Raw genomic sequence first — 71,597 nt, 5'->3', positions numbered from 1 at the left:
GGCGGAGGCTGTGGCGGCGGGGAGCGGAGGGAGGCAGCTGCCAAAGGGGTCAAAGGAGAGGCTGGGGTCCTTAGTGACAGACCCTGGGACTCTGTACGTATTGTGACTTTACTCCTGTAGGGCCCAGTGAGGGAGGCTCCGTAGCTGCGACTGTGGGTCACACGCTCAAAAGAAATAAAAAGTCCAATGATAAGAGAATTAGAGTTTTAAAAGTTTTCTAGCCAGTGAATAGAATAATAGAGATCTGAGAAGAGATAACAGAGAAAATAGAATGGTGAAATTATCAAATAACGCAAGAAAATTTCCCCAAGCTGACAGACATGAGTCAAGACGAAAGTCTATCGAATACCAAGCACCAATGGGTGAAAAAGATCCACTCCAAGGCTTATAACTAGACACTTTCAAAGCATCAGGGGTGGCAAACGGCCACTACTGGCCAACAGGGAATAAGCCCGTTACAGTGTCTCTCTCCCACTAATTACTACTTAACACTGTGGACCAAATACAAAAGGTACTACCTGAGGACTCAGAAATGTAAACAATAGTAAACGGAAGTGGAAGGAGATAAAAACATGACGAATGAACAATATGGAGGCATGTTTACAGGGGTATTTTCCTCCTTTTCTCCTGGCTTTGACTGGAAGGAGGGCATGTCCCAGAACTGTGCAGTCGGTGAAAATAGCAAAAGTTATGAGAGAAACCCCTTCTTTCTAGCCAGAGGACTAGAAAAAAAGGCACCTGCATGGGGACGGGGGAGAAATCCCTCCCCTTTCTTCTCTTTCCTTCTTTTTTTTCTACTGACTTTGCACTAAGACTGCGGCTACCCGGTCAAAAGGCTGCACTGCCACTATGGTAGCTGTCAGCAGAACCAAGAAAAGAGGCCCATGGGATCCAAAAAGGGTATATTATTTTTTTCTCTCTCTACTCTTGTCACCTCTCCACAAAGTGAAGTATGTGACAGCATGAGGGGAGGAGGAACAGCCAAAACTTTGACAGAAACCCACTCTTTCCAGCCAGAGGACTGGCCAAAGAGGCCCCTGGCAGTAGCAGAATGTGGGGAAAGTCCTGGAAGAGAGACCGAGAAAAGAGGATCCCTTGATTAATTGAATGAACTGACACAAGACTCACCCTCGAGCTGTACAGGAGTGGGACAGACCCAAAGAAGCATAATAAAAGTTCTGAGAACTGAACTATGATAGAAACCACCTCACAAGTCCTAGACTAATCTTAGAGTGGCACATGTGCGGGCATACCCAAAGCAGCAGGGCAAAGCTTTGGAAAACTAAGCTGATATTGGATCCACTGCCCACAGAACGTTAAAAGAACTTGCAGTCTTGAGCAGTCTTAACCTAACTGGGTATATTGCCTGCTAAAAAAATTTTGTTTAAATAATTATCCAGATGATTTTATTAGAACACAGAGTCTCAGAAAATAATACTTAAAATGTCCAGGATACAACCCAAAATTATTTGATATACAAAGAACGAGGAAAATGTGATCAACTGTCAAGGAAAAAGAAAATCAACAGATGCCAAAGTCAAAATGACTCAAATGTAAGAATTATCAGACAAAGATTTTAAGGCAGTTATCACTATGCTACATTTCACTCTTGAAATAAATGGAAGTATAGAATTTCTCGAAAGAGACATAAACACTATAAAAAGATCCAAATGGAAAGATTAAAACTGAAAAATAAAATACTTGGAATTAAAAAATTATTAGATGGGCTCAATAGCAGAATGGATATAACAGAGGAAAGAGTCTGTGAACTTGAAAGTAGAGCAACAAAAATTATCCAGTCTGAAGAACAGAGAGAAAAAGATGGAAACAGAAAAATGAACAGATCCTTAGCAACTTGTGGGACAATATCAAATGCTCTAAAATTTGTGTCATTTGCGTTCCAGAAATTGAGAAGAGAGAAATTGACGCAGAAAAAATATGTAAAGAAATAATGGCTGGGGGCCAGCCCTGTGGCACAGCCGTTAAGTTTGCATGTTCCACTTCAGTGACCCCGGTTCAGTTCGGATCCCAGATGCGGACCTACGCACGGCTTGTCAAGCCCTGCTGTGGTAGGCGTCCCACATATAAAGTAGAGGAAGATGGGAACAGATGTTAGCTGAGGGCCAGTCTTCCTCAGCAAAAAGAGGAGGATTGGCAGCAGATTTTAGCTCAGGGCTAATCATCCTCAAAAAAAAAGAATGGCTGAAATTTGGTGGAAGACATAAATTTACAAGTTGAAGGAGCTCAGTGAACCCCAAACGGGATAAATACAAAGAAAATCATGCCCAGACACATCGTTATCAAACTGGTGAAAAACAAAGATAAATGTTTTGAAAGCAGCCAAAGAAAAAGAACACATTATATATAGGGGAGCAATGACTCCAATGGTCATGGATTTCCTATCGGAAATGTTAGAGGCCAGAAGACAGGGAAAAGAATATGTTTAAAGTGCTGATAAAAAAAGGTGTCAGTCCATAACTCCGTATCCAGTGGAAACATCCTTCAGGAACTACAGTGAGATAAGGACATTCTCAGATGAAGGAACACCAAGAAAATTCATCGCCGGCAGCCTGCTCTAAAAGAAATGCCAAAGGAAGTTCTTAAGGTGGAAGAGAAATGAAGGAATGGGGAAACTTGGCACTTTAGGGAGTAAGGAAGAGCAACATAATTGGTAAATACCTGGGAAACTATACGAGACTATTTTTCTCTTCTTAAGTTCTTTAAAGTATGTATGACTGTTCAAAAAGTATTACATTGTCTGGTGGGGTTTTCATTGTATGCAGATGTAATACATATGATAACTGTAAAAGGAAGTAGGGAGGATAATCAGACATACATGTTTTTAAGGCTTATACATTTAATTTGAAGTTGTTAAATATTAAGTCAGTAAACTGTGATAACATAGGAATGTACATTGTAACACCTAGAGGAACCACTAAAAAAATACAGAGAGAGAGCCAGATGGACAATATTAAAATGTATAATTAAAGTGTAGGGTAATACATAAATTAAAATTAAACATAACATTAAAATGTATTCTAATGGAAAACTGTTTCTCCACTCACAACACATCTGATATCAAATGTGTGTGGGGTTTTCCCCCCATACCAATCAATTTTCCAACTCTCCAGACACTAACAGGTATAATTTAATTCAATTCTGACACTAACCAACCAGAGTTAGTGTCAGACTCCACAGGTTTAAAGCCTCAGTCTCACAACAGTGCTCTCACTTCAGACACCAGTTGCAAGTACTAGGTCCCCAGAGTACCCACATTTCTATGCAACTTGGCTACAAAGCCGAGGATTTCCACAACCCCCCTCAGGTTTGATAATTTGCTGGAATGGCTCACAAAACTCAGAAAAACATTTACTTATATTTACCGGTTTATTATAAAGGATACAGATGAAAAGGCACATAAGGTGAAGTTTGGAAGTCTCGAGTGCAAGAGCTTCTGCTCCTGTGGAATGGGGTGACCACCCTGCCAGCACATGGATGTGTTCACCAACCCAGAAGCTCTCCAAATCCTCTAGTTTAGGGATTTTTATGGAGGCTTCATCACATAAGCATGTTGGATTATTAACTCGGTCTTCAGCCCCTCTCCCCTCCCTGGAGGATGAGAGGGTGGGGCTGAAAGTTCCAAGCTTCTAATCATAGGTTGCTCTTTCTGGCGACCAGCCCTCATCCTGCAACTATCCAGGAGCCCACTGAGAGTCACTCATTAGGACAACAAATGCTCCTATCACCCTGGAAATTCCAAGACATTTAGGAGCTCTGTGTAAATGCTCCTATCACCACCATCACTCAGGAAATTACAAGGATTTTAGAAGCTCTCTGTCAGGAACTAGAGGCAGAAGACAAATAGACATTTCTTACTATGTCACAGTTCAGATAATCCAAAAGAAGACAGGAAAGAGGGAACAGAAAAACAAAGCACAGAGAGGCCAACATAAAACAAATAACAAAATGGTTATTTTGTTAATAAATCTAACCTCATCGATAATTACATTAAATGTAAAGGATCTTAACACACCAAATAAAAGGGAGATTTTCTCAGATTATATTGAAAGAATCGTTTTCCAACTATGGGTTGTCTAAAGAAATCTATCAGAAATACAATGATATAGCTAGGTTAAGGGTAAAAGGATAGGAAAAGATATGCCATGAAAACACTAATAAAACTTAGCTTGTAATGGCTACAGTAATATCAGACCTAGATTTCAAAGCAAGGAAAATTACTGGGCATAAAGAACAGAGTGAAAGTTTTTTAAAAGAATTTGCAGAAACCTCAGGGACTTACAGGGCAATATCAAAAGATCTAACATTCAGGTCATTGGTGTCCCAGAAGGAGAGGAGACTAAGTCAGGTGCTGAAAAAAAATTTGAAGAAATGATGGCTAAAAACTTCCCAAATTTGGTGAAAGACACAAATTATAAGATCAAGGTGCTCTAGGAACCCCAAATAGAATAAACTCAACGAAAATCATGCCCAGGCACATCATAATCAGACTGCTAAAAAAAAAAAAAAAGAAAAAAAAGAAAGGTATTGAAAAAACTTTAAAGCAGTCAAACAAAAATAACACATTACATGTAGGGAAAAAATGAATCAGTTGTGAACTTCTCATGAGAAAAAAAATAGAGGCCAGAAGACAAGGAACCAACATTCTGAAAGTGCTAATAAAAAGAACTGCCAATCAACAATTCTGTATCCAGTGAGAATATCCCTTAGGAATTAAGGTGAAATAAATGTCTTCTTGGATGAAGGAAAACTAAGAGAATTCATTGCCAATATCCTTGCTCTAAAAGAAATGCTAAAGGAAGTTCATTAGGCTGAAAAAAAATAAAAGAAATGGGAAACTTGGAACTTTAGAAATGAAGGGAGACCAACAACAATGGTAGATATCTGGATAAATATAAAAGGTTACTCATCCCTTTAAGGGTTATCAATGTATATAGATATAACAGCTACAACATAAAATGGAGAAGATAAAAGGACTTTATGGTTGTGAGGCTACATTTTACTTAAAGTGGTAAAATATCAATTCTAAGTAGACTTAGAGCACTTAGATAAGTATACTATAATCTTCAGAGCACCACTAAAAAATAATACAAAGAGATGTAGCAAAAAAAAGGGCAATAGATGAGATAAAATTGAATATTAAAAAATATACAACTACAAACAACAAAAGCTAAAACCAACAAATGGGACTACATCAAACTCAAAAGCTCTGCACAGCAAAAGAAACAACAAAATGAAAAGACAACCTACAGAATGGGAGAAAATTTTTGCAAACCATATATCAGATAAGAGATTAATATCTAAAATACATTAAGAACTCAGTCAACTTAATAACAAAATCAAACAATCCGATTAAAAAATGGGCAGAAGAACTAAGTAGACATTTTTCCAAAGAGCACATCAAAATGGCCAACAGACACATGAAAAGATGCTCAAGTAATCATCAGGGAAGTGCAAATCAAAACCACAGTGAGACATCACCTCACATCTGTTGAAATGGCTATCATCAAGAAGACAAGAGACAACAGGTGCTGCTTAAGGCAGGGTGAAAAGGGAACCCTTACACATTGTTGATGGGAATGTAAATCGGTCCCACCACTGTGGAAAACAATATGGAAGTTCTTCAAAAAATTAAAAATTGGTCTACCATATGATCCAGCAATTCTACTTCTGGGTATATACACAAAGGAAATGAAAACAGGATTTTGATGAGATATATGCACTCCCATGTTTATTGCAGCATTATGCACAAAAGCGAAGGTCTGGAAACAACTCAAATGCCTATCAGTGGATGAATGGATAAAAAAGATGTGGTACGTATACACAATGGAATATTATACGGCCATGAGAAAGGAGTATATCCTCCCATTTGTGACAACATGGATGGACCTTGAGCATATTATGCTAAGCAAGGTAAGTCAGAGAAAGACAAGTACTGTATGATATCACTTATATGTGGAATCTAAAATAGTTAAACCTGTGAAAAAACAGAGAGTAAAATGGTGGTTATCAAGAGGTGGGGGGAGGAGATAAGAGTGATTGTGTTTAAGGGTACAAACTTATAATGAGTAGTAAATGAGCAATAGAGATCTAATGCACAATATGATGAATATAGACAATAATATTGTACAATAATTATGTAATGTGATAAATGTCACATGAGCAATCATATTACAAGATATAAATGTATCAAAGTAACACACTGTACACCTTAAACTTACACAATGTTACATGTCAAATTTATTCAATAAAAAACAAAAATATATATACAACTAATCCAAAGGAAGGAATGGAGGGGGAACAGAAAAAAGAAAAAAAGAAGGTAAAAAAAGAAAAGAAATAAAATTATAAACAAATTTAACCACATCTATAATTACATTAAATGTAAATAGCCTGAACATAACAAAACAAAGGATAAAAGACAGAGATTGTTAGATTGGATTTTAAAACACATGTTTCTTTTGATAGCAGTCTCATTTACATAAAATTAGCTATTTTAACATGTATAATTCCATAGCATTTAGTACTTTCATATTATGCAAAAAACACCTGTACCTAGCTAGTTTCAAAACATTTTCATCACCCCAAAAGGAAACTCCATACCTATTAAGTAGTCATGTACCATTCTCCCTCCCCCAGCACCTGGCTATCTGCTTTCTAAATGGATTTACCTATTCTGAATATTTCATATAAAATAAATCATACAATATGGGACCTTTTGTGTCTGACATCTTTCACTGAACATAATGTTTTTCATGTTCATTAATGATGTAACATGTATCAGTATTTCATTCCTTTTTAAGACAGTATTATCCCATTGTCTGATGGATATACCACCTTCTGTTTATACATTCGTCAGGTGATTGATTGGCTTTTGGCTATTGTGAAAACCGCTGCTATGAACATTCTTATACAAGTTTTTGTTTAAACACATGTTTTCAATTCTTTGTTATATCCCTAGGAGTAGAATGTCTGGGTCATATGGTAATACTATGTTTAACTTATTTGATAGTTTTTCCATAGCAGCTGCACCATTTTAAATTCCCTCCTACAATGTATGAGGGTTCCAATTTCTCTACATGCTTGACAACACTTGTTATTTTCCATTGTTTTGGCTATTGCCACCCTAGTGGATGTGAAGTGGTATCTCATTGTGGTTTTTTTTTTTTTAAGATTAGCCCTGAGCTAACATCTGTCGCCAATCTTCCTTTTTTTTTTTTTTTCTCCCCAAAGCCCCAGTACATAGTTCTATATCCTACTGTAAGTCATGCCACCACAGCATGGCTTGAGGAGTGGTGTGTAGGTCCACACCCATGATCTGAACCAGCAAACCCCAGGCTGCCAAAGCAGAGTGCACAAACTTAACCACTCATCCACGGAGCCAGCCCCCTTGTTGTGGTTTTGATTTGTATCTCCCTAAAGATTAGCGATGTTGAACATCTTGTCATGTGCTTGTTGAACATTTGTATGTATTCTTTGAAGAAAAAGGATTCTAAGTTACTTGCCCATTTCTTATTGGGTTGTCTTTTTGTTGTTGAGTTGTAAGAGTTTTTTATATATTCTAGATACTAAACCCTTATCAGATATATGATTTGCAAATATTTTTTTCATTCTGTATGTTGTTTTTTCACTTTCTTTATGGTGTCCTTTGATGCACAAAAGTTTTCAATTTTGATGTCCAATTTAGGTTTTTCTTTTTTCGCTTGTGTTTTTTGGTGTCATATCTAAGAAATCATTGCCAAATCCAAAGTCATGAAGATCTACCCTTATGTTTTCTTCTGAGTTTTATGGTTTTAGCTCTTATGTTTAGGTCTTTGATCCATTTCGAGTTAATTTTTTTATGTGGTATGAGGTAAAGGTCCAACTAGTTTTTTTTGCATTGATTTTCCCAGCACCATTTGCTTAACAGACTATTCTTTCCCATTGAATGGCTTTCACACTCTGGTCAAATATCAATTGACCATGGATGTATGGGTTTATTTGGGGACTCTATTCCATTGATCTATGTCTCTATCATTATTCCAGTAACACATTGTTTTTATTACTGTAGCTTTGTAGTAAATTTTGAAATATATCTTTTTCCCAGTCTCTTCCTTCCTAGGTTTTTCCATCTGTCTGCTGCTTGCTCTACTATTTCTTGTCACAGGCGGCTGTGGATAGTACAAGGTTTTAAATGCTTTTGACAAAAGCCTCTTAGGAGGCCACTCCAGCCCTTAGATAGCTCTGAGAGGGAAGCAAAGAAACAAAGGTGCCTATCCACTCAGGGAGTCGCCAGACAGGTCACAACACACACAATTCTTTGAGAACAAGGTCTGTATTGCCCACTATGACACCAACAAGCTGCACCAGGAATGCAGGCCACCATACCCACAGCCATCTCTGAGCTGGGGGATCATAGGTAGGTAAGCAAAAATGCCACAATTCCTTACCGAAATTTAGCAGCTTTTCTCTTCATTAAGCACTCCCCTGGTTTGTTATAATTTTTACATTAGATTCTAGAGTTCTGAAAAAGTTGATTCTGACCATTTTTGCCAGCTTAATCATTGCTTCAGTGAAGGGATAGATCCATGGAGCTCCCTATTCCACCATTCTCTGTGACATCACACCCATTTCTATCAGATTTGCCTTATGTATGTCACAGCTCTGTTGTTCAGGACATACAGATTTAGGATTGCTCTACTTGAATAGACATTCTTGAAGGATATTTTCACTAAGTAGAGAATTCTGGGTTGAACAGTTATTTGTTCTTTCACTACCAGAAAAATGTTGTCACTTCCTCCATGATTTGTGATGAGAAATCTGCTGTCCTTCAACTGTTTTCCTCCTATGGGTGAGGTGTCATTTCTCTCACTGCTTTCAAGATTTTTTCTTTGTATTTAGTTTTCAGAGGTTTGATTATGTGTCTTGGCTTGGATTTCTTTTGTTTTTACTGTTTGGATTTTGCTCAGCTTCTTGAATCTTCTTACATCTTTTGCCATATTGGGGACATTTTCTTCAACTACTTATTTAGCCCTGCCCTTCTTTCACCCTCGCTGTGGGACTCCTATGACATGAATACTAGATCCCTTCTTATCATCTCACAGGTCTCTGAGGCTCTGTTTTTGTTTTCAGTCTATTTTCTTTCTGCTGTCAGACTGAATAATTTCTATTGGCTGTCTTCAAATTTACGGAATCTTTCCTCTGTACCTTCCATACTGCTGTTGAGCCCATCTGTTGAGGTTTTTTTTAAATTGTAGTTATTGTATTTTTCAATTCTAAAATTCCCATTTGGTTCTTACGTCTTCTATTTCTTGCTGAAACTTTCTATTTTTCATTTGCTTCAAATGTGTTTGCAGTTGCTCATTGAAGCATATTTATGATGGCTGGTTTACAGTCTTTGTCACATCATTCTAACATGTGTCATCTGTTGGCATCTATTAATATTTTTAATAGACTTCATTCTTTAGAACAGTTTTAGGTTCACAATAAAACATCTACTGATCTTTATTCAAGTTGAGATTTTCCTGTTTGGGTATCATGAGTGATTTTCTATTGAAACATGGACATTTTGGGCATTATATTATGAGACTACATCTTATTTAAACCTTCTGTTTAACTGGCTTCCTCTGACACCATTATGGCTGAGAGAGCAGAGACACTACCTTGTTTCTGCCAGATGTGGGTAGAAGTCTAGGTTCGCCACTCAGCCTTCTTTGACACCCAAGGGGAAGGCCTCCTTGTTATTGCTGAGCAAGGATGGAAGTTCCAGCTCCCCGTTAGGCACCCACGGGGAACCATCCTGGCTGGAATGGATAAGACTGTATTATTACTGCTTCCCAGGTGGTCTCCACCCAGACTACAGCGGTGTGTGTGGCCTCCCTATCACTGGGCAGTGGTGAAAGTCCTGACTTTCCTGTAGGTCTCTCCGACACCACGCAGTACAGAGGTTGAGGGGTGCGGTGCCTCATTACTGCTGGGTCGGGGTAGAAATCCCAGCCCCCTAAATGGTCTACGCTGACACCATGGGTGGTGGCGGGGGGAGGGGCAGGGATGCTGTCTCATAATTACCCAGAGGGAATGAAAGTCCCAGCTCCCTACTGGTCCTTTTCTCATACCGCCTCTGTGAATGGGGAGGTTGGGTTTGAGCACCTTTTTATAGCCTGGCAAGGGCAGAAATCTAGGCTCCCCAAATAGCCTTTGCTGGTACGGGCGGGACCAGTTTTTTCTGTGATGTTTTGCTGGAGAAGAGCAGTTATTGTCTAAAAGTTTTTGGTCCGACTACGTTGCTCCTTTCCTTGTTCTTTGGTTAGAGAGAGCAAACTTTTGTTGTTTTTTTCATTTTTCTTTTTTTTCCTTCTGTTTACACCAATTGGCATTTCAGGGTTGCCAGCTTCTTCAGTTCCAAGTCTGGGATATATGTGGCAAAAAGAAAACCCAGGGAACTCACCACCATGTTATTCCTTAGGTACCATGGTCCCAACCCTGTTTTCTTTTCCCATCTTTCAAAGTCTTATATTTGTTTTCTTTGTGCTTAGGGTTTTATTTGTCCTTAGCAAGAGAAAAGGAAAAGTACGTCTACTCAATCTTCCCTGAGGCAGAAGTCCCTCTTCTATTATTTTTAAATTACTTCTACCTTGTACATCTGTTCTTTTTGTGCCCTTTTAAATGTCTATTGTGCATATAGAGGATATTCTAGATCTATTTTTTATGCTTTTCCCTTTCTCATAATTTCAATCTGTCATTTTTCTCAGTCCTGTGATGATTTATCGAGACGTTAAGATTAACCATTAAGATTAACAGAGTACCAGATATGGCACTCTGCCATATCTGTTCTGCTAATTATAGTTCCTGAGTCAAACTGGTACATTTTATTGGCCTCAGTTTGTTCACTTATAAAATAATGAGATTGGAATAAAGTCTTTAGCTTCCCATCAATCTCTAAAGATGTACAATTACAATAGTTTGAGAACTAATGGTTAATTACTAGCTATGTAAATTTCTATTTCTTTGGCAAAATGGAAATGTATGGTTAATTACTAGCTATGTAAATTCTATTTCCTCATTTGTAAAATGGAAATGAGTGACTACACTGCATAGACTTGATGTGAATAGTGACACATTATAAAGTCTTTAGAACAGTGTCTGGCAAATATTAAAGACTCAGTTACTGGTAGTTATTATTCAGAAACCTATGATTCCTGAGTGGACAAAGGCAGAGAGGAATAGGAAAGGCTAAACGGAAGAGTAATAGCTGATCTCTGCCTTTGATGATGAATACATTTTGATAGCTGGTAATTGAGAATTATAGTGGATGGACATTCCAAGCAGAAGAAAAGTTGCTAATGTGGAAAAGTGCAAAGTAAGTTCCGGGACCATCAAGCAATCTATTTTTAGTTGATATATAAAGTACACGCTCTAAATTAGTGATAGATGAAACTAAAATGTAGGAAGTGAACAAAATATGAAAGACATTGAATATTGATGTGAGGAGCTTAGCTTGTTCTTTACAAGATTTGAAGAATGATAGACATTTATTCTTAGTATGGCAATGAGATAACCAAAATTATCTTTTATATTTCTCTGTGAAATAAATGGAGATTGCATGTTATGCAATGTTTATGGCTCTATCTCAAAAAAGTTGCTTCTCTTGCCATTTCCTTCCTGGATTATGCATCAGACTGGAATCCTTCAATTATCTCAGGAACCCAGGCAACCAGACATTTAACCATTTCAACAAAATGAAGTTAGGAAAAATAAAAACTGGTTCTGGTTACAGGTGATTTTTCAGTTGATGGATGTGTGTCTACAGTAGTCCAGAGACCACACCCGAAAGCCAAACAGAACCATGAGGCCTCTGCAGCCCTTTTCAGTCCTGTCAGCGCAGCCACTAGTCAACCATCCTCACACACACTTCCCTTCTACTACTGTTTGTGCTTAGTTCATTTTGCCCCTGGAGATGGCAACCAAATTACAAACACTGCGAATCTATTAAACCTCAACACTAAAGGTTCCACCTCCACTTTCTGCCTTAACTTAGCCATGCTTTAAGGATTTCTCTTCCCCCATAGTCCTCTAAAGTTGATGTTGCTCATTTTGCACTATTCGCATGCCATGGATCTCAGAAAAAGGGAGGATGTTTTTTATTGCCTACAGATTTGTGTCCCTTATCCCCGTGTAAATGTCCTTCCAGAAGAGCTGTCATATGCTCATACCCTTTCCTATACTTTGAACTACTGTAACTTGCTCAAAACTCATTCTAGGAATATAGTTTCAGGAAGAACTCATGGATCTAAGGTTTTTTTGTTTTTTAAAGAATCTGTAGTATTTCAGCTAGATTTGCTCAAATTCATGCTGATAATTTTAAGGACTTATGTATCTAAGATTATTTGCACAGAAACTGCTGTTTGAGCTGGGTTTACTGATTTCCAGGTTGTGGGCTGGATTGTCTCCCAAAAAGATACGTTTATGTCCTAACCCTGGTACCTGTGAATGTGACTTTATTTGGAAACAGGGTCTTTGCAGATGTAATCAAGTTAAGATGAGATCATACTGGATTAGGGTAGGCCCTAAATCCAATAGGAGGAGGAAGTTTGGAGACAAAGACCGAGGAGACAAGGGGAAGAGGGCCATGTGAAGAGACTGGAGCATGCAACTACAAGCCAAGGAATGCCTGGGGCCACAAAAATTCTAAGAGGCAAGGAAGGAGTCTTCCCTAGAGCTTTCAGAGGTAGCATGGCCCTGATCGTACCTACAGGCTTTGGACTCCTAGCCTCCAGAACTGTGAGAAGAGCAAAATACCACAAAATTGGTGGCCCATTAACAAAACACTTAATGGCTTGTTTTAAGTTTTGTGGTATTCTGCTATGGCAGCCCTAGGGAAAAACACTCTCCTCATTCACTGAAAACTTCAATACCAGTTTTTGAATTTTCTAATTCCTTTATCATTATCTGCGTGGAAAACTTACCCGGTTGGCTGGTCCTCCTCTTCTCACATACACTTTCACAATGATAGGGAATGTAATGAATGAGAACATACGTGTATTATAAACTTCAAGAGGGAAACTATGTATCAGTTTCATTTCTGCAATAAGATTTGAAAGCTCAAATACCACCAAACTTATTCCAGCAGGACTCCACGTTGGCCAAGCAGGAATTCTATAAGGAATGCAATAAATGGGCCTTTGTTGTTCACTTTTATTACATAATACATGTAAATTATTTTAAAGAGAGAATAAAGAAAAAAAAACCAAAATCATCCATAATTCCAGCTATTCAGGATGATCACTTTAACCTTTGCTAACTGTCCTTCCTCATATTGTATTCTGAATGTGTACAGAAAGGGGATCTTGTCTAGCAATTGTTACTTATTTTACATCTTGTTTTGTTGGTTTCCTTATCATATTCTAGGAAATTACATATTTTTATTGCACTCGAAAAACATGTACAGGCAGTGGAAAAAGTGATCTGAGAGTAATACAGTATGTGCCACGTGGCTTTCCCACTCCACTCTGTTCACGCTTCTTGGCACTCCCCAGTTAGGGGAGAGAAAGAGACAGATTCCTGCTTGAAGACACTTTTAGGTGAAAGGGTTCTCGAGAGGGGTGTGAGCCTTCCAACTTACTGAGAGCCCTATGAGAAGGCCAGGCCTAAATGATCATCCATAACTGATGAGTGAGGAAACTGAGCCCTGAGTAGAAAGAGCCAGGTCAAGGCCATGACACAATTTGGGGCCCAGCTCCCCTCTCTTCCAAAGAACTCTCTCATCTTTTTAGGCATTTAAGAACAAGAGATTAAAAAATGATAGAAATGATCATAAATTTACCCTGAATTGGCTTGCTCCAGATAGTTTTAAAATATCTGTGAATTTGTCAATTTCTCTCTCCGGTTTTTAATTTTTGCTTTATGAATATTCTCAGGCTATATTATTTAGGAATATTTAAGATTACAATCATTCATTCACCTGGTGAGTTGACATTTTTACCATTCTCTAGGAACTTTATCTCTAGCAATGTGTTTGCCTTAAAGACTATTTTGTCTGGTATTAAATAAAACAGCTTTCTCTTGGATACAATGTGCCTAGTATATCTTTTTGTGTATTTTTCATGTGTGTCCTTATCTTTTTAGACATGTCTGTTGTAAATAGCATATAGCTGCTTTAAAAAAAATCATATTTCACAATCTTTGATTTTAACTGAAAATTTGAGCCCATTTACATTTATTGAGATTAATGATGTACTTAGATCTATTTCTAAAATAAATTCATTTTGTGGTTTCTATTTATCTCACTTTTTCTGTTTTTTGTTTTTGTTTCCTCCTCATTTTCCCGCCTTTCTTTGGGTTGTTTTTTAACTCACTCCATCATTTTCTTCTAGTTTGGAAGTTCTCTCTCTCCCTGCCCCCTCCCTCTTTTTAGCAGCTACCCTGGTTATTTTAACGTGTACACTTAATACATCTGCCATCCTTCCAAAATAAAAGCATTTTAGAATGCTTTATCCCAAGAACTTGCTAAGAAAATTTGCTTCTCAAAACTTTAGTCCTTGTGTTAACTCCACAAGTAGACATTATCATTGTTTTAATCACTATTCTTAATCAAAATTTTATATTAAAAATTCTTTTGCATAAATATTTAACCCTGGGTATATTTTAGTCTGGTCTCCAGTATTTTCTCCTGTTTTACCTATCAACTTATTTTTTACAAGATTCCTGATGTAGACTAGCCAGGAATTCCCTGGATCCATATACTAATTAATTCTACCCAGCTAATGCAGACTTGCTTCACAGTTCACTATTCCGACCATCTGCATTTTATCTTCACTTCTGTAGGATAATAATCTCATAATGAACTTTTACTCAATAACATACTCTCAAAATTTCCTTTTATGTGGTAAGATGTCAACAAAAAGCTCTTAAGTCTGATAGTCATCTTAGGGTAGAAAATAACAATTGGAGAAAAGCCACCATTAGAATCTTCTAAGTCAACTCCACAAAATCCCCAGGGCCTGCAGTTCAAATTGGACACATCTTCAGGATGTCTGAAATGAGAGTTGCCTCATGAGGAAAAAGGAATTTTTACTGAAAAAAAAAAAAAACTTCTACCTCCTCAAATCTTGCACACTCCCTCCTCTTCTTTTATTCTAACCAAAAACTTCATCTGATGCTTCATTGAGAAAATACGATTAACCATAGGGGCTCCTTTTATTCTCCCCATCACCAAATTCTCAGATCTGTTTCCATTGACACCTATATCCTCTCTTCCCTCCTGCTCACAGAGAAAGTAACCTAGTTCCTATCAACCACTAACTGGTCATCTATGCAACAGCTCATCTTCTCTTGGCCTCTCAAAAACTTCTGTCCTGAAGTTATCTTACTGGGCCATCAGTTTACAAATAAACCCTGTATCTTCCATCTACTAACAAACCGAAGAACTGAAAATTCCTTCTTTAATTTCACATCTCCCTCAAACTGACCCACCTCTGGGCTTCCAGCAAAACATTTCAAGAGTAGTCTACACTTGCTATCACCTCTTCCTATCTTTATGTTCAGTCTTTAATTCAATCTAATGATGATAAACATTTATTGATCATTTATTAGGTGCTGAGTACTGTTCAAAGATGGTTTTAATGTGAATTATTACTTAATCCTCACAAGTCTATGAGAAGATGATGCATCGGATAAGGCAACTGAGGCACAATGTTACAGAACTTGCAGAAAGCCTCAAAAACGGCAGGACAAGACTTCAAAACCAGGCAGGTTGACAGCAGAGCCGTGCTCTCATCAATCTACCCTATGCTGCTCCAATCTGGTTTATGACCCCCGCAGAGCACCACAGAGACCTACAATGGCCTACATTTTGCCAAATCTAAAGGACACTGTATTCATCTTATTCAATTTTATAGTAGCAATCACCAGTATGACTGGCTCTATCTTGAACCACATGGCTCTCCTGACTTCTAAGACACCACACTCTAGATTAGATATCCTCCTGCCTCGTTAGCATAGGAGATTGGCTACTTTTCCTTCCTCTGCATGACATCTAAATGTTGGAAGAGTGCCGAGGCAGAAACCTAGGCTTTCTTGTTTTCTCTATATTTATACTTTGCCTAAGTGATCTTATCCTATCACCCATCTTGAATACTATCTGAAGGCTGAAGTTACTGAGCTGTCCCCTGATTTCCACTTAGTGTCAAACAAGCTTTTCACACCTAACGTATCCAAAACCAACTTGATTTTATTCCCTCCCAAACTGATTCTCCATAGCCACCTAACATCTTCATTAGCCAGTTCTAGTTTAAAAAGTTGGCACTGAATTTAACGTCTTCCCTTGTTATCACGCACCTCAGTAAGTCCTGTCAGCTCACCTCCAAATAAATCTCAGACCTATCCATTTCCATCCATGTCCAATGCAACTCCTCTGTCCTAACCTCTATCATCTTGCTTCAGTAATTATGCAGCCCCTAAAATGGTCGCCCTGCCTCTACTCTTGCTCCCATTTCAATCCACTCTTCACAGAGCATCAAGCGACCTTGTCAAAATGTCAAACATGTCACTGCCATACTCAAGTCTCCTTTGGCAAATTCTCATAACACCTTAAGAATAAATTCCAAGGGGCCAGCCCTGTGGCCGAGTGGTTAAGTTCACGCACTCCACTTGAGCAGCCTTGGGTTTTGCCAGTTCACATCCTGGGTGCAGACCTAGCACTGCTGATCAAGCCATGCTGAGGTGGCATCCCACACAGCCAGGGCCAGGACTACAACTAGAATATGCAACTACGTACTGGAGGGCTTTGGGGAGAAGGGAGAGAAAAAAAAAAGATGGGCAACAGATGTTAGCTCAGGTGCCAATCTTAAAAAAATGAAAATCCAAGCCTTTGACACAAAGGCCTGTGACCCTTACAGCATATGCTCCATGCCTGTATCTTCAAGTACATCTCCCAACATTTTTTCCTTTCCTATTAGTGCATTATTTTTTCATTACGTTTATCACAAAACAAAAAACTTAATGTTTCCCCCCACCAGATGCAAAAGTAGTAGTAAGATCTCAAGAGGGCACGAGCATGTTGTCTTGATGGTCACCATTTATCTAATGTCTGGCATGTAATAGGCAATAGCCGAATATTCGTCAAAAAAGTTCACAAGAACGTTCTCTCCCATCTATTACACTGAAATATTATAAAAGCCATAACTTGCTTCATAGTCTTAGCTCTACCACTAAGTAGATGTAAAACACTGAGTTTGCTGCTCATCTCTCATTTTTTCTAGATATTAAAATAGAGAAATAATATGCATACTGTCATCTACCAGAGAGCTGTTCTGGATAAAAATGTTTAGATCAGTTCTCAAAGTGTGGTCCCTGGCACAACAGCATCACCTGGGAACTTGTTAGAAACACAAATTCGCAACCCCCGCTCCAAATTTACTGCATCAGGAACTCTGGAGGTGGGGCTCAGCAACAAGCCCTCTAAGTGATTCTATGTACACTCAAGTTTAAGAACCACTGATTTAGATGAAAATACTTTGGGGGAAAAAAAGTAGAGCCAAACAAATGCCAGGTTATTGCCTTATATGACAAAATCATGCTTAACCTTGTTATTTGTCAGTGAACGTAAACAGTAAAATTACGAAGCCAGGGTTTTCATAATAGTTTATGTTGTTCATAGTATCTTAAACACAGAACACCTTAAATGTGAAATACTTATGCAAGCAAAGCCAAGAGATGGTATTGCCTACACACACAACTAAGGAATACCTAACAGTAGATGCAAGGTTATGACTGAAAATTAGGACATTTTAGGGGTTTTGTTAGGCTGAGGGTAAGAATAAAGGAGGATGTTTTGTGGTCCTTCACATGGTTTGAAATTATATAAGATAGCAGTTAATATGTATACAGGCAATGTGGAATTAACCAAGATTTCTCTTATAAATCTTGACTAATGAGGATTCAGGTGTCCAACCGTCAAGTCATTTATATCTACACTCTATCAATTAGGATGGAGTAAAATACATGTACTTAGAGAGTTCAGATCATCTGCCTCCTGACATGAGTAAAAACAGTAATTCTGAACTACAGATTCAACTTTCTTCTATGAGCCAACACAGTGAGTATTGCTGGGTGGGGGAGGGGGTCCTAGGCCATGGCAAATAGACACATTAAGATATTCTCCTGGTTTTGTCTTAGCCTCAGGATTGTCATTTACTCTGCTGACTCTGAAGCCGCACAAACACACAAGCAGAGGTAGAAGAGCTACATGAAGCATGAGAGATTAAGGGAAAAAAAAGTAGTTTAGGAAAACATGTCTTATGCCTAAAATCTTTACATAGAATGTTTCTCCGTACTAAGAGTAACAAATGGAGGCAATTTTTAAATGGTGTACAAAAATTTGGTGCTGTTCCTCAGTAGGTTTAGTACATAACACCCTTTTTAAAAAAGTGGTGGTGGGGGGGGGGGGGTAGCCCTGTGGCTGAGTGGTTAACTTCCTGCGCTCTGCTTTGGCAGCCCAGGGTTTCACCAGTTGGGATCCTGGGCGCAGACATGGCACCGCTCATCAGGCCATGTTGAGGCGGCATCCCAAATGTCAAAACCAGAAGGACCCACAACTAAAACATACAACTATGTACCAGGGGGCTTTGGGGAGAAAAAGGAGAAATAAAATCTTTTAAAAAAAGAGGGGTGGGGACTTCATGTTAGGAAGGACTAAGATTCATGTGGATATTTAAGTATATAAGTCATGGTCATTCCTCCAAAAAGACTAATAAAAGATACAGAGTAACGTGGCATTTAACTGAGATTAAGAGCTTTTTTAAAAGGTTTTGAAATCAACCTCAAATGTTGTATTGCTGATGTTCACCATTATTTAAGAAAACCTTTAATAATAGTACTTATATCAAGTTACACTGTGATGAGGGACCAGACAAAAAATATCTTTAGGAAGGACTGGTTTTCACAATAGAATTCTGCCAAGGGTCTGAACCACTTTTCTCATCATACCCATCCCATCCTTTCCACCTCTGTAAAAGAAACTAACAGTAACTCAATGGGGACAATCCCTTCACAATGTATACATATATCAAATCATCATGTTGTACACTTGAAATACTGTACAATTTTGTCAATTACACCTCAATAATGTTGGGAGAAAAAACAACAAAAAAAAGTGTCTGTCTAAGCAATCGGAGACATGCAATAGGTTACAGGTGAGATCCAGGTGTTGGCATTTAACTCGAATTGGGGGAAGTTCTGAGAACTTGAACGATTTTCTCTTTAAAAATGAAAAAATCAAAAACATGTTTAAAACCCATGCTATTCCTATGGAAATTCACAGGACCAGAAAACTGAAATTTCAAACTCTGTTTATATGAAGTATGTGCATGTATCTGTATTTAACTAAAGTTCTCAAAAATGTCTAAGCTCAAACAATATGTTGCAAAATAATGTTAGAAATGTGAAGATATGGACCATATAGTCTACACTATAACACGTAAAAATAAAACAGATTTGGATTATGCTGTCATTTTTAATTTTAATAAAATAGATTATTTCATATTACATAGAGAGCAAGTCCATCAACTCATCATTGATAAAATTTTAGAAATATTTTCTATAAAAAGTTTAGTATTTGATTGGGAATGAATCCATTAGAACATGATTTCTATAGGTACAGTGTTCCCATCCTCACCCCCATTCTTATCAATTATGAGAAAATTTAAAAATACAGAAAAGTACAAAAAATAAGACAAGATATCCATATACCATAACCCAGAATTATCCAACATTTTGATATATTTACTTGCAGTCTTTTTCATTTTTAAGAGAAATGAATGTTTATATATAAAACTGAAGTCCCCTTTAATGAATCCCTACCCTAACCCTCCCCATTCATTCCCCACTCCACTCTTCACAGGCAACCACTATCAAGAGTTTGGTCTGTATCCTTCCAACCCACTTCAAAAACATTTTAAAAACATACATACATATATGTATCCATTACCAATATATAGTACTGAATTTTGTGAAAGAAGTTTTAATTTAAATTTACAAAAATGTCATCGTACTATATGTGTCATTCTGCAACTTCATTTTCCCCCCTCAACTTAATTTTTGAGATCCTTCTCTGTAATACATGTAGATCTCATTTGTTACATTTTACAGATATACAGTATTCCATCATAAGTTGTTTTCCATTTTGTTCCTGATGGGCATTTAAGTTGTTTCCAATTTATGGCTACTACAAATCATGCCACAGTATATAGCCTGGTATATATTTCCTGAGCATAGAAACTCAGAGAATTGCTAGGGATTTTTGTTGTCAGGAATGTTTCCCTACTCCCAAGGTCATAATTTTAGTATATATAGCTTTGTCATAGTCCTGCTTCTAATCCCTTTAGATCTTACCTTTGCATATAGTTCCTGGTCTATTTTTTTTCCTTGGAGAACAAAATACCTCCAAATCATTTGTTAAATAGTCCCATTATCTTCTCACCTCCTGATGCCATTTCTATCATATTCTAAATTTTAATAAATGCATAGGTGTTTCCAGAATCTCTTCTGTTCTGCTAAAGCAATATTATAAAAGTCTCTTCCTTTCCAAAACTCGACTTCTTGTTATTACACTGAAGATCTCCAGATCTATGCAGATAGCAATAAGCATGTTTTCCATTCCCAATTTTAGTGGTAATGTGTCTTAAGTTTCAGCATTACCTTTGCTGGAGGTTTTTTCATTGAGCACAGGATTTTTATCATACAAATGTCCTTCTCGGCATGGTGTCCCATAAGTTTTTAGCTTTTCTTTCCCTCATTGTGATGCTTTCCTTCAGAACAATTATTTCTGGTGTGCTAGGAGGTGTAAATTCCTGATGAATGCTTTCCCATTTTCAAGGTATTCACAGGGCTTTTAATGAGTATGAATTTTCTGATGTCTAATGTGGTGAGACTTCTGGCTAAAGGCCTTCCCACATTCACTACATTGATAAGGCTTCTTACCTGTGTGTATTCTCAAATGCAGAGCAAGGGTTGAGAACTGAGAGAAGGCTTTCCCACATTCATTACAACCATAGGGTTTCTCCCCTGTATGGCTTCTCACATGCACAGTAAGAGACGAGCTTTGAGAGAAGGCTTTTCCACATACATTGCATTCATAAGGTTTATCACCTGAATGAATTCTCACATGTACAATAAGTGACGTTCGTTGAGAGAAGGCTTTTCCACATTCATTACATTCATACGGTTTCTCTCCAGTGTGAATGTTTTGATGTTTTATGAGGTACTTCTTCTGGCCAAAAGCTGTTCCACATTCACTACATTTAAACGGTTTCTCTCCAATATGAATTTTCTCATGCTCAGTAAGATTTGATTTGCCACTGAAGGTTTTCCCACACTCCTTACATACAAAGGGCTTCTCTCCTGTGTGGGTTCTCTGGTGTCTGATGAGGTTTGATTTCTGAATGAAAGCTTTCCCACAATCCTTACACTCAAAAGGTTTCTCTCCAGTGTGAATTTTCTGATGCGTAAGGAGGTTTTCCTTCTGGCTGAAGGATTTTCCACATTCATTACATTCAAAGAGCTTCTCTCCAGTATGGGTGTTCTGATGTTTAATGACATACTGCTTTTGGCTGAAGGCTTTCCCACATTCATTACATTCAAAAGGTTTCTCTCTATTATGAAAATGCTCATGCTCTGTGAGATTTGATTTGTGGCTGAAGACTTTCCCACATACCTTACAGGCAAAGGGGTTTCCCCCACTACAAATTCTCTGCTGACTGAGGTGTGACATCTGAATGGAAGCTTTCCCACATTCACAAGGTTTCTCTCCAGTATGAATTTCTTGATGAATGAGGATTTACTTTAGGCTGAAGGTATTTCCACATTTCTTACATCTGTAGGAGTTCTTTGTGTATGACCTTTTCAATTGTAGGGTAAGGATTAAAGTTTGAGAGAAAATTTTACGATACTCAGTACATTCAAAGCTTTCTCTCCAAGTATAAATTTTCCACTACTCAGTGAAGTTTTGTTACTGTCACTGGTTTCTCTCCAGGTGAATTTTCTTCTACTCAATGAAATCTGTCATCTAGCTAAAGGCTTTTCAATATTCCTTAGAAGCACAGGGTTTCGCTCCAGCCTGACTTCGACATTTAATGAAGGGTGATATGTGAGTGAAAGTTTTCCCACATTCAGTACATTCATAGGTTTCTCTCCAGTATGAACGCTCTGGTATCAGACGGGTTTCAAATTTTTTTTAATTGAAGGCATTTCCACACTGATTTACACTCAAAGGGGGTTACTATCATAAAGAATAAGCTGTGGCAGGATTTCCAAACTAAGTAAATTGATGATTCTTTCCTACACAACTTTCCTCATGATTAAATCTAAATTGTTTCAAACTCTTTCTAGGTAAGTTGATAAAGGTGTTGCCTTAAAAGGTGTAAAGTCTGAGATCAGAGGAAGTATTTTTCCAATTTTCTTATATTCACTGCTTTTTTCCTCAGTCTGTACTTTATTGGAGATGGATGCAAGTCTTGTTGCCTCTCTATCTGCTCATCATCTTCTCAGGCTTCTTCTAAAATGGAGTACAAAGAATGATCATTTAAAGGAGTTAATGTATAAAGTGCTTAGAACTGTGCTGGCACATGGTAAGCACTCAATAAATGTTAGCTTTAATTATCATCATTGTTTATGAATTTTCCCATTACTAGTAATAAAATTTCATATTGTGCTTTTTTGGGATTAACTCTGGTTAGCCCATCTCACAATATGAAAGAATCCTCATGACCAATGTCTCCAACTAACTTCCAAGAAGGAAACTCCTGTGGAGGATATCTGGGTAGAAAATTAACATTCATGGGTACATAAAGCTTAGACTACTCTTGAGAAATAACCCTTCCCATTTCATAATTCAGCAAATTAAATGTAACAAACAATGAAAAGTTAACAAATAGGATTAAAAATACGACTACATAAAACTGAGAAAGTCTACCTGGGATACCTAAGAAAAGGAAAGGAATAACCAACATCTTCTTCCTCCCAAAACCCCATTAAAATGAGAAGAAAAAAGAAAATGGTACAAACTCACAAGAAAACAGAATATGATAGGAGACATCAGTAAATACAGATATTAACAAATTTTTCGATATAATAAAGCACATGGAAGATTTTCAACACACAGCAGACCTGAGGTAGTTCAAGTAACATAAAGGTACTGCAGAAGAGGGGGCCAATGTCAAGCAAGCCAATTTGCGCCATGAAATATCAGAAAGACTCAGGAAATGGACGGAATCAAGTACCTCAAGAGAAGGAATAAAGGATGGTACCCAAGAAAAAGATTGTATAAGGTGCAGCTGGACCTTGACCCTCCCAGTCAAGAGGGCAAAGGTCTATTCCTTGTATGAAATGGAAATTATTCTTTGCAGAAATTTAAACAGAGAAGCTCAACTCAAGGACTCCCAACAAACAAGGCAACAGGGCACAGGTAATACACTGAAATCAATGGAATTAAAACTATACATAACATGGTGAGACCTCCAGCACCATTCTGCAACTGAGGCCAAGACATGTTGGTAACCAGGTACATATACCCATAAGCAAGATATGAAAGAATCCTTCTCTGGGAGAACCTGAAAGGCCCATGAAAAACCTTGGCAGGACGCCCCTCCAAGACAGTATTTGTCACCTGTACCCATTTTTTTCACCAAAACAAAGGACCTGGCCCCACCTGAGTCTGTGAGAGTAAGGCAGTATAAGCTTTCTGCAGGGAGGAGACCTGGGATCCATGAGGCCTTATACTTTTGATCCATTAAAGCCTACCAGACGACAAAAAGCATCCAATACAAGAAAGCCTAAGATCACCTTTTAGTGAATCATTCTTTTATTTTTTTTTTAAGATTTTATTTTTCCTTTTTCTCCCAAAGCCCCCCAGTATACAGCTGTGTATTTTTAGTTGTGGGTCCTTCTAGTTGTGGCATGTGGGATGCCGCCTCAGTGTGGCCTCATGAGCAGTGCCATGTCTGCACCCAGGATTCGAACTAGCAAAACCCTGGGCCGCTGAAGCTGAGCACGTGAACTTAACCACTCGGCCATGGGGCTGGCCTCAGTGAATCATTCTTAAACATGACCTTGCAGCCAATATTCCACACACATTTGAGGAACTCCACTATCATGAAAGACAGAGAAACATCAAGAGAAAAAGAAAGTCTGATAAAAGGAAAGGCATAGCAAACAACAAACCCTAAAACCAATCAGACAGTTACAAGAAGATTATTTTATCAGTGAAACAATAACAGGGTTTTGTAAGCAAGAAACAAAAAGTTCCCTTAGAAACTAAAACTATGGGGAGGGGAGAAGGGGAGGTAGACTGTATTATCATTCACCAGTAACAGAGTCATCTTACTGAAGAAGGATTTATATTACTTAACCCTAGCAAACTCAGGCATGGCCAAATACCTTGTTTGGCCAATAAAATATGAGCACAAGTAACAGTATCATTTCCTGATAGAAGCTTTAAGAAGACAAATTTAGAGGATAAACCAAAGTAATATAATAGCTGAGTAAAAGAAGTTCCAGAAAATAAAAGGAGAAAACTGACTAGAGGAAATATTCAAAGAACAGAAAAACTTCTTGTCCTCTAAAGCCATGAATTTGTAGACTTAAAGGGCCCACTCAGTACCCTCCACAACGAATAATAAAAGATGCATAACTAGACACACCACTATGACATTTCAAAAGGAAAAATAAAGAGGCTGTAAATGTTTTCAGAAAAAAAGAACATGTATCATTCAAAGGAACAGGAATCAGAATGGCATCAAATTTCTCAACAGAAACAGGGGAAGTTAGAAGACAAAATTCTGAGGGAAAAATTCTAAGCTTAGCCTATCAATCTAATGGACAGTCAAAGGCATTTTTCAGATATGCAAATGATGAAAAATTTTACCTCAAATCCACCTTTCCTCTCAGGATGCTACACGCTACTAAAAGATGTGCTCCACCAAAATTAGAAGACAGAGAAGGCAACAGATATAGGATCCAAAAAAGAAGAGATGTAACCCATAGGGAAAATAAAGAAAATTCTTTGATAATGGTGATGAGAAACTACAAGATAAGAGGTGACTATTGAGTCAGAGGATAACCTGTCCAGATTGGAGCAGGAGAACAAAAATTCTAGGAGTTATATCTCCATGGGGAAAAATGGGAAGAGATTTCCCAATGCATTTGACCATGTGGAAACTAGTATTGAGAGGGCTTGTAACTATTCTGAGGAAAGTCCAAGGGAGTCTGTGCTAAATGCAGAAAACCAAGGAAACAAACAAAAAGTGCGGCAAATATCAATTCCACAAAAAGCAAAAAAAAGTATAAAAATAAATGTAATTTTATACAAATACACAAGTACTTCTACTGTACACCAAAGGATGATAGATGTCTCAAGGAAGAGCACTTGGGCAAATCATTTATGTTGTGAGCTAAACTAGCCAACCTTTTTCACGGAGCACCATTAATTTACTTTAAATAAATTAATAAATGATTGACTTACAAACTAGAGCTATTTAGACAGGTATTATTTGGCAGGTACTTTGACAGAATGAAGTGAGAAAATCATTTCAAGGAAAACAAAGGACAGCATATGTTGCCAATGATAAAATTTGAGTTTTCAAGCAAAAATTAGCATTTCGGAAAACCTATATCTTCCCTTCACCGGGAGATGATAGCGTCTCAATTCTTCAAAGACTTTTCTAATGCGATCAGTAATGATATTAACAAATATGTTTTGATATTGTATAATAAGATGTGTCAACATTTGAAAACTCTGCAGAAATGAGAATCCAGCTGTCCTCTACTAAACCAGACAGTAGATATTTACAAATCTGCAATGTCGCTTTTCTCATTAAACTTTTTTAATTTGGAAAACTGTTATTTTTATTAAGAAGTGTAATTTAAGTTCCCATGTAAGGGGATCATTAAATAAATAAATATTTTTCAAAGTTTCTCAATTTTACTTTTAAACAACATAAATATCACTAAAGTCCACAAAAACCAAAGGTCTTTGGAAGTTCCTGAAGTTTTAACAATGTAAAGGTGACTGCTAATTCGTATGGAGTTTCCCCTTGTGACGATGAAAATGTTCCAGAATTAGATAGTAGTGATGGTTGCACAACTTGTGAATATACTAAAAACCACTGAATTGCACACCCTAAAAGAGTATACTTTATGTTATATGAATTATATATCACTAAAGCTGTTATTAAAAAAAAAAAAAGAAACCTAAGTTACTGAGACCAAGAAGTTTGACAACTGCTACTCAAAACGTTTCTTATTATTCATTCAACAAATATCTTTCTCTCTTTTCCTATGTGCCAGGCACAGTTCTAAGCTTCTAGGGATAAACAGTATTGAACAAAACTGACAAAATTCTCTGCCCTAATCAAGTTTACATTCCAGTGGACAGAGACAGATAATAAACAAATAAATAAAGGAGATGATTTGTCAAAAAGTTCTAAGTGCTATGAAAAAAAATTAGAGAAGGGGTAAAGAATTTCAATTTTAGATATAGTGGCCTCTGAGAAGGAAAGATTCAGGACATGAAAGAAGAGAGTGATCCTTACAGACATCCAGAGGAAGAGCATTCTAAGCAGAATTTAAAGTTCACAGGCCCTGAGGAACAGCCTGACAAGCGTGTTAAGTATACAACCAGTGAGTCACAACTATGCATAGTATGTTCTTCCTGTCCTTTGGCTTAGCCTGACCTCTCCTATTTTCAACCTCCTTAGAATCTACAGAACCTCCTGGAAGCAGCTCCAGTAACATGCCCCTAAAAAGACTTCTTCAATCTTGTCTCTTATTTATAAACATCTTTCCCCACAGCTTCTAATCACAATCGGATTCACTTTTCCTAAAATAAAAGTGTTCCATATGAAATATTTTTAAACCCAAATTTGTATGTACTTAAAGGTCTTAACATCCTAACTATACCCTGAGATGCTGGATTTAATGGCTCTACTCTTTTCTTTGAATGGCTGATAGTACATATTATTAAAATAGTGGGGGCAATATCAAGGGGGAAAAGGAGGGAGGACAGTTTAGATTTTAAAGACTAAACAGACAACAACAGACAACAGACAACAATCAGAAGGGAGATCAACAGAAGAGCAACTAACAGGTTTAAATGATGAGTGTAACCTGAATAGGAAGAGCATTTTATAATCAAAGGCTAAGATGGAAATTCAAATTCAAAGACTTTTATAGAGAGAAGGAAATATGTTCACATTTATATTCTTATGGTTAGTATGTCCTCTCTTGATTACACTGAAGTGTATCTTTTTAAAGGCTTGACTGACCATATCACAAGGATCATGAGAAAAGAAATAGTCCAGACATAATATGAAACAGGTTTGAACTGATCTCTAGACCTGAAAATAATGAACTGAAATCTCTAATTTGGGTAGGAAATTAATGATTTAATCATCTGACACAATGAGAATGAAATCAGATGCTGTTTATCCTATAAACACATAAAATTATAGCAGGCAAGATAGAAAGGCTGGAGGTGCCAAAATAAAAATTGACATCATAAAAAGAATTACTTCTAACTTCAGAATGGATGCATCCTTTCTGGGAATTAATTTATAAAGGGAGGGAGGAAAGGCAGAATGCAGTGTTCTAGGAGTCATCTCCAGTAAGAGGAGAGAGAGAAGAAAAAATAAAAGCAAAGGACAAAGCAGCACTATGAAAGATAAAGCAACATATCAGGTGATCAAAGCACCAATCCAACAGAAGTGGGACAGAATTCCTTGAGGGGTTACTCAAACATAACACAGATTCTTTCCTCTCAAATGGTAAAATAAAGACATCTCTGCCCACTTTCCATGTCTGAGAAAGACAAACAGAAACAGAAAAAAAGGAAAACTGCACTGTTGATAAGAGTAGGAAGCAGCCCCAAGGCTACTGTCTTATGAGAAAGGATCTGAGTAGACAGCTGCCACTGCTGTTTTGAAATAGAGCCCTCAAGCACAATGCTTTCCAAAAACATAAGGCACAGCCTCAAGGGCCAAATTACCACCTGCTTGTTTTTAATAACAGAATCCAGGAATGCAGGCTCCATCCAGGAGACATGGTGGACTCACTGGCATCCCTGAAGGTAGGAAAAGCAGGAATGAGCAAGGAAATGCAGAGACACCATCACTGAATAAAAAAGCCTCTTACTATAGCAGAAGAGAAGAGGTCAGAACTTTCTGTCTCCCTAAATTCCTGACTTGTATATCCAACTGCCTGCCTGAATATGCACTTAGATGATAAGGAGACACGTCACAATTAAGAAGTCCAAAAGAAAACTCTTGATCTATCTCCCAAAATTCCTGATGTCTTTCTATCTCAGTAAATGGTAACTCATTCTCTTCCAGTTAAAAGCTTGGAGTCCTCAATAACTCCTTTTTTCTCTCATAACTGACATACAATCTATCAGCCAATCCTGTCAGCTATTCCTTTAAGATATCTTAAAAACCTAACTTCTTGTCACTAGCTCAACTACTACTATATTAGCGTCTGAGTAATCTCCTAGCCCTGGCCGCTTCTACCTTATTTTCTATACATCAGCCAAAATGTAATTCTGATCTTATCACTCCTCTGCTTAAAACCCTTTGATAGTTACCCAAATCACTCAGAATAAAGGCCAAAGTGTGTGATTTGGCCTGTGAGCCAACCAAACTGCCTCTTATTCCCTTTTGCAGCCTGCTGCCCTGATCACTATTCCTTGAACAGCAAGTTCCGGACTCAAGGCTTTTAAAATTTTTTGTTCCTTCTGGCTGAACGCTCTTGCACCAAATACTGCACACCCCACTCTCAAACTCTTTAGATCTTTTTTCAAATGTCATCCTGTTGTTGAGACCTTACCCTGACCAACTTACTTAAAATTGTAACTCCCAATTGGCCCTTCTCCATGCCAATTTTCCTTGATTTTTCTCCATAGCACTACCATCTGACAGAATATATTTTTTACTTATTTACTCATCATCTGCCTTCCCCAGTTAGAATATGAGCCCGAGGGAGGTATTTTTGATTGCTTTGATCACTGACATTTCCCTAGTACCTGAAATGGTGCCTAATACACATCATTCAATAAATACTTGATGAATATATGAATAAACCATGTTGGCAGAAATATAAATTGGTTTACTCCTTTTGGGAACAATGTGCCTATTTGTATCAAATCTATAAACAAACATAACTTTGACTCAGCATTTCTTCTTAAATTATTACACAGTTGTATCTGCATCTCTCTGCAAAGCAATATAAACAGGTAAATGCACTTGTGTCTTTAATAGCATAAGCCTGGAAACAACCTAGATGTCCATAAATAGGAGACAGGTTAAATAAATTATGTGTTGGTAGAGAATCTCAGAAAAAAAAACTACACAATACAATACATACCATCATATATATGAAAAGGAAAACTGAGGGCTTATATATACTCATATTTGCAGCAGAGATACAAAATATATGCTGGTTTATTCACAGACTACCTCAAGAAGGATACATGAAACTCTTAAAAGTGACTGCCTCTCTGAAAAAGAACCATAGGACTGAGGACCAGAGGTAAGAGAGGACTTTTTCACTGTATAATTTGATGTTCAAAAATGTTTACAAGTTCATGTTTTACATTAAAAAACAAATACAGGTTCATACATTCATACAGACACACACAGCAGACAGACAGAACTGATTTCTAAGGCAACAACTTCTGAGAGGTATATGGCGGTGGAAGTGAGGGAGGCAGGAGTTTGTCGATGTATAATGGGAGAGGTGGATAAGAAGACAACAGGAAGTATGATTACAGATGTAAAATATAATTCTGAGGCATTTAACCCCTGAAAGAATGAGAGAAAGTGGTAATAGAAAGGAACCTAAATGTCAGACAATACGTAAAGACTTAAGACCTATAAAACACAATGCATGAGGAAAGGAGTCTATATACATGGGGGAATATGAGACTGAGGGCGTTAATGAAAAAGAGAACAAGCACACAGAGGCAGTACAAATGAAGTACAAAGTGCTGACATCCAGAATAGAGATAAGACAGGCACCAGACCCTCAGAATCTGACGATGAAGCAGAATACTAAAATAGAGAAAATGATAATTGGAAATGCCATTCAAGTATCTCAAGAATTCATACCAAGTGATGCTTGAAGACTAGGGCCTATTAGAAAACAGCTTTAAAAGCCTTCCAGAGGGGTCAATGCTGACTAACCAACTGCAACCTGCTTGGTTGTCATTCACTCACCTGGACAAATTTCCTATCCACTTCTTTTCCACCACTCAGAGCTGTCTTCTTGTTCCAACAGAGGATCACATACAGCTTGTTCAGTTTACAACCTGCTATTGGGGAAATGATACAGCACTAGAATGTTAATGCTGGGGCCAAAGTACCATCCTGGAACTCAGACTGAGCCCTGGAGCCTTCTGAAGAACGAGGAAGGTGCAGTTTCCAGGGATGCAGAAGGAAGCGGCCCTGTGGAAAAGAACAAAGTAATGACCTTTTGCCTTAGAGATTAAAGTACACACAATTATATGAGCAAAGGGACTAAGATTATTTGAATCCTGAATTTCAAAGCCAGACTCATTCAATCATGTAAGTCTCCACAGATCCAGAAATGGGGAAAAAAGGGGAATTTACTTTCAGAATTTTACTTACATAGGAAAACTGTTCATGCCTCACGTGACTGGCTGCTATTGTTCTCTAGCACCACTCTCCTGCATACGTTCTTGAGTGGATTTTAACTGCGGCCCTTGTTCCTGGATGAATTCAATACTCACATCTAATACTACAGCAACATACGCCTATCAGAACCAAGCCACAAGGACACAATGTGTAGGAAGTTGTTCTGACAATATTCAGGAATAAAAACTCAGAAAGTTTTCCTGGAGTCCTAATATTTACTTTTTTTGTATTATACTCTGAGTAAAACTATATATTAGAAATGTCCTGTAAACATAAGTTCATCCAGTCATTCAAAAAAAGACTTTGAAAGACACTATTAGGACAACTGACAAAATCTGAATATCAACTTTGGATTAAATAATAGTAAGGTATTGATGTTAGATTTTCTGGTTTTGATTACTGTACTGTGGTTATGAAAAATAATGTCCTTGTTCTTAGAAAATTCATGCTGAAGTATTTATAAAGGGAGCATGTGTCCAACTTAGTCTCAAATGGTTCAGGGAAAAATTACACACATACATATTGGCAGAGAGAGAAGGAAAAATAAAGCAAAAGAGAAAATGCAAATGGCGAATTTGGGTAAGGTTATACGAGAGTTCTCTGTACTATTCCAACTTTTCTACAAAGTTGAGATCAACACATACTACCTGCTGTGTGTGTTGAAAAAGCTCGGTCACCACTTTGTACTGGAGTGTGGCAGAGATGGAAGGCTTAGAGCCTGATTTAAACAGTAATGTACACAGAGAGAAACATGAAAGAGTGAGTTGCCCAGAGACAATCTGCAGGAGGAAGGAGGTCAAGTTTGATATTCTGGATATTCAGAGTGTCAGGTTTCTGAGGCACATGCAGGCAGATATATCCATTAGGCAACTGCATATACAGATGAGGAACTTAGAATAGGCCTAGCATGGAAATGGGAATTCGTCAGCTGTCAGAATATCACTGCTCCTGAACACACAGGTGCACTGTTACTGTGACTGCTTATAGAGAATATACACAGTACGTGAAGATGGTCAAGGACAGAATCCTAGAACATCAACATTCAAGGAGGCAAGGCAAGGTTTCACAGGAGCATGATGGCTGCTTAGTTTTGAATCATGCAAGTACTTCTCCTGAAACAATACAAAACATCAATAATGGTGGTGGAGGGGGAGGGAACCAAGTACTCAATCCATATACTCTATCTTTAGTGAAACTAGTGGAGAGAATATATATTAACTCTAAATATTCATTCTCAGAGTGAGGGATTCACCCTGAGCGAAAATTGTTGTAACTGAATCTAACAACGAACAACAAATCTAGGGACAGAAAAACTCCCACACTCCATGTACCTCTGCCAAAGGCAGACCCAAACAGGAGGCTAAACAGGAAGTTGCAAAGAAGCCTAGGAAGAACTGAGAATGCTGAGGGGGATTCTAAGGACTCACAAGAGTTCAGAAATCTGCAGCTACTATTTCCTTACAGAATGAGTAGGCCTCACCCTAAGAAGGAACTGATGAAAGCAAGACCTAGATTAAACAGAAAAGGACTGCAGGGGGAAGGAGAAAGAGCAGGCTTCTAAAAGTGAAGGTAAGTACTATGAAAAATTGTGGGAAACAAAGAGTCAGAGATAGAAGTTGACCTCAACCAGGTTAGGGTCATCAAGCCAGAGAAGGTACGGAAGTCCTTTGCTTTAAACACTAGAAGAGGAGGTATGTGAACTTGGAAGCATAGAATGTTACTATGCCTCCTTTTTCCTGGTACTTGTCTAAGAAAATCTATTTCATACAAACATGAGTAAGACAAAATAATTTGTCTGTGTCCACACAAGGATACTGTAAGAAGAGTGAAAATGAATAGCATAATTTCCCAACAGTTAATAAAAAATAACAGTTAAATAAACTCATCTGAAAAATACTGCCACAAAGCAGACAATAAAATGAAACACAACAAAATGAATCTTTAAAAAAAGACACAAAAACTTTAAGAAGCAAGCAAAGCTACAAAAAGAACACAAAAGATAAAACAGTAAAAAAGGTAAAACTGAGTAAAGAAATGTCACCCAAAAGAAGGGAATGGAAAGAAAACAGAATAGGAAAAACAACTTACTGAGCATCTTATTTTTGTTCTGTTTGACTTTTCTTTTAAGACTGCAGTATCAGAGTTCAAAGGGGTTTTTCTTTCCTTGATTAATGTGATCTTTCCTGGTTGTTACATCTGGCCTCAGCCTCAAAAACTTTTTGTTTCTACTCACATCCCTGAGACCCAAGCAGCATGGGTAATCTATCTGTGTGTGTGTGTGTATACATATATGTATATACTACATGTATGTAATTGTAAACTATATCTGACCACAAAAGCTAGCATTTTATCTAATGCAAAAATACTGGAGGCATTTCTTTCTTCTTTTTTTGAGGAAGATTAGCCCTGAGCTAACATCTGCTGGCAATCCCCCTCTTTTTACTGAGGAAGACTGGCCCAGAGCTAACATCCGTGCCCATCTTCCTCTACTTTTTTTATATGTGGGACGCCTACCACAGCACAGTGTGCCAAGCGGTGCCATGTCCGCACCCGGGATGCGAACCAGCAAACCCTGGGCCGCCGAAGTGGAACATGCGAAATTAACCGCTGCACCACCAGGCCAGCCCCAAGGCATTTCTATTAAATTCTAAATAAAGATAAGAACGCCCATTGCCTCAATTAGTATTTAATATAATTATAAACAATAATTCAGTAAGTTAAGCAGGGAATAAAAAATAAGCTTCATATTTAACACAACAATGACTCCATTCATAACAGCAATAGAAAAGATAAAGTACCTAGAAATAAACTTAGTAAGAAGTATCTAAACCTATATGAAGAAAATTTTTAAACACTCCAGAGAGCCCAAAAGGAAAATGGAATATATTATGTACAGGAATAGGAGTATTTAAAATCATAAAGATCTAATGTCCCTTTCCTCTAAGTTATTTCATAAGTTTAATGCAATATCAATAAATATAAGTGTTTTCCCCTAGAACTAGACAAGCTCATTCTAAAGTTTACATAGAAAAATAAATAAGCAAGAATAGCTAGGAAACTCTGAAAAGGCAAGCAATAAGGAGACGAGCAATACCAGGTATTAAAACAAAATTATAAAATCTCAATAATAAAAAGTTAAATATTGGTACATGAAGACAGACTGGAAGATGGATGAGAACATAAAGTCTACAAATAGACCTAATACATACAAGAATTCAGTATATGATAAAAATGAAATTTTAAAATAGTAAAGCTAAGACTTTTTAATAAATAGTGTTAGAAGAACTGAGTAGCCAATTAGAAAAAGATAAGCCTTGATGCATACCTAATATCTTATGCCAGGGTAGATTCTAAATGAATTAAAAATATAAATAAGAAAATGCAATCCTATAAAAATGATAACCTTGTAAGGATGTGAAAGTATAGGTGAAACCTGGAGTGGGAAGGGCTTTCTGACTACGACCATAAATGAGAAGACTGATAAATTGAAGTACATAAAAATAAAAACCTCCTGATTCTGCAGTTTAGAAAAAGAAATGACCACCGTGAACAATGTCAAAACACAAATTTAAAACCTGAAAAAACCTGCAACTCATTTCATATAAGGCTAACTTTTCTAACAGCTCCCAAAAGAAAAAGACATCCCATACAAAAATGTGGAGAAGGATGTGAACAGACAATTCCAATAGATACATGTGGCCCTTACATGTATGGAAGATACCCAACCTCACTCATAATGAGGGATGCAAATTAAACCTACACTGAGATACCAATTTTCACTTATGCCTTTGGCAAAAAAAAATCAAATATTCAATACTACACTCTAAGTAAGGTTCTAGGAGTCAAATTGGGACAGAAGTCAACTTGAAGAAGCATCCACTGGCTAAAACTGTGATAATAAGAGTATCTGAGAAAAACTAGCTGCAGTTATTAGAACACAACTTTAAAATAGTACTTAAATAAGAAAAAGACAGGAAAAATTTGACACAATTTGAGGTTGCAATCAAATAAATGTAAAAGGAAGGAAAAAGTAAAAAATCATCACTTTGGAACCCATGAAGAAATTACTGTTCAGCCAAGGATTATTTATCGATGTTAAAATCATCCATTAAATGATTGATGGGAAATAAACATTTGTATGGGACTAAAGTAAAACTATTCAGATTACATTTTGGCCCTAAAAATACAATCACTAATGGTGGACCAGTCATACAGTTATGTCTCTTCTGATGTTATGCAATTGAAAGGTCACCTCTGATGTCTTCTGGCCAAAAGTCAGTCACAATTGGAACTTTTTAAAAACATCATCAGAGGTTCTGACTTAGAACCATGAAAAAGTAACCATAGAAATCAAAGAACACATCTCACGAAGGAGGTAGTGATGAGTTTCTAAAGATGAACACAGAAATCTAACTTCCTCATTCCAGCTATAAAAGGAAATGTCAAAAAAAACACAATACTTTAAACACGGAAATAAGAGTATCTACATATCTGAATCTTTCAGAAATTTCTACCAGAAACAGTATGAATGGCTGTATTATTTCTGAGGATACACTATTTTTCAGATAGTAGTAACAGGACTGTTTAACATTTATCCAGTGCTTACTACATACCAGGCACTATTCTTTAGCACGCAGAACTCCCTGATCTACACAACCAACTACCTGTGAATCAGATACTATTATTTTCTCTATATTACTAGATGAGAAGCTGAGGCACAAGTACCTGCCTAAGGCCACAGATGTACAAAGCAACAGAGGAATGAGTTAACAGAGGGAGTCTGGCTCCACGGCCTACGTCGTCCTTTAAAAAAAAAAAAAATCACTTTAACTTTTGTATACTAAATTCACAGTTAGAAAACAAACCAACATAAAAATACTTGCCTTTGCCTTATCTATCCCAGTACCACTATCCCAAAAAGAGATAGCAGCTTTTATTAATTTCTTGTGTATCTTTTGAGTTCTTTAATGGAAACAAATACAAATACATATTCTTATTTCTCTTTTCCTAATACAAATGAAGCATATCATACATTCTCCATCTTGTTTTTTTTCACTTAACAGTACATTTTTGAGTGATTTCATTTCAGTGTCAGTATATAGTTTCCTCTTCATTCTTTTGTAAAGCTGTATATTATTCTGTTGTATAGATGCATCACAATTTTATGAAACCAATCTCCTACTGATGGGCGTGAATAGTTTCTAATCTTTTTTTTTTTTTAAAGATTGGCACCTGAGCTAACATCTGTTGCCAATCTTTTTTTTTTTTCCCTTCTACTTCTCTCCAAAGCTCCCAGTACACAGTTGTGTATTCTAGTTGTGAGTGCCTCTGGTTGTGCTATGTGGGACGCCGCCTCAGCAGCCTCAGCATGACCCTAGGAGCGGTGCCACGTCCTCGCCCAGGATCTGAACCTGCAAAACCCTGACCTGACAAAGCAGAGCGCAGGAACTTAACCACACGGCCACGGGGCCGACCCCTCTAATCTTTTTCTATGCCAAACACTGCTGCCATCAGCAATCTCGCACTGATATCATTTCATGGAAACGCAGGTACATTTGTAGGACTAATTTCCAGATGTGAAATACCTGAGTCAAAAAGAAAACACATTCGTATTTATTATAGATATTGCCTGATTTCCCTTCACAGGCCTGCTTCAAGCTGATACCAACACTATTGTAATTTCTGAGGATTTATACTTTAAAATGTCACTGTTGGGCTCCCACCTCCCCACATCGCAACTGCTTTTCTTTTTCAGAGTTTTACTGGTTAATCTAGCTTGTTTATTTCTCCATATGAAGTGCAGAATCAGCTTATCTAGATCCAAAAGAAAAAAAACCGTAGACAATTTTATTAGGATCACATTAAACGAATAAATTTACTTAAGTTTGCACACTTCTTTATGAGGTCTTCCTATTGAAAAACATGGTATATCTATCTGTTCACATCTTATGTTATAACCCTTAGCACTTTAAAATATTCTTTTCTAGTCTTTTTGAATATTCCTTAATATTTTATTTTTTATTGCTATTGTAAATAGCGGTATTCTTCTATCATGTCTTCTAACCGGCTGTTGTTTGGCTATCTGAAGGCTATTGATTTGTAGATATTAAATTTGGTACCCAACTACTTTAACTCTTATTATTTAAAATTTACGCGAAGGATGACTGTGAGCGGATTCCTTAGAAAAAGCATCTTTGCAGACACATGTATTTTCATTACTTCACAAAATCCATACAAAGTGGGAACACCTCGATTCATTTAGGAGTTAGGACACCTAGAATCGAGTCTAGACTCACACGATTACACTCTAAAAAACTGCAACCCCAAGTTCTCTTCAAAGAATGTGGATCAATGTGCCTAACCTCGAACTCCAAACCCTTGACTCCCTAATCCTGGGCTTTCTGCGCCACACGACACTGCGTCTCGATGTGTAACGCTGATATTTTGTCCAGCACTTAACAGCAGCCCTATTAAAATACCCCAAAGATCAGGAGATCGGAGATCGTCTGAACCAGACTCCCACTAACGAAAAGTTCCTTTAAAATATTGTCTTTAAAAAAAAGAAGAAATCACGGGGATTTCCATTCTAGCCCAACTAAAAAGAAATGCGTGTTAATATAAAAATCCATTTTTAAACTGTTTTCCACTTAGCTTTTTCCCCCTTCAAATCTTCCAGTAAAACAGACGCCTCAGGAAGATGGCACCGTTATTATCAGCACTTTCGACAAGAGAAGCGCGGCTCAGATGTTATTAGCTCAAGGCTGATCTCCTGCATCTCCCTCTCAGACTCGGCCACCCACGATCCCGCACCCAGTTTCTCACTCCGTAATTCCGAACATCCGGTCAAACTTGCGGTCACACACGCTCCAACCCTCCTCAGAGGCCCCCACCCCCACCCCACATGGAGTCCTGACGCTTTTAAACCCACTCCCCACCCCGCGCCGCGCCCCAATAGATCCGGAATCCTTCACTTCAACCTCCCGGACCCCACCGGCCCAAGACGCCCACATCCCACCTCCTACTTTGGCGCCACGTGGAGCCAGGGGCCGGACTGACCCGCGGACAAAGACCAAAATGTCCACTCGTTGCGCTGCGCTTGCGCACTTCGAGGGCGAGTGAGCACTCCCAGAAGTCTCCGCGACGCGGCCTGCGCGGTCACCGCGACCAGGCCAGGCTGGTTGGTATCTGATTACCTTCTGTCAACAGCAAGGCCGCTTTTCCGGCCTTGGACTACATTTCCCTTAAGGCTTTGCTGGTTGACACTCAATCGCTCTCTGTCTCTCCCACGCGAAGTTGGCTGCCTCTTCCCGTGATTATGGGGCTCTCCAAGTGAGTACTTGCCTTGGAGGAAAATCAGCTCAAGCCTGGTGGGAGGTTTGGAGCGAGGACTCCGTCTTTGAAGCCTCCCGGGCGCAGTTTCAGACGGGCCAAACTCAGACTCTGAGGTACAAGGACGCCATCTTGTCCGTGCCTGGTGTGGCTCTGGACTACGTTTCCCAGAGTCCACAGCGGCCCAACGTTACGTCTCTCTTGACGTCGTGGCGAGATTGTGAGCTCTGCAGGGACCCGGACGCGACCAAGGGGAGGCAGAAGGTGAGGGGTCTGGGAGTCCGGGGCGGGAACGGGGCGTGTCCAGAACTTTGCGTTTGTGCGCGCAGGCGGGAGCGGGCTGAGGATGCGAGATTCTGAAGGAGTCTGTGGCTGTGTGACCAGGTGTGGGTGCCTTTGAGTGCAGTGGTGACTGCCTGTCTCCAGGATGTATGTCTGGTTGTGTTTGTGTAACCATGTGCGGTGCTGTGTGTTGCGGTGTGGGGTCCTTGTGACTGTGGGGATGATAACTGCTTGTGTCCCTGTTGTGTACTGTGTGTGACTGTACGCCTAGTTCTTGGGAGGGTGAGTGCACCTGTGACTGTGAGATGGGTGCAGGTGTCTGTGTGATTATGATTACGTGTTTCTAAGGTGGGTGTATGATATTGTGGCCGTGTGTGGTACTGTGTGCAGTTGTCGTGTGTCTATGACTGTGGTGACGCTGCATATGTAACCCTGCTGTTTCCCTTAGAGTTTGTCTTGAAACGCTGCTGCGTGTCCAAGTGTGGGATGTCTTTGCCTGTGTGAGTGTGACTGTGTGTATCTCTAGAGTGAATGTTCAGTTATGACTGGTTGATGTTGAGTGGGCTGGAGTAGAGTGCCAGTGGTTGTGTGTCCCCTCCCAAGTGGGAACATGATTGTGAGTGTGTGGGGCATTTGTGGTTTTTGGTGTGATAATCCTGTATAAGAGTGACTTTGTCGCCGCTGGAGAGTAGATTGTGTGACTGTGTGTGCCTTCTTAGTGGGTGTGAGATTGTTACTGTGTATTAGGGTGTGGAGGTGTCTGTGTTTGTGCGGTTGTGTCCTTATATGTCTCGAGTGGATGTGTGGTTGTGTTTGTGTGGCACTGACCATTTGTGCAGCACCAAACATGTGGGTGTGTTTTAGACTTAAAACTGTTGCACAAATAGAAGTCCCATATACTCTTAACCCAGCTTCTCCGTATGTTACCATCTTACATAATCACAGTACAATCAAAAGCATGAGATTAACATTGATACACTACTACTAACTAATCTACAAACCTTATTCTAGTTTCATCAGTGTCCCTTAGTGTCCTTTTTCTGGACAAGGATCCATTCCGGGATCATATGTTGCAGTTAGTTGGTAAATCTTCTTAGTCTCCTTTGCTCTGGCACAGTTCCTCAATCTTTGTCTTTCATGACCGTGACACTTTTGAAGAGAACTGGCCGTTTATTTTGTAGATTCTGCATTATAGAAGGTTCCTCAATTTGAAGTTGTCTGATACTTCCTCATGATCAAATTCAGAGTATGTATTTGGGGCAAGAATACCCCAAAAGTGATGTGTTCTCCTCAGTGCATTATATCAGGAGACCCATGAGGTCAGTTTGTCTCGTTATTAGTGGTGTTAACTTTAATAACTTGGTTGAAGTGGTGTCGGGCAAATTGCTGCAAAGTCACTGTTTTTCCCATTATAATTAATATATGTCTTGTAGAGAAGTACTTTAACCCGATATAAATATCCTGTTCCTCATACTACTTCCACCTACTAATCTTCACATCCACTGAGAATTCTTGCCTGAAAATATTATTACCAGCTATTTGCCAAACGGTGATCTTTTTGTTTCCATCCTTCCATCTATATATATTAATTAGAATCCTACTGTTAGATTTTCCTTCTCCTCCATTTATTTACTAAATTACTTGTGTAAGTATGGACTGGATTTTTTTTTTTTTTTAATGCTATAGGTTATAATCCATTACTATCACTTTTCTTGCTCAAATTGTCTCAGATTTGGCCATGGGGAGCCCCTTCAAGTTGACTATCTGTGTCCTTTCAATGTATCCCCTTTATTTTTTTTTAGCACTTTCTTATTTTCTGGCACCACAAGGCTGATAATGTACTTTCCCAGCCCCAGTCCTGGAGCCAGCAAATTTCCCAGGGAGCATTGACTCCTTTTGTTAGAAAATGATATTTAGAAAAGAAGATTAGATATGTTCATTGCTACTGGGATGTCACTGCATCTAGGTCCTCTCAGCTAGAAATGTGTGTATCTCTACGCACACATATCTATCCCTATATAGATAATCCGTGATTTGGTATGATATCTCCAATTCCAGTTCAGCACCAAACTGTTTATTCTAGCCTTCTCCATTTCCTTTTTTGTATCTCTCTTCTCTGATAGTGGAAAAACTTGACTCTCATTAACCACACTCCATTTATTAATTTAATTTATTTGCTCAGTCCTGAGTAGAATGCAGTTTAAGAATTGCGGGGCCAGCCCCGGTGGATAAGTGGTTAAATTCGGTGCTCTTGGCTTTGGTGGCTCGGGTTTGGTTCCTGGGTGCCAACCTACACTGCCCATCTGTCGGTGGCCATGCTGTGACAGGGCACACATACAAAAAGAGGGAGATTGGCAGCTGATGTTAGCTCAGGGCGAATCTTCCTCAGAAAAGAAAAGAAAGAATTGCTAACCCATACCTCCATACCCCATACAGTTCTTTTTGTCTTTAGTCTTACAGTGTGCAGTGTAAGAACAGTTTTCCTTACACCCTTCTGTATGGTAATGTTACTCCTTTGTAATACAGGTTCATTTGTCACTGTTTGTATTTTATTTTGGGTTTCCCCTTATACACACATCTTGGTTGATTTTAATTATTTTTTGATTATGCGAAACATTACCATGGTTCTAAAAGTCAGAATTAGACAAAAACATCTACCCAATCACTCTTCCGTCATTTCTTCTCTCCCAATCCCATTCCCCCGTTCTTTCTACACTGTTCCCACTCACCCATTAGAGGTAACCAACCTCATTAGTTTGTTGGGGTTTTTTAATGTTTAAATATACGTAAAAATATACATAAAATTTAAATATACATAAATTTTACCGTTTCAACTATTTTTAAGTGTACCATTCAGTGGCATTAAGTATATTTATATTGTTGTGCAGCCAGCACCACCATCTATCTCCAGAACTTTTTTCATCTTCCAAAACTGAAACTCTATCCATTGAATCGTAACTCCCCATTCCCCCCTCCCTCCAGCTCGTGGAAACCACCATTCTGCTTTCCATCTCTATGAATTAAGCTATTTTAGGTGCCTCATATAAATAGAGTCATACAGTATTTGTCCTTTTGTGACTGGCTTATTTCACTTCGTATAACATCTTCATGATTCATCCATATTGTAGTGTTGTCAAAATTTCCTTCCTTTTGAAGGCTGAATAATAATCCATTGTACGTATGTACCACATTTTGTTTATCCATACACCTATCAACAGACCACTTGGGTTGCTTGCACCTTTTGGCTGTTGTAAATAGTAGTGCTGTGAACATGGGTTTACAAATATCTCTTCAAGTCCCTGCATTCACTTCTTTTGGGTATGTACCGAGAAGTAGAATTGCTGCATCATATGGTAATTCTGTGTTTAACTTTTTGAGGAATCACCATACCATTTTCCACAGCTCCTGCACCATTTTACATTCCCACCAGCAATGCACAAGGGTTCCAGTTTCTCCACATCCTTGCTAACACTTGTTGTTTCCTGTTTTTTTTTTAATAATAACCATCCTAATGAGTGTGAAGTGGTATTTCATTGTGGTTTTGATTTGCATTTCTCTAATGATGAGTGATATTGGGATCTTTTTCAGGTGCTTATTAGCCATTTGTATATCTTTGGAGAAATGTTCTTTGCCCATTTTTCAATCAGGTTGTTTTTTGTTGTAGAGTTGTAGGAGTTCTTTACACATTATGAGTATCAATCCCTTAGCAGATATATGATTTGCCAATATTTCTTCCCATTCCAGAGATTGCCTTTTCACTCTGTTAATAGTGTCCTCTGATGCACAAGAGTTTTTAATCTTGGTGAAGTCCACAACATGTCTATTTTTTCTTTGGTTGCCTGTGCTTTTGTTTCATATCCAAGAAATCATTGTTAAATTCAATGTGATGAAGATTTTCTGCTATGTTTCCTTCTAAGAGTTTTGTAGTTTTAGCTCTCACATTTTGATCTTTCATCCATCTTGAGTTAATTTTGTATATGGTATTAAGTAAGGGTCCACCTTCATTCTTTTCCTGTAGCTATCCAGTTTTCCCACCCCCATTTGTTGAAAAAACTATCCTTTTCCCCATTGAATGGTCTTAGGTCTCTTGTTGAAAATCATTTGACCATATATGTGAGGGTTTCCATTCTACTTCACTGATCTAGATATCTCTCTTTATGGTAGTACCACACTGTTTTGGGGGTTTTGATAAGGATTGCGTTGAATCTGTTTATCACTTTGGGTAGTATTGACATTTGTCTTGTTCGGCTCAGGCTCGCATAGCAAAACACCATAGATCGAGTGGCTTAAATGACAGAAATTTATTTTCTCACAGTTATGGAGGCTAGAAGTCTGAGATCAGGGTGCCAGCATAGTCAGATTCTGGTGAGGACTCTCTTCCTGGCTTGCAGACGCCCACCTGCCTTCTTGCTGTTTTCCTCACATGGCGGAGAGAGAAAGTGCGTGTGAGCTCCCTGGTGTCTCTTATAGGGATACTAATACTATCGTATCAGGACCCCACCCTTATGACCTCATTTAACCTTAATTACTTCAGCAATGGCCCCCATCTCCAAAAACAGTGATATTAGGGGCTAGAGCTTCAACATGTGAGTTTGGGAGGGACAGAGTTCAGTCCATAGCAGCATCTTAACAATATTACGCTTTCCAATCCTTGAACACAGGACATCTTTCCATTTATTTATGTCTTCTTTCATTTCTTTCACTAATATTTTGTAGTTTTCAATGTGTAAATCTTTTGCTTCCTTGGTTAAGTTTACTCCTAAATATTTTGTTCTTTTTGCTTCTATCATAAATGGAATTATTTTCTTAATTTCCTTTTCAGCTTGTTCATTGTTAGTGTATAGAAATGCAACTGATTTTTGTGTGTTGATTTTATATCCTGCAACTTTGCTGAAATGTGTTTATTAGATCTACCAGTTTTTTTGTGGACTCTCCAGGGTTTTCTACATGTAAGATCCTGTCATCCGTGAACAGAGGTAGTTTTGCTTCTTCCTTTCCAATTTGGATGCCTTTTATTTCTTTTTCTTGCCTGATTGCTCTGGCTAGGACTTCCAGTACCATGTTGATGAACATCTTTTCATATGCTTAAGGGCCATTTTTACATCTTTTTTGTGAATTGTTTGTTCATATCTTTTTCCTATTTTTATTTCAGTTTTTTGGTGCTTTGTCTCATTGTTTAAGAATTCTTTACATTTTAAGAATATTAGTCCTTCATCTGTGATGTATGGTGCAAGTATTTTGTCCCTGTTTGTCAGTTGTCTTTTGATTTTTTTATGGTTTTTTTGCCATGGAGTTTTTATTGTATTGTCAGATTTACCAATATTTTCTTTTACTGCTTCTGGATTTTGAAAGCCTTTCTCAACCCCAGGATTAAAGAGGAATTTACCTGTGTAAATTTCTTCTAATACCTGTGTAGATTCATCTTTTACATTAGATCCCCAATCCATTTGGGGTTTAATTTTGTACATGGTGTGAGGTATCAATTTAATTTTATATTTTCCCAGTGGCTACTCAGCTTTCCCAGCACTATTTATTAAAAACTTTGTCTTTGCCCCAGTGATTTGCGATGTCATCTCTATCACATACTAAATTTCCATATATCCTTGGTCCTATTTTTAGGTCTTCTGTTCTACTGGTCTATTTATGTACTACTACCACACTGTTTTAATTGTAGAGGCTTTATAGTATATTTTAGTGTCTGGTACAGCCAGTTCTCTGATATTTATTTTTTATTGTCAAATTATTCAGTTTCTCCTTTTCACTATTTCTGCAACCAAGAGTTCTGATGGCATAGATCTGTGTTTTTTGGAGGGTTGTGATTTGTTGATTCATGAGCGATGGCCCCTGTATAATTGTGCACAGATACCCTGGCTCATGTAGCACTCACTATTGATATTTCTGATTTTCACAGTGAGGACTAATAAACAAGGTCTTCTGTGCCTGGCTTTTCAGAGAATATGACTGGGGACCTATCACAAAATCTGGATTCACAAGTCTAAGATAAAAGGTTGTTTCAGTGACCAGATCTAATTTGATTTTGGGCATTTTGGGTTTTGGGTAGTCAGTCTTAAATTTGTTTCAGGCCAAATCCCTGTTCTTCTTTTGATAAATTATAAAAAATAAAAGAATATAGCTAGTAGTACTTGATGTTTGTAAGTAAATGGTTACAGCAGGGTTTTAAACAAGGTCCTGGTCCCTGTTCTTAGAAGTCAGGGTTCTGCAGACTCCATGAAATTGTATGCACCGTTTTTATAGATATTTATTCATTTTATTTTTTCCTTGGAAGAAGATTTATGATTTGAGAAGATTTTCAAAGAGATTCATGACCCTTGAAAATTAGGACCATGGTTCTAAAATCAAAGACAGTGATACCTAGTAACAGCCTTTGACATGTCCACAATTTACACTCAACAATAGGGAAACGGAAGAATGTTCCATCATCTGTTATATTCATATGATGGAATATTACCCAGCTAATAAAAAATATGCTTATAAGGAGTTAACCAAAACAATGAAAAAGCTGTAATGATCAATATGATGAATAAGAAAGTGCTCAAATTTTGCAAAGATCCTACCCAAAAATTTTTTAATTAGTGAGTAAGTGGAGAAGAGATTGTATATCTGACACCATGCTTTCTGCTTTGCATACACTGTCTTATTTAATCTGGAAATTGCATGTTCTTGAAAATTGGTCATTCACAGAATGTTTTGGATAGTGAAGCTGTCTCAGTGTACCAGAGAATATGAGTTAACATTGAAAGGGCTGTTTAGATGTTATTTGTTTCAATCACACTGATTTCCATTTTTGTCCCCATTTGTGTCATAGACATTGACTCAATTACTCTTAATTTTTCTACCTCCAGAAAAATGAATACCAGCAACAACTCTGGTTATTTATTTTTAAGTGGAAACAATATTGTGATTTTTTTTATTATGAAATATCTAAGTGTAATGCAAAAATCTAGAAACTTGCAAAAAATGTAATTCCGCCATCCAGAGATAAATATTCTTCATATTTTGATAGATATAGTTCAAATGTTTTTCTGTGGGATTTTATAGAGTGGTGTCACTTTTACATAAATTCTGTAACCTGCCTGCCTCATTTAATAATGCATTGACTGTCGTACAGTTACATTTTAAAATCACTGTATAGTATTTCATTATTGAGGTGCACCTTGATTTATTCATTTTATTGTCTACTAAAGAATATTTATGTCTCTATATTTTAGTTGTGAAATAGTCCCCAAATTATTCTTGTGCATACAACTTTGTGTATTTTTATAATGAATTCCTTTAGGATATTAGACATTTATTAAGAATTTGCATATATGCAAAATCCTAATCTAGAACTCAGGGAGACAAAATGCTTTTAAAAAGTTGTAGTGTCGGGGCCAGCCCCATGGCCTAGCAGTTAAGTTGTGCACGCTCCGCTTGGGCACCCTGGTTCACGGGTTTGGATCCCAGGTGCGGACGTATACCACTTGTTGGCCATACTGTAGTGGCAACCCACATATAAAGTGGAGGCAGATTGACACATATGTTAGCTCAGGCCAAATCTTCCTCAAGCAAAAAAAAAGAGGAGGATTGGCAACAGATGTTATCTCAGGGCTAATCTTCCTCAGGCGGAATAAAGTTGTCGTCTCTATTTTTAAATTGCAAATAATGTAATAGGGGAGATAAAATTAGTATGCAACTGTCCAAAGGAAAGGATGATAAGGACACTAGTTTACCTTGATAGTATGCTGTCAGAATTCATAAGAGGGAGATATTTGTGTGACCAGAGCAGTCACTGTCATGTCGTATCCTGTCTAGTTAAACTGATCCCATAAGAACTCTGTGGTGGTGAATTAGTTTCATGAGTTCCTGTATTCCCTGCAGTTTTCATTCTAATCGTCAGAAATCCAAAATGTAACCAGTGGAGCAAGATGATTCTGTAGCTGTTTGGAGAGCATTAGGGCAGGTGCAGAAATGTAGTAAACCATCTGCAAGAGGAGCTGAAAGGTAGCATCACTTGTACACAGGACATGGCCCAGTGGCTTCTAGTTCTTTTCCAGGCAGGACTCCAGCACACAGGAATAGAGTTTCCAAATCAGGAAGTTTGCAACTATTGGGAGCTGACGAAGCAAAAGTAACAAAAGCCATTCTGTGAGAATACAACTGTGTTTAGAATATCCTGAGCTATTATTTAATATTTAGAGGATGATTGTTTAAAAAAAAGTATTTTCTTTTTTATCTGCTGTTTGGGAGTAGCTTACATTTAACAGAAATTTAAAATATATATTTAAAAGTTAATACCTAGTTATTGAAAAACAATACGCTTAAGTAAAACTAAGAAAATTGAAGACCACAACCCAGAGATGAGGAAGGTAATCTTTAAGGATGAAACATCTCAGATATTTTCCATTGGATTTGTCTATCTATCTTGTCTATATTGATATATATGTGTATTTTACAAAAAGGACCACATGATGCACAGCTATTTTGTAAACCTGATTTTTTCTACTAACCGTACATACCTTAAACATTTTCTGTGTTAACTATTATATTACTACTAAATTTGTGAGTGCTCAGGATTACTGTTTTATAAAAATCTTTCATTTAAGCTATCTGCCATTGTCTGACTCAGAATACTGAACATTACCTAAGAATGTACATATCTCTCAATGTATTGATTTTTGGTTGATGTTTATGCTGGAAGAATTTATGTTTATATCCATAAAATTCAATTCAACATTTTAAAATATGACATATAGGAAAAGTTCCAAGTTACATCAAAAATACAATCAGTGAAACATCAGAGTCCTGTAAATATTTTGACAAGTGCGTAGATTGACATGTTAGCAAAAGGGATGTGCAGATATTCATGGCTTTAAGAGAGGCCATGTTATTGTAGACAAAGCAACTAGTTGTAACTATAATGGTTGTTTGGTGATCAGGAAGTGATGTTTTAAGAAATTTTCAAACTAATACAATAGTTATTTCTTACATGTTGGTATTTTGTTGTTTTTTTGTTGTTTGTTTTTTTGGTGAGGAAGATTGGCTGTGAGCTAACATCTGTTGCCAGTCTTCCTCTATTTTGTGTATGTGGGTCACCACCACAGCACGGCTTGATGAGTGATGTAGGTCCACACCAGGGAGCCAGTCCTGTGAATCCAGGCTGCCGAAGTGGAGTGCACTGAACCCAACCCCTATGCCACCAGGCCAGTCCCTGTTTTCTTGTGTTTAATTATATTTTAGGAAATTATTTGGGGGTTTTATGTTAAAATGTGATGCATTATATTTTTCACATTTTAAATATTGGGAAAAAGGCTCCTGGTTAGAGTTTTCACTCAGAACGCCTGCTTTTCCAGGAATAGATTACTAAGGTTAAAGTGGAAATACATGCATATGTGTAGTTCTCATGACCTGTGTGATGTGGGACCCATGGCCTCTAAAGAATAAGAATGTCTGTCAATTTAGAGAGAGGGAAAATCCAGGGATGTAAGTTCGAGCTTTACTAGGTGGTGTAGAGATGGCTGAACTTTGCTCAGAGGGATTTGTGCAAAGATCTGATGTTAGAGATCTAGAGGAGCACGGTTTTGCTAGGTCAAGATCAACTTGTCCCATAACGCATAATCTGCCTGTTTAGGGCCTTTTGTTTCACATTGTGGGTTCATGAAAAATCCCTTTGAGATGTATAGAGTTGCAAATGGACAGCTCTGCTCTGTTATTTCTGAAGCTTCCTCTGACTTTTTTTTTTTTTTATTGTTCTTTCTTGTGTTCACCAAGGCCCTGAGTCTGAATTTGTGTATAGTCAGAGTATAGCTGAATTAGTGTATTGGTTAGGACAGGCTGTTATGTTGTGATAGCAAACAACCCCTAAATCTCAGTGGCTTACAGAATAACTTTTTATTTCTTGCTCGTGCTTCATGTCCAGTGTGCATCAGCATAGGCAGGGCCCCAGACCAAAAGAGACACCACCATCCTATAGCTGTACCATCTGAAACACACAGCCTGGTTGGCCACCACGTCAAGGAATAGAAAGACTGGAGAATCATACAGCCTTTCCAGTGCCTCAGACAGGAGTGACACACATCACCTCAGCTTATATTCCTTTGGCCAAAACCAGTTTATGGCCCTGCCTAACTGCAAGGGGCTAAAAAATGTTGTATTTTATGTGCCTAAAAGGAGAGGAAAACTGGACAGTTGGAAATTATTGTAATTAAATTAGTACTGTCTACCACATTGGCTAAGACCCATTTCTTTTTCTATATGTAAGAAGTTGCTTCTGTAAATGAGGTGGGATTTCTTTTTGGAGCAAGGAGGACATCCTGGACTGGTTGGAGAGAGGTTAACAAATGGCCTGTGCACGGGTGAGTGAGGGGACTAAGGAAACAGGAAGCCCTTCATATGAAAGCTCACATCCTTTGTGGGAAGTCAGCAGCTTTAAGTTATTGTTCAAGGACACGCCCCTCAAAGGCTCTAGAACTATGGAGAAAATCACGCTCCTTCAGCGTAAAGTTCCCAGAGGCACCCACTGTCACTCGTGAATCACTCCATTCATATTTCCTTTTATAATCCACCCCTCCATAAGCAGGAGGGGATTAATTGTATTATTTATGATTATAAAACATGCTTAAGGGAAAATTTGAAAATACGGAAGTAAACAAAGATTCCTGGATTTTTATACACTTAGAGACAAATTTTGTAAAAATTTAATTGAAAATCTTTTCAGTCCATCTTCTATGCATACACACATACATATATATACACATATGTATATTTTTCCTATGAAAATAGGATTACACAACACGTACTGTTTTATTGCCTACCTTATTCATCCAGCATGGTTTAACATCTTGACATCAACAAAGATATGTATCATTCTTTTTATGGCAACAATGTTTCCATTTTATGGATACACTATAGTGTATTTAATCACTCCTCTCTTGTAGAATATTTAAGTTCTCTCCAAATTGTTTCCATTTTCCACGTCTCCATCATATACCCCACACACCTTTTGGATAGCGTGTCAGATACAGATTTGCTTTATCAGAGGATATACATAGTTTAATTTCTGCTAACATTGCCTTGTTGAAAGTTTACATCAGCTACAACCTGTGTGTCTATTTCCTCACATGATGCTCTCGTGGAGTATCATCAATCTTTTAAATCTTTGCCAATTGATAACTATAAAAATGGCATTTCCTTATTGCTTTAACATGCATTCCCTTCATTACTAGTGAAGTTTAAAAACTTTTGATAGGTTGATGAACCACTATTATTTTAGTGAATTGCCCGTGCATATCCTTTGCTCATTTATCTAAAATTATTGCTTTTTTCTGAAAATTTAATTTTAAAAGCACTATCCATTAAGGATTTCTATTGTGTATTTGAGTTTTGAGTTAAGATATTTTTTTCCATTTTATCATTTCTCTTTTCATTTTTATTTTAGTGTTTTGGGGTAGAATTTTTTTAATCTTATCAAATATTTGTTTTTTCTTTGCATTTTTTTTTGTCTTTTATGTCATGTGTCCACAAAATATAAATATATTTGTCTGAAATGCTTTTACAGATATTTCACTTTTTAAATTAAATATTTTATCAAGTTAGAACTTCTTTTTGGCTTATGATATGACCACAAAAAATAGTCTGAGAAATTTCTGCTTTGATACATTCTTAAAGTTTTCACTGCGATCTTGTACATTCATTGCAGTGTTTGAGTGCCTCTCATGCAGTATTTTATGTCTTGAGGAATTAATAATGAACAAAATCAACAAGATCCCTCCTTGTAAGTTTAGTCGGAAGAGTCAAATAATTGACAAGCAAATATATAGTATAATTTTTAGTAGCACTGAGAGCTATACAGAAAAATAAAGCAGGGAAGGCCAGAGAGAATGGCAAGGGGTAGTATTTTAATAGTTTGCTCACAGAGGTGAAGTTTAAGCGGAAACTTTTGTAAAGAGAGAAAGGGAGCTCTGTGACTGTCTAGGAGAGTATTGCAGAAAGAACATACGAAGCCTCGTATTGCATGGCAAGTTGTAGGTAGACCATGGACATTTAAGAAGAATGAATATCCTGTTGGTAAGTAAAAATTTCAGAATCAGACATCCAGGTGTGGCCCTCTGTGATTTTTTGTAAGCCGTCAGGGATTCTTTTTAATTTAAAGATTCAAATGTTTCATTTCCTCTGGAAAATATTCTTTTATTCATTTTTTCTCCAGTGGTTCTGTTTTATTCTCTACTTTCATACGTATTTTAGGTCTTCTGGATCTCTCTTCCATATCTTTGACCTTTATTTTCAGAATTCCTTTCTTCTGTGTCTTTTTCCTCTGAATACTCCCCCCCACCCCGATTCCTAACGTATCTGGTGCCTTCTTGTCTAATAATTCTTAGAAGAAACTATTACTTGTCAGAACCTTCTCCTGTGACAAAGCACTTACAAAAGGTTCCACTTTCCTTCTCCCATTAACCCCTAACTCTCTCTATTGCCCCCTTTCTAACCTGGGATTTATGGTCCATTCCCTCATTAATGGCAGTAACCACCGGGAGGCAGTTTACGCTGATGGAAACTTCCATGGGCAGCAAAATAGAACACGTGGGTTCTTATCCCGTCTCTGATTTTCCTGGCAGTGTGGCCTTGGGTGAGTCTCATAACCTTCAGACATTCTAGTTCTTCTGTATATTATAGGGAATAAAATTAACTTTATTTAACCCACAGGGTGGTTATAAAAATAAGAATAAATGAAAAGTGTATATGAATGGCACCACATCACCTCACCCTAGAATCCTGGGGGCCATTCCTATACTCACTATATACTCTACCTTCCCTAGGGATGAGCTATTTGTGATTGTTCTGTAGTTCAGCCCCCAACACTTGGGTGCTGGTTCCCGTCCCCTCTCTCCTACTCAAGATCATTGCTCCAGCGATTGTCTCCTTTGTTTGTTTTCTCTCTACTGGGTTATTCCCATGGCTATAAAACATGCTGTAATTTCTTCCACATTCAAAACAACCAACCCACCCTACGTGGACCCCATACCTACCTCTAGCTTCATTTCTCTGTTCTTTTCAGTAAAACTCCATGAAAGGGATGGCTCTTCTGTCCGCACTTCCTTGCATTCTATCCTGTCTTGAACTCACTGTCGCCAACTTGCTGTTCTCTCTGCTAGGAATGTGCTTCCCGTAGATATCTGCATTGCTCCCTCACTCCATTCAGTCTGTGCTAACATGTCACCCTCTCAGTGAAAAGCCTTCTCAGGCCACCCTCCATCCCCCCAGAGCTCCCTGTCCCCTCACCCTTCTTTATTTTTCTCCATAAAACTTTGGCCACCTGACATATAAACAGAAATATCAATGTCAGCATATCAGTATTTGTTGTTGTCTCTGTCCATTAGAATGTGAGAGCCACTGAGACAGGGACTGGATTTAGTGTCTTCCTCCAAGGTAGAACTGTGCCAGTTGAGATAGGAACTCAGTGAATACGAAAGAATTCTTGACCCCTCGTTCTCTCTCTGCATATCCAATCTTCATATCCAATCAGATGCCAGAGCCTGTTGATTTTATTTCCCTACAACTCGAATTCATTCCTGTCCTCCTCATTTCCACGATCACTGTGCTGGGTCAGGCCCTTTGTTTGCTTGGAAAACCATAAGCACCTTTCAGCTGATATCCCTGACTTCAGTTTTACTTCTCTTCAATAAAATAATCTGGCCAGGGCCCTATCACCTCCTCTTTAAATTCTTCTGTGGCTTTCCCTTCATTAATGCGTGAAAACCAAACTTTTATGTGTTCAGTCAGTATTCATTGCGTCCTCCAGACACGGTGGCAAGTGCTGGTAACAGTGATGGTGAGACCTGGTCCTTGCCCTTGTAGTTATTTTATTTCTTTCATATGCCTTCATTTTCCAACCCCTGATGTCACCTCCAGCATTATTTTCCTCTGGATTCTGGAAGTAATTAAATTTAAACTTAGATTAATTAAAATTAAATTATATGAGAAATTCAGTTCGTCAGTCCTACTAGCCACGTGTTAAATGCTTAGTAGCCACGTGTGGCTAATAGCTACATTATTGACAGTACAGATGCAAAGATGTCTATTTCCATCATCACAGGAAGTTTTATTGGAGAGCACTGGTCTAGACCTTTCCCCAAACTACACAAGTCACTCTGAATTATTCTCTCCCCAAACACACCATATGCTTTTGGTCCACTGTTTTGCCGCTCCTCTTCACTCTGTTCAGAATGCTCTTCTGTCCCTTTTCTGCCTATTAAAATTGTCTGATTTTTAGGTCCCAATTCATATTCTACAACTTACAGAACATTTTCCTTGACACCACTCTGGCAGTTATTACATTAGTCATCCTCTGACTCCCCTCCCCCCGACAGCAGGCTTCCTGTACCTCTAGTTGGAACTGGCCTTACTACCCTCCTTAAAACCCCTGAGTTCTCTTTACTTTGAGGTACGAGCCGTTCTCCACAGAACACCGGCCTCAGCAGCTGCCAGCCAGTGAGGAAGTGATGGTCTGCAGGAAAGCAGTAGGGAGGGCTTAGATGGAAAATAAGGAGGGCTGGGCCAAGAGGCTTCTAGAAGCTGAGTTCCCATTCAGGTCAATACTCTGAATATGCAGGTTTGCTTGTAAGATGCCTGTATTACTGTGGTTTTCTTGTTCCTTTCTGGTGAGTCCAGCTGGGGCTGGAGTCTTTGACAAAGCCTCTGCTATTGGTGGGGTCCCTCTTTGGACTCAGAAGGAGGAAGTAGAGTAGGGGAGGTACCCAAGAGGTTTTGCCTGTTGAGCCCAGGGAAGCTGGAAGACTTTAAGGATTGCTTTTTCTCCAGGTTTGGCCTGCACAGGTATGCTGTGCTCCTAGCCTGTGGGTGCTGTTCTCATCCTTAGAGGGTAAAGTGGGTGAGTCTGAGCCGAGATCCTGCTTGCTTCAGCTGCAAAGGAAGATGGGCCTGGAACAGGTGGGAGCTATCTAGGCCCCCTCTAGGGTATAGGTTAGCATCAACGAGATGGGGGACTGTCCGGGCAGGAATCCCTGCCGCCGAGGTTCTTGGATTTTATGTCAGTGCTGGAGCACATCTTCTTTGAATCCATTTTTGGTTTCCCTAGAGTTTAGAGGAGGGCTGGGTTTTGTTAACTCTGTAGTTCTTAATATTAGTGTTGTGTGGCGGGATAAGGGGAGGGCAAGGGAGGCAGAGCAGGGACACTGGAATTACAAGTGTTTTAAGCCCATCTGTTCAGGAGTGCTAAGGCCAGCTTGGCTTATGGGAGATTTCCCCTTTCTCTCGCTACTCTTCTTTTTCAGGACTCTGCAGTTGTCTGAGAGAAGAATCTAGAGAAATCGGAACAGCTCAGGGAGTTCTAAAAGCCATGGCACAAGTAAGTTGAAATTTCCTCTATCCGTGAAATAATGTCTTCCCTCGAGATCGTATGAACGTTTGTGTTTTTCATCCTGAAACTTCCCTGTCTCACTGAGCCCCTTTCAGTAACCTGCTCCACATTCCTCCGTCCCCGGGAGTAAGTGGCGCTGCTCCACTTCCCTCGGTGGCTCTCTCTTCTCCAGCAGTGTAGACATTTGTGCACTATGCTCTTCCCGAGCACCAGGAGAGCAGAAATACATTCTCCTAGGAGAATATGAGAGCCTCCCTTCTCAGAACCATGGGTGAGTGGGGCCAAAGATGAGATAACTTTGATCTTTTCCGTTAATCTGGGTGGTTTCCTTTCGTTCTTCTATTTTTAAATGCCACCCCTCTTAAAAAAATCATAAAACACTTCATATGATCAAAGAATACATACAAAACATTTATAACGTATATATGGTATGAAGAATGGTAAACAATTAATAAAAATAAGAATAATAAAGTGAGGGGCCGGCCCAGTGGCGCAGCGGTTAGGTTCGCATGTTCCGCTTCGGCGGCCCGGGGTTCGCCAGTTTGGATCCCGGGTGCGGACGTGGCACCACTTGCCACACCATGCTGTGGTAGGCGTCCCACATATAAAGTGGAGGAAGGTGGGCATGGATGTTAGCTCAGGGCCAGTCTTCCTCAGCAAGAAGGGGAGAATTGGCAGCAGTTAGCCCAAGGCTAATCTTCCTCAAAAAAAAAAATAAAAAGAGAATAATAAAGTGAGTATTGATCTGCTCATCACCCAGGTCAATATACTGTTTAAGCATCCTGTGTTCCCTCCCGGGATCATATCCCCTCCCATATCACATTACCATTCACACTGATAGTAAGGGCTACTTTTAATTCTGTGTTTATTAATCCTTTGATTTTTATAAAAGTTTTACTGTATATGAATGCATACTAAGCAATGTAGTGTTGTTTTCTGTTTTTAAATTTTTAAAGTTATCATACTTTCTCTATATTTTTACCAGATTTTTTCACTCACGGTATGTTTTCAAATCATTCATGTTAGATTGTGTAGCACTGGATCAGCGGTCTCAAAGCATGGTCCAAGAAGACTGAGACCCTTTCCGGAGGCCTGAGGGGTCAGAATTATTTTCATAATGATACTCAAATGTTAGCTGCCTTTCTCACTCACATTCTTTAATAAGTGTACAGTGGAGCTATAGGATATGTGCTGTCCTAGCAGATTGAATGCAGAAGCAGATGTGACAATCCAGCTGTCTCTTATTCAGCCAGTCATTAAAGAGATTTGCAAAAGTGTAAAACTATGCTATTAAATTTTTTTGAGAATGGAGTCATTTTTCATAAAGTGTATGTTATTCATGTTAGCATGTAACAGATTTATTGTTGGTTATTTAAATAAATTAATAGTTTTTGTTCATTTTTATTTCTTTTTCTTCTCCCCAAAGCCCCCCGGTATATGCTTGTGTATTCTAGTTGTGATTGCCTAAATTAATAGTTTTTAAATTTATCACTTTTAATTTCTCATGCGGTAAATATTGATAGATATGACTAGCATTAACAGAAGTTCTTTGAGGTCCTCAATAACTTTCTTAACAGCTTTATTTATTGTATATATAATTCACATACAGTAAAATTCACCCATCTAAGTATACAGTTCAGTGGGTTTTAGTATATTTGCAGAGTTGTACAATCATAAGCACAATCCATTTTAGAACATTTTTATCGCCCCAAAAAGAAATGCCATTTGCATTAGCAGTCACTCCCAGTCGCTCCTCCTCACCCACTGGCATCACTACTTTTCTTTCTGTCTCTATGGATTTCCTATTCTGGACATTTCATATGTACATGAAATCGTGCAATATTTGATCTTTTGTATCTGGCTGTTTTCACTTAACATAATGTTTTCGAGCTTCATCCATGTTGTAGCATGTACTTCATTCATTTCTATACCAAATAATATTCCATGGATATGTGTGTACCACATTTTTTCATCAGTCCATCTGTCTATGAATATTTGGGTTGTTTCTGCTTTTTGGCTATCATTAATAATGCTGCTGTGAGCATAAGTGTATGCCAGTGTTTTTGGGTGGACATACATTTTCATTTCTCTATACCTAGGAGTAGAATTGCTGGGTAACATGATAACTATATTTAGCTGTCAAAACTTTTTTCCAAAGTGGCTGCCCCATTTTACATTCCCACCAGCAATGTAAGAGTGTTCCAATTTCTCCACATCCTCACCAACACTTGTTATTTTGTCTTTTTGATAATAGCCATCCTAAAGGATATGAAGAAGTGGCATCTTTTTTGTGTGTGTGAGAAAGATTGGCCGTGAGCTAACATTTGTTGCCAATCTTCATCTTTTTGCTTGAGGAAAGTTGTCACTGAGCTAACATCTGTGCCAATCTCCCTCTGTTTTATGTGGGTTGCAGCCACAGCGTGGCCTGAGGAGCAGTGCTAGGTCTGCATCTGGGATCCGAACCGAGAACCCAGGGCCGCCAAAGCAGAGGGCTCAAACTTCACCACCATGCCACCACTACCAGGCAGCCCTGAAGTGGCATCTTATTGTGGTTTTGATTTGCATTTCCCTAATGATTAGTGATGTTGAGCATCTTTTCATATGCTTATTGACCACTTGTTTATCTTCTTTGGAGAAATCTCTATTCACATTCTTGGCTAGTTTTTAGTTGGGTTGTCTTTTTATTATTGAGTTGTAAGAGTTCTCTATATATTCTAGATGCAGGTCCCTTACCAGATATAAGATTTGCAAACATTTTCTCCCAGTTTTTTGGATTGGATTTTCACTTTCTTGGTGGAATCATTTATAGCACAAAAGTTTTTAATTTTGATGAAGTTATTTTATCTTTTTGTTCTTTTGTCACTATGTTTGGTGCCACATCTAAGAAAGCCGGACTGAGGTCATGAAGATATACTCCTGTGTTTTCTTCTAAGAGTTTTATAGTGTTAACTTTTACATTTAAAACTATAATCTCTTTTGAGTTAATTTTTATATATGGTGTGAGGTGCGGTTCAGCCTTATTCCTTGCCTGTGGATACCCGCTTGCCCCAGCACTGTTTGTTAAAAGACTGCTCTTTCCCATTGAATTGTCTTGGTTGACCTAATTTAATATGCGGTGGTCTGTTGGGAACTGGGTAGATGATGCCTTTCTTCAGAGAGGTTTTTCACCTAGAAGTGTTCTCAAACTTGGCACACATTTAATTTTTCACCTGGGGTTTCCCCTAACTACATGAATGAAGTTACTTTGAATTGCATATTTGAGAGTAGGCCTTTGGTTCTAGATTGGCAAAGGAAATGGTTATTAGTAGTAAAGTAATATCATTAATGATAGCCTTTTTTTTCTACCTGGAGTGCAGCAGGTTCCTTGTCACTCTTTTCCAGCAAGGTTTTCCCTGGAGCCACCATTTCACTGAGAGAGTAGCTCTTCTAGGATCCCAGCTTTAAGTGAGGGTCCTGGGTTCACACCCCATTTGGTAGATGTGCCAGGCCCCATACTAAGGTGAATTCCCCAAAGCATTTGACTTCGGGCTGGCCCCTGCTAACGTATTTGCCTACCTCTCTGGGTTCAACTCTGTGTGTGTGTGTTGCTTCTTTTGTTAGCCCTGGGATGTAATTTTCCTTATCTTCTTGAGAGCTTAGAAATGCACTTAAAAGGGCATTTGTTATAGTTTATTCCGTGCCTAGGTGTTTGCAGCAGGAGCCCCCAGTCTTCCCTCTCCCGTGTAGACATGGTCAGAGCTGGAGTGGTTGGTCCTGGTCTCGGTGTGTGGTGACATCTCCTGTTTTGTGAAGCCTTTAGGGTGGGGGCTGTGATTGGGAACTTTCGTTACAGAAAGTTCTTCAGTCTTCCAAGGGAATTTATGAGAGATGAAGAACCGTAAAATGGTCCGTTTTGAGGTTGAACAATCTGTGTTGCTTGTGGGCCACATTCGTGTGACTGAGATACACCCCCGATCAACTTTCTTATTTCAGGAACAAGAAAAAGTAGACAGTGAAGGATGGTAGATGTTAACAAGTATATAATAAACACTGAAGATTTTACAGATCATGTTTAAGCTGAATGCCCCCAAATAATGGAATGATTATATCTTACAGGACATAAGGTGCCTTGTTATGTAGCAAATAAAAATTCCTGTGTTTATAATAAAATTTGTCAAACAAAAAATATGCTCGTGATATCTGACAAACTGCTTTTCAGTAGGGAGACTGTTGTCATTTTCAGCAATACCGTTCTTTGTTGTTTGGGACTGTCCTGGGTACCTGGCCCAGATAATTCAGGACACAACATTCCTGACGCCAGGCACTAAATGCCAATAGCAGCACACTGCCCACCCCAGCCCAGCCTCCCCCAACGTTACAACAGCTAGACCATCCCCTCCGTGATCCCAAATACGTCCTAAAGGGGAAGGTGTAACCTGGGTTGAGATCCATGGACTAATTATGACCCTGAGTCTTCAGGATAGTTTTAAAACTTCTATAAGTCCTATATTTTTAGATAGAGATTTATTAGACATTTTAGATTCTTTTTTATCATCTCAATGGAAAAATAGTAAAAGGCACTAATTTTTAAAGACCATTATTTGCAAGGCCCATGTTTCCTGTGTGTTTTGTGTATGTTATCTCATTTATTTATAAGACTCTACTTAGCTAGATTTTGCTCAGTCACAGACCCTTGTGGAAAAGGAAGGAGGTTTCGTCTCTAGCCAGAGGAATATTCAGAAGCATGTAGGCCTTTAGTCAAATAACTTTGCTTATTCTGCTTCCTTCGTGGCATAGGCATTTGGCCCCAGCTTGCTTGCTTTATCATCTCCTTCCTACGCTGCAGTTCTCCATCTCCTCTCTTTCCATCTTTTGGACATTTTCCTGGATGAGTCAGGTTGCCAAAATCTGAACCTACTTATCAATTTTTAACCTTGTTAAAAATGGGACAACCAGTCACGATGTGCCTCCTAATGGGGTGCTGTAGGAAGTACACGGCACCACCTCCGACGCAGTCACAGCCCTCCAAAACCTGTGCGTCGGGCCTCCAGGTCTAACGACCTGTTCACAGAAAGCGTGGAAGTAAAGCAGCGTGGTAAACTACGTCATGAAGACGCACTCGGCCAGATCCAAAACGTGGGGAATTCTACTGATTCAAATGTTTCCTCAAGAAATAGCAATAAAATTTTTTAAAGAGTTTGTGGGGACTGTTAGAGATTTGAGAGACTTTAGGAAACCTATCAACTAAATGCAGTGTGTGGATCTTATTTGAACCCTGATTTGAACAAACCAACTGTAAAAAATCACTTTTGAGGAAATTGGGGCAGTTTGAAACTTGATCTTTTTATTAGGAAATTATTGTAAATTTTATTAAGCTTGATGATGATATTCTGGTTTTATGGGGTTTTGTGTGTGAGGAAGGTTGTCACTGAGCTAACACCTGCGCCAACCTTCCTCTATTTTATGTGGATGCCACCACAGCATGGCTTTACAAGTGGTTCTAGATCCGCGCACAGGAACAGAACCCCAGGCCACCAAAGCAGAGCACGCGAACTTAACCACTGTGCCACCAGGCTGGGCCCTGCTTTTTTTTTTTTAAGTCTAATGTGTTAAATACGAAAGTATTTATGGGTAAAATACTATGATATTTGGTATGTAGGATTTGCCTCAAAATACACCAGCGGTAAAAAATGGAAGGGAAGAGATGAAACAAGATGTGCAAAGTCTTGTTAATTGTTGAAACACAGTGATGGATTCTTGGGGGTCATTATACTATTCTCTATACTTTGGTGTATTTTGAGATTTTTTTGTAATAAATGGAAAAAATAATAGTCCTTTCATTTACTGGTAATGCATGGGTTTATTATTTCAGGGATTGGTGACCTTCAGGGATGTGGCCATAGAGTTCTCTCAGGAAGAATGGAAGTGCCTGGAACCTGCCCAGAGAGACTTGTACAGGGATGTGACTTTGGAGAACTTCAGTAACTTGGTCTCACTGGGTAAGGATATTGTATGATACAAGGCCAGACGGAAAACAAGGCTCCCAGGGACTACAATAGAGGGAGACTGTTACCACCTCTGCCGGGAGGGCTAAAGGAGGAAACACTGCCACTGGATGCTGGTGAGAGCTAGAGTCATGGAGAAGGGCCCAGCTGGCGGCAACAGTAGCCACCTCCAGAACTCCTGGGTCAAAGGAGGGAGGGAGGGGATAAGAAATACCCTGAACTCTCTCTCTTCCTGCCCACTGACCTCCTGCTGACGCTTTCCCTCTGCCAGACCCATAGGGCCAGAGTAATGCAGTCTTTACAGTAAGCTGTCTGGGACACAGAGCAGGGCCAGAAACAGCTGTGAAGGGATTGGAGGGAAGGAGAAGGCAAATGGAGAAAAACCACCATGCTTACCTACTCTTAAATAACTCAGGACTAGCCTTCTAGAATTTCTGCTATCTTCACGATACCAGAATATCTAGGGAGACTCACAAGTTTCTAGCTGAATTTCTGCTGTCTGTTCCCAAGAGAATTGTTTGTGTTTGTGGAATTGGAAATAGGTAATTCCATTGGCACCTCCATCTTCCTGTCCTTTAGACAACCTTTACACCTTCCTTCATGTAATTGCCTCTCTTCTTTGATGACCAAGGGATGGGGTTTGAAATTTGGAAGAATGTAATCATGCTCCATTTCTTTTTCTATAAACAGGACTTTCCATTGCTAAGCCTGATGTCGTTTCCTTATTGGAGCAAGGGAAGGAACCCTGGACAATTGCAAATGATATGCCAGGAGCATGGTGCCCAGGTGAGCAAGGGCTGATCCACTGGAGGTCATTGGGAATCATAGCCCAGCAGGTGAGCCCACTGATAGCAGTAACTTGAGTCAGTGATGGGAAGCTCCCCTCAAAGCCATCCCAAAAACTGCCTGAGACACACACACGAAGAGCAGACCTTGTCAGCCTCAGCTCCCAAGGGAACCCTGCCCTTGCCCCCATTGATTCCTCTCTGTTCTTTCTTCTTTCATATTTTCCTCCCATTTTAGAAGAAATGTGCTACCTTCTTCCCCAGTGGCCAGCTGTTTACCTGTACTTCGGATCCTTTTCTCTGCGAGGATCTTCATCCCTTAAAAAATACTTATTTTCTTAAAACAGCTTCTCACTTTACCTAATTCAGCAATTCATTTTTCTCTTAGCTGTTGAGAGGTAAGGTTGTGTCATGGTTGAGGGCACAGACTTTGGAATCAGACTACCTGAGTTCAAATTCTAGCTCTGCCACTTACTAGATCTGTGAGTTTAGGTAAATTACTTAAATACTCTGTGCTTCAGTTTTCTCCTGTGCAAATGGAATAAAAATAGTGTCTTCCATATGTAGTTACTGTAGCTGTTACATGAGTTAATAATGCGGGGGCTGGCCTGGTGGTGCAGCGGTTAAGTTCTCATGTTCCGCTTTGGCGGCCCGGGGTTTGCCAGTTCGGATCCCTGGTGTGGACATGGCACTGCTTGGCAAGCCATGCTGTGGTAGGCGTCCCACGGATAAAGTAGAGGAAGATGGGCACGGATGTTAGTTCAGGGCCAGGCTTCCTCATCAAAAAGAGGAGGATTGGCAGCAGATGTTAGCTTGGGGCTAATCTTCCTCAAAAAAATAAAAATAAAAAAATAATGTGAAAATCCACAGAGCAATGCCAGGAGATAGTGACAACTAAACACACATTATCAAGTATTATTAGTTGGCATTTGCTGGACAATTTTGGAGCCTTCGAATACTTCATTATCAGTTACCCACCTCCTGACTTCTCTGCTGTTGTTGTCATTATTTATTTTCATCAGGGATCATTTTTTCTCTACCTGAAGAACATCCTTAAAATGTCCTTTTGTGCACGTCTGCTCTTGACAATTCTCTGTTTTTAACCACATGAAGATTCTTGTAGGATATTTTCACTGAGTATGGAATTCTGTGTTGGCAGGAATTTTCTCAGCCCAAAGAAGAAATCATTACACTGCCTTTTCTCTTCCAACGTTGTCAATAAGTCAAGTTGTTCCAATTTTGGAAAATGTTCCACATATATTTAAAACTGGTGTCTTTTGGATGGGGCCCTCGCCTCTATTAACTATAACTATTCTGATTATATGATTTAGAATCTGCCTGTCTTTTAGCTTTCTTGGTTCTGATGCTATCGCATTCTGAGAGCTGTTTCTTGTCTTATGTATTTTGCCACTGCATTTTACATTTTGTAAAGGTGAAATACAGCTCCTCCTTGAAAATTGTATTTTTGTCAGTACGGTCCATCCTTTATTTTCCCACTTAGTGCTTTTAACCTTGAATCCTGTTTTTTCTGATATTAATATCAAATGCCTTGTTTTTGTTGGCTTAAGAAAGTTATGACATATCTTTGCTTATCCTTTTTTTTTTAAGTTATTGCCACTTTAAGTGTGTCCATTGTAATGAGGATTCTGTTAGTTTCCTTTCTTAATCAGTCTGAGATTCCTTGCCTTTAATAAAGGAATGCAATCCGCTCTCATTTATTGTGGTAAATAATGTCTTTTCTTATTCCTGCCATTTTATTTTATATTTTCTGTTCCTCATTCTTCTTATTTCCAGCTATTCCTATTTTGCTCACATTTTATTACCACTCTTTCTACCCTCAAGTGATTTTAAAGTTGTGCTTCCTATTGCTTTGTAATAGAATAGTCTTTAATTTGACTTTAAAGAATTTACTTAAACCTCTCTTGCTCTACCCACCTCAAGACTGAAAAAGAATATTTTTCTTTGTAGTAAAGTTATTTCTTAACTTTCTTATTTTGAAATAATTTTAGGCTTATGGAGAACTTGCAAAATTATTATAGAGAATTCTCGTGTACCCTTCACTCAGCTTCCACTGATGTTAACATTTTACTTAACCACAGTACAATTATCAAAACCAGGAAATTAACATTGATACAGTACTATTAAATAATCTACAGATCTTTTTAGAATTTTCTCAAGTTTTCCCCTAATGTCCTTCTTCTGTCCCAGGATCAGATTCTTCTGTCCAGTCCCAGATCCCATATTGTGTCTAGTTATTGTGTCTCCTTAGCATCCTCTAATCTGCTACAGTTCCTCAGTCTTTCATGACCTTGAGACTTCTGATGAATGCTATTTATTTTGTTTTGTTTTTTGTTCTTTGGGAGGTCTTTTGGTGAAGAAGGTTGGCCCTGAGCTAACATCCATTACCAGTCTTCCTCTGTTTAGTATGTGGGACGCCACCACAGCATGGCTTGGTAAGCAGTGTATAGGTCCACACCTGGGATCTGAACCTGCGAATCCCAGGCCGCCAAAGCAGAGCATGTGAACTTAACCACTATGCCACCAGGCCAGCCCCATATGAATACTGTTTTGAAGAATGTCTCTCACCTCGTGTTTGTCTGATATTTTTCTTGTAATTATATTGAAATTATGCATCTTTGGCAGGAATACCACAGAAGTGATGTTGTGTCCTCTGTACATCATATCAGGGGTTACGTGATGTAATGGCTTATTACTTGTTGACTTTGATCTCTTGGTTAAGATAGGGTTTCTCATGTTTTTCCCCTATAAAGTTACTATTTTTCCGTCTATAATTGGTAATTATCTTGGAGGGAGGTACTTTGAGACTATACATTTTGCCTAATGGTTTTAGCATCCATTGGTGGATCTCATCTGTAACAGTCATTACAATAGTGTTGCCTAGTGTTGATTTTCTATGTACCGTATTCTTTCTACATTTATTAATTGGCATTCCTCTGTAAGGAACAGCTGTCCCTACCCCTCTCCCATTCATTTATGTATTCAGTGATTTGTTTCTATCAGTATGGGCTCATGGGTATTTATCATATTTGATGGCTTGTAGCCCAATGCTATCATTGTTTATTTTGTTGCTCAAATTGTTCAAACTTTGGCCATTGGGAACTCCTTCAGACTGACTCCAGGGTTCTCTCAGCATGCCCTCATTCTTTTTTGAGCACTTCCTTATTTTCTGATACCATAACATGTTCCAGGCTTATCTTGTATTTTTCCTGCCCCAGCCCTGAAATCAGCCATTCCTCAAAGGAGCCCTGGTTTCTTTGATTGGAGACTGGTATGAAACAGTATCTTTGAATTTCTTTTTCTGAGCAAAGTAAGACTTTTACCATCTTTCACTTCCCTATGCTCTAGACCAGGGGTCGGTAAACTACAATCTGTAGGTCAAATCCAGCTCATGGCCAGTTTTTTTGTATCACCCACAGGCTAAGAATGGTTTTTACATTTTGAAAGGGTTTAAAAATATATATATATGTGTATGTGACAGAGACCTTTTGTGGCCCACAAAGCCTAAAACATTTACTATCCGGTCTTTTACAGAAAAAGTGTGTTGACCTCTCCCTAGAGTCACCCTCACGCATACCCCACTCTGATTTTGTTTTAATAATCTGGAATTTTAGTTTCGTACTTTCATTGTTCTTATAATATTTCATAATTTATAGTGTGAATTATTCTTCACTAACAGTAATGATATAAGTCAGTCATCTGTACACTACGGCCTGCGGGCCAAATCCCGTCTGCCGCCTGTGTTTACATGGCCTGTGAGCCTATTCAGTTCTGTAAATGCTTTCTAAGGGATGCACATACACAGTTAAGATCTCCTGCTCGTGGACTGATCTCAGTATTTGGCAGCACTATCTACAAAACATTTTCAAAGATGAAATACATAAAATCTCATTACAGGTCAGCACTAATAGATGAACATTGCCATCAATTCTGATGCTGGAGAACACTAACCCTGAACTCCAGTTAAGTGAAATGTTATCTCCCCCAGAAAATAATTCTGTTCTTCTCGTTCATAGACCTGTATTACAAAAAAAAAAAAAATTATTTAAGTATAAGACTAATTATTATTATAGTTTGAATTTCATCAATAAAAACTTTGTGATAATTTGTTTTCTCTCTTATTGTATAAGTGACTATATCATCATTTTTGCCTCTTGGACCACAAAGCCTGAAGTATGTACCATCTGGCCCTTTAAAGAAAAGAAAAAGGTTGCCAACCCTTGATTTAGAGAAACACCTGAAAGTCCATGTTTGAGGAGCACAGTATATATAATCAAAATCATACTTGCCATGCGCCTAAAACAGCCTTAAATCACCAAAACCTCTGCACTTCAAAGCTCAAAAACCCAAGAACCAACTTTCTGGCTTCTCTTTGTACTTTGGCTCTAACCTGCCTTTCCTTGGGAGAGTGGACTCCAGGGCTAAGATTGGGCAGGTGTGATGCATTGATGAATTACTCAGTTTTTTCCTTCTCTGTTAGTTTCCTGTGGCTTCTGTAAGAAACTACCAAAAACTTGGTGGCTTAAAACAACACAAATTTATTATTTCATAGTTCTGGAGAGCAGAAGTCCAAAATGTATCTCACTGGGTTAAAATCAAGTTGTCTGCAGGGCTGCATTCCTTTTTGGAGGCTGTGGGGAGAATCAGTTTTCTTGCCTTTTCCAGCTTCTGGAGACCACCTGCATTCCTTGGATCATAGCCCCCTTCCATCTTCAAAGCCAGCAGGGTGGCATCTTCAGATCTCTCTCTGACTCTGACTTTCCTCCGTCTTACACTTATAAGGGCCCTTGTGATTACATTGGGCCCACCCAGATAATCCAGGATTGTCTCCCCTTGTTATGGTCACTCATTACTGTTTATTTCGTAACAAGAATTATCGTTCATAGAATATTCAGTTGGTGTGTTTTCTGAGTCTTTGTAGTTTTAGGAGTAGGGGGGAGCCTTTTTAATTAGATTTTTTTTAATTGTGGTAAACATTACATAAAATTTACCAATTTGACCATTTTTTTTTTTAAAGATTTTATTTTTCTTTTTTTCCCCAAAACCCCCGGTACATAGTTGTGTATTTTTAGTTGTGGGTCCTTCCAGTTGTGGCATGTGGGACGCCACCTCAGCATGGCCTGATGAGTGGCAACGTGTCTGCGCCCAGGATTCCAACCAGTGAAATCCTGGGCCACTGAAGCAGAGCAGACAAACTTAACCGCTCGGCCATGGGGCCAGCCCCCTAGTTTGACCATTTTTAAGTGTACAAGTCAGTAGCATTAGTTACATTCACAATGTGGTGCAACCATCACCACTGTCCATTTGCAGAACTTACTCTTCCTCATCCCAAACAGAAACTCTGCACCCATTGAACAGTAACTCTCCATTTTCCCCTCCTCCAGCCCCTGGTCACCTCTATTCTACTTTCTGTCTCTATGAATTTGACTCTTCTAGGTACCTCATGTAAGTGGAGACATACAATATGGAGCCTTTTGTATCTGGCTTATTTCACTTAGCATAATGTTTTCAAGGTTCATCTATGTTGTAACATTTATCAAAATTTCCTCCCTTTTTAAGGCTGTGTGATATTACATTGTATGTATATACCACACTTTGTCCATCCATCTGTTGATGGACACTTGGGTTCTTTCCTCCTTTTGGCTGTTGTGAACAGTGCTGCTGTGGAGGTTGGTGTGCAGGTAGCTGAGTCCCTGTTTTCACTTCTTTTGGGAAGCTACCTGGGAGTAGAATTGCTAGATCAAATGATAATTGTATGTTTAACTTTTTTTTTTTTTTAAAGATTTTCTTTTCCTTTTTCTCCCCAAAGCCCCCTGGTACATAGTTGTATATTTTTAGTTGTGGGTCCTTCTAGTTGTGGGATGTGGGACGCCACCTCAGCGTGGCCTGACGAGCAGTGCCATGTCCGTGCCCAGGATCCGAATCAGCGAAACCCTGGGCCACCGAAGCGGAGCGTGCAAACTTAACCACTCGGCCTTGGGGCCAGCTCCCTATGTTTAACTTTTTGAGGCTATTTCTCAATTTTTAAGAGCTTTTTATAAGTCAGGAAGATCATCCTCTTATCTGTAATGTAAGTTTCAAATATTTTCTCTGTCATTTGTCTTTTGACTTTGCTTTTGGTGTTTTTGTTCATATGCCGGTTGTCTGTTTTATTGTGTCTTTCACCTTTACGTAGGGGAATTGATCAGCCTTTTATTTTGTTGCTTTTGGATTTTGAGTCATTGTTAGAACGTTTTCCATACCTAGCTTATAAAGTAACCCACTTTGTTTCCTTCCAGTATTTGTGTGTTTTCTCTTTTCTTTTATCGTTAAAATTCTGTTTTGGAGTTTATTCTGGTATATGGTGGCAATGTATGGATCCACTTTCATCTTTTTCCAAATGATTAGCCAGTTACCTCAGCATTATTTATTACAAAAACTATCCTTTTCCTCTTTGAGATACCACCTTTATAAGAAATTCAATTTCCTTATAAACTTCAGTCGATTTCTGGTCTTTCTATTGGGTTCCATTGGTCTGTTTCTAGAATCTGATATTTATTCATTCAACAATCCATTATTAAAAGCTACCGTATATGCTAGGGTTTGGTTACAATGGCTAGTGAGAAAGGCATTATTTCTGCCTTTGGGGAGATTTAGAAGCAAGAAAACAAACAGAAAACAAATAGTAAATAAATGAAAATCTAATTTCAACTGATGAAAGTGTTAGGAAGACAAGGCACAAACTGTGAGAGAGAGAGAATCAAGGTGTATGCTTAGGGTTATCAGGCTGAGAGCTTTTCTGAAAATGTGAGTTTTAATCTGAGACCTGAAGGATGAGAAGAGCAGCCATACAAAGAACCAGGACAGGATTCCTGGTAAGGAGAAGAACCTGCGGAGAAATCTAAGCTGGAAAAGACCCAGATTTGTTCTAGGTGCTCAAAGGAGGCCTGCGGTTTGGTACATAGAGAGGATGGAGGAGAGTGCTTAATATGAAGATGTATCGTTCTCGGTTGAGACAACTGGCAGCAAAGATAATCAGGGACCTGCTTTGCCAAGAGCCTGTGCAGCATGACAGTGAGTTTGGAATTCATTCTAAGGGCAGTGGAGAGGCTGTGAGAAAGTTTAAGTAGAGCTTTTTGTCTTGATTGGCATCAGCACCATGTGGTGGAAAGTGTTAAATATATAGATGCCTTGTTTATATAAAATGCCCAGAGTAGGCAAATTCATAGAGACAAAATTAGTGGTTCTCTGGCATTAGTGATTGCCAGGGGCTGGAGAGAATGATCAATGGAGAGTGACTGCTTGACGAGCACAGGGTTTCTATTTGGGGTGATGAGAATGTTCTGCAACTGGATAGTGGTGATGGTTGCATGACATTGGGAATGTACTGCTGACCACTGAATTGTGTACTTTAAAATAGTTAAGTGGAGAATGTCATGTTATGTGAATCTTAAAATATATACATAGGGCTGGCCCGGTGGCTCAGTGGTTAAGTGCACACGTTCCACTTTGGTGGCCAGGGGTTCGCTGGTTCAGATCCCTGGTGCGGACATGGCACCACTTGACAAGCCATGCTGTGGTAGGCGTCCCACATATAAAGCAGAGGAAGAAGGGCACGAATGTTAGCTCAGGGCCAGTCTTCCTCAGCAAAAAGAGGATTGGCAGCAGATGTTAGCTCAGGGCTAATCTTCCTCAAAAAAAATATATTATTTTTGAAATAGATGGATGAATAGATATGTATATATACAGGCACATGCACAGACATGCCTAGGCCCTACTCCTGTAGATTTTGATTCAGTGTGGGGTGGTTCTTGGACATTTGTATTGTTAGCAGGCTTTCTGGATGGTTCTGATCCCCAGCAAAATTGAGAACCCTGGCTTAATTTCTTTTCTTAGTCCCTTCTAGCACCATATAAGCTCTCATATTTGTGCTTTCATGTACTTTTTGGAAATTGCACAGCAATATCTGAGACTTATATAAGCCATTCACCTTTTATGATTATTATTTTCATTTTGTCTCTCTACTATAGATTTTTTTAAATTTCTGTTATAAGAGGAAAACAGCTTGTGTTTACTTTTTTTTTTCTTTTTCAGACTTGGAGTCCAGGTGTGAGAAATTTCCACAAAAAGACCTTTTTGAAATAGAGTCATTCAGTTGGGGGCTCATGGAAAGCCTTAGATGCTGTGGTTTTGAGGGCTCCAGTTTTAGAGATGACTGGGAATGCAATGGCCAATTTGAAAGACAACAGGTAAATCCAGAGTGCTGTTTCAAGCAAGTGGAAATTGCGTATGAAAACATGCCCACTTTTGAGCATTATACATCCCTTACTCTACATCAGAGCAGTCAGACTGGCGAGAAACTGATTGAATGTAGTGAATGTGGAAAAGCGTTTAGCTGTGGCTCACACCTTATTCAACATCAGAAAATTCACACTGGTGAAAAACCCTTTGAATGTAAGGAATGTGGGAAGGCCTTTAGTCGTGCCTCACACCTTGTTCAACATGGGAGAATTCATACGGGAGAGAAACCTTATGCCTGTAAGGAATGTGGGAAGGCCTTTGGTCGTGGTTCAGAACTTATTCTGCATCAGAGACTTCATACTGGTGTCAAACCCTATGAATGTAAAGAATGTGGGAAGACCTTTAGACAGCATTCACAGCTTATTCTGCATCAAAGAACTCATACAGGTGAGAAGCCCTATGTATGTAAAGATTGCGGGAAAGCTTTTATTCGTGGCTCACAACTTACTGTTCATCGGAGAATTCATACGGGTGCTCGACCCTATCAGTGTAAGGACTGTGGGAAAGCCTTTAGACAGCACTCACAACTTACCGTACATCAAAGAATTCACACTGGTGAGAAACCCTATGAATGTAAGGAGTGTGGAAAGGGCTTTATTCATAGCTCAGAAGTTACTCGACATCAAAGAATTCATTCTGGGGAGAAACCCTATGAATGTAAGGAATGTGGGAAGGCCTTTAGGCAGCATGCACAGCTTACTCGACATCAAAGAGTTCATACTGGTGACAGACCCTATGAATGTAAGGACTGTGGGAAGGCCTTTAGTCGTAGTTCATACCTTATCCAACATCAAAGAATTCACACTGGTGACAAACCCTACGAATGTAAGGAATGCGGGAAAGCCTTTATTCGTGTTTCACAACTGACTCATCATCAGCGAATTCATACTTGTGAGAAACCCTATCAGTGTAGGGAATGTGGAATGGCCTTTATCCGTAGTTCACAACTTACTGAACATCAGAGAATTCATCCTGGTATCAAACCTTATGAATGTAGAGAATGTGGGCAGGCCTTTATTCTTGGCTCACAGCTCATTGAACACTACAGAATCCATACTGGTTAGAATGCCTTGAACGTTAGGGATGTAGGCAAGCCTTTATGTGAAGTTCACATCTGACTCAATATTAGGTAATGTGTAATGTAATGTAATTAATGTCAGAAATTCTTCATTTGTCACTTCCATTATGGAACATCAGACACCTTGTACCAGAAGAAAATTCAATAAATGTGGGATTCTTTTTGCCTCACACTCACTGTTTACTAAGCATCAAAGAACTTATGCTGAAAAAGATATTAATATGAATGTAAAAAGTCTTCTATTACCATTCAAAATGTATTAAACTTCTGAGAATTTCTAATAGAAAATGACCCTATTGAAGTATTTTGTGAATGTGCCTTTTGCCATGGCATACACCTTACTTAACATTAACTCAGTTCCACCAGTTACTGACTGAATAGCATTGGGCAAATTATGCAGTCTCTCTGTTCTTCAGTTTACTTATTTTTAAGCAGTGATAAATATACCTACCTAATAGAGTTTTTTTGAGGACTATCAGATATTTTATACAAAGCCTATGCTCAATAAATGTTAGTTATTGTCATTAATTATAACAGTATTACTGTTGAGTTCATTTGAGAGGAGGGCCTTATGAATGTAACAAATTTCAAAAAGGCTTCATAACCACTTGTTATGGTAATTCATTCTGAAAAACAGTAGTAAAGTATAATTATCATGAGAAGGCCTTCATTCAAAAGGTTAGAAATTCAAAAGATTAGTCCTAGGGCCTGTAGCCACCTGTTCTGTAGGTGCCAAGTCAGTAAAGCGTTATCCATCCCCCACTGCCCTCATCTTTTAACTGAAAAAAACAGTTCAGAAGATTAGAAATTGACAGAAGAGTAGCCAGAAGAAATCTGCCATTTAGAAGTCTAAAACCACCTCCAAGTATATGTTCATTTCAAGAAAAATCAAAACTAGAATTACAAACTACAAATGAATGACACTTCTCTGTATCAAAACCAGTTCAGCGTAGCCAAAGCTGGACTCCTGTCAGAAGCCAAGGACTGGAGGCAGGGCCTGTTCTCCCAAGGTAGAACTCCAGCACCTCCCATCGCCAGTTATATGCTGAGCATGTTGAATGAATGACTAGTGAACTCTAAAAGGTGGGAAAAAATCACCACATAAACCCAAGTCAACAGTAATAATGATTATTAAAAATAAAGAATAAAGTAGAAAAAACAGTAGACTTACTCTGAAGGTTATTTATTTAACTATATAATAAGATAAAAGATTGACGACTCTGATACAGAAAAAACATTTAGCAATATGAATGAGGAAAGGCTGGATTTTTTTTAAGTAGCTACTATGCATGACTTTAATATATTTGAAAATCTGGAGAATGGATTTTTACAAAAATATCAAAATTGGTTCAAGAAGATGTGGAATAACTGAATAAATCAATAGTTGTGAAAGGACATAGGAAGTCATCACAAAGCTTCCTGGACCCAGTTCCGACATGTGCATGGAGACCTCCCCACACCCACAAGCGGTTCTCGGACGCCAGCAGAGTGTCTGAGAGTTCGGCTCAGTTCTGACGGTATCTACCCAGAAATAGACTCAGATTCCACAGGTAAAGGGCTCAGTCCCACATGACCGGCCTCCACTTTAGACGCCAGTCGCAAGCCCGGGTTGTCACCTGTACTTCTGACTGACTGGCTGTAAACCAGAGATTCCCATGACCATCCTGCTCGGGTTCAGTTAATTTGCTAGAATCGCTCACAGAACTCAAGAAAACTCGTTTATTCACTAGATTACCAATTTATTACAAAAGATATTAAAGGATATACGTAGGGTAAGGT

The 71,597-nt window shown here is 38.6% G+C and overlaps 2 protein-coding genes across 13 annotated transcripts; one reads left to right on the top strand and one right to left on the bottom strand.

Moving 5' to 3' along the window:
• Positions 1–19,493: 19,493 nt before the first annotated feature.
• ZNF146 (zinc finger protein 146) lies at positions 19,494–38,171 on the bottom strand. 9 transcript variants are annotated; one of them, XM_070224332.1, is made up of 5 exons: positions 37,705–37,791; positions 35,415–35,492; positions 30,252–30,479; positions 28,034–28,105; positions 19,494–22,546 (listed from the first exon to the last, which is right to left on the bottom strand). In XM_070224332.1, exon 5 carries the CDS (start codon positions 21,761–21,763, stop codon positions 20,885–20,887), a length of 879 nt encoding a protein of 292 aa, XP_070080433.1. In that variant the 5' UTR covers positions 21,764–22,546; positions 28,034–28,105; positions 30,252–30,479; positions 35,415–35,492; positions 37,705–37,791; the 3' UTR covers positions 19,494–20,884. The 9 variants fall into 9 exon arrangements, with proteins under 9 accessions (XP_070080433.1, XP_023507125.1, XP_070080430.1 ...); XM_023651357.2 differs by lacking the exon at positions 35,415–35,492 and having other exon boundaries at positions 37,705–37,842; XM_070224329.1 differs by lacking the exon at positions 28,034–28,105 and having other exon boundaries at positions 37,712–37,796.
• On the top strand, positions 38,150–69,988 carry ZNF565 (zinc finger protein 565). Of its 4 annotated transcripts, none has more exons than XM_070224287.1 (5): positions 38,150–38,282; positions 53,588–53,661; positions 59,525–59,773; positions 60,348–60,443; positions 68,534–69,988. In XM_070224287.1, exons 3-5 carry the CDS (start codon positions 59,665–59,667, stop codon positions 69,802–69,804), a joined length of 1,476 nt encoding a protein of 491 aa, XP_070080388.1. In that variant the 5' UTR covers positions 38,150–38,282; positions 53,588–53,661; positions 59,525–59,664; the 3' UTR covers positions 69,805–69,988. The 4 variants fall into 4 exon arrangements, with proteins under 4 accessions (XP_070080388.1, XP_005596253.1, XP_070080390.1 ...); XM_005596196.4 differs by having other exon boundaries at positions 38,170–38,282; positions 59,525–59,651; XM_070224289.1 differs by having other exon boundaries at positions 38,170–38,282; positions 59,525–59,651; positions 60,348–60,493.
• The last annotated feature ends 1,609 nt before the right edge of the window (positions 69,989–71,597 follow it).

This window comes from Equus caballus, chromosome 10 (genome assembly GCF_041296265.1).
Source record: "Equus caballus isolate H_3958 breed thoroughbred chromosome 10, TB-T2T, whole genome shotgun sequence".
Lineage (NCBI taxonomy): Eukaryota > Metazoa > Chordata > Mammalia > Perissodactyla > Equidae > Equus > Equus caballus.
Note: the sequence above shows the minus strand (reverse complement) of the source record. Positions and strands in the feature narration are given on the sequence as shown.

Bases quoted from the DNA above. Each gene is read 5' to 3' on its own strand.
- ZNF146 (XM_070224328.1), bottom strand. From the start codon at position 21,763: ATGTCACACCTCAGTCAGCAGAGAATTTGTAGTGGGGGAAACCCCTTT.
- ZNF565 (XM_005596196.4), top strand. The intron at 59,652-60,347 runs GTAAGGATATTG...TTCTATAAACAG, and splicing joins CAGTAACTTGGTCTCACTGG to GACTTTCCATTGCTAAGCCT. The intron at 60,444-68,533 runs GTGAGCAAGGGC...TTTCTTTTTCAG, and splicing joins GCCAGGAGCATGGTGCCCAG to ACTTGGAGTCCAGGTGTGAG.